The 70,925-nt window shown below is 45.7% G+C and overlaps 1 protein-coding gene across 1 annotated transcript; it reads left to right on the top strand.

Annotated features, from left to right (window-relative positions):
- The first annotated feature begins 16,989 nt into the window (after positions 1-16,989).
- RYBP (RING1 and YY1 binding protein) lies at positions 16,990-55,472 on the top strand. Its single transcript, XM_084214525.1, has 5 exons — positions 16,990-17,163; positions 17,985-18,110; positions 50,594-50,770; positions 50,885-50,983; positions 54,901-55,472. Exons 1-5 carry the CDS (start codon positions 17,132-17,134, stop codon positions 55,151-55,153), a joined length of 687 nt encoding a protein of 228 aa, XP_084070651.1. The 5' UTR covers positions 16,990-17,131; the 3' UTR covers positions 55,154-55,472.
- Positions 55,473-70,925: the final 15,453 nt, after the last annotated feature.

Raw genomic sequence — 70,925 nt, 5'->3', positions numbered from 1 at the left:
TCCAGGAGCACGAACAAAGTAGCAAAGCGTGTTATTCCAGCAGAGCAGAAACCATCAGGAGTGCCCCTGCTAGGGCTGCAGAGGCAGGTTTAATGCCTCTTTTGATACAGAGCAGAAGCATTAATAGGAAGCAAGGAGCATTTATCAAACACCTGAAGCATTCACCTCTGTGTGGCTGATGGGAGCCAGCTGCAAATGTTTGTATGTGTGCCTTGCTGGGGAGCAGAGAGGGGTTTGTTCTGCTGCGAGGAAATGGTGTCAAAATTGTGAGTGAGTGTGTTTGGGCTGGGGCTGCTGGGCCCGTGCATCTGTGATCTGTGACCCTTGGGCTGGGCAGTGTGGTGGGACATTACAGTGAGTCAGTGCTGGACTGTGAATAAATGGTCAAAGAGAGCTCAGCACGGGCTGGTTCTGGAGCTCTCCTCAGGTGACTCCAGGCTGACTCCATCACCCCAGGCAGCAAGGGGAAATCCCAAACCAGGGATGAATTTTCACCGCAGCAGCTGGAATGCTTGTACTCACATTCCTTGATTGCTCCTTTTCATTTTCCTGTGGGAAATTATAGAAAATGCCTTCCCCCTGTGCCATGTGCCACTGGGGAGCTCCCAATTTCCCTGTGCAGCTGGGAACATCTCTTAGCAGTGCCAGGCATCTCACCCCCACAGCGTGGCCCTTGGGTACCCATGCTGTGGGAGACAGGAGCTGCAGGGCCCTCGGGAGCTGCAGGGCTCTTGGAAGAAGCATCTTGCAGATGTCATGTCACCAGCCTGATCTGCACTGCCAGCTGCCATGTCCCCAGGCACCTTCCCTGTAAGAGGACGTGGGGGGATGAGTGCCACAGGAGCGGCAGCACCACGAGTGCTGGGGGTGGTCACCACGTTTGTGCTCCTGCTGCTCAGCCAAGCATCGAGTTCCACAGCTGCTCTCTAGACAGGGTTTAAAATCCTGTGCACACGTTATTGCCATTCACAAAAAGGTATTTTGACAGGGCTCTGTGATACACTAATTAGAAACAGTCACTTAAAATCCACATCTGAAATGCATTGTGGAATTGAGGTTCAAGGAGTGCAGGTTTGCTACAGACACCAGATTCCTAAAGAACAATTTCCCACACCTAAATAATGATGTTTTCCATCATGTTACATCCATTAGCTATAACCTGGCAGTTGCATCCATCATAATATGGTATTTCAGAGAAATAAATGAGTGTATTTTTCTCTGTGAGAACCAAGGCAGAAATATCTCGCTGCTGAAATATCAAGCAGGTTTATACAGTGAGACCAAGTGCAGATTCCTGCTCTAATACATTGATTCAGCCATTAGCATACAGCATAGACTAGTCTGCTTTCTCCTAATCCTGTAACTTCAAAACTAACGTTTTTGTAGTTACTTCTTATTAAGGTTGCTTTTAAACCATGCAAGCAGTTTCCAGCAATGTTATTAAACAATATCATGACTCTGCCAGCACCAGCCTGTATTTGTGGCTGTTCCCAGTAGCTGAAGCGCTTTTTAGTCTCCTTGTCTTGGGAGGGTGTTGGTTTTCCCTTCGCTTTTTAAAAGCATTTAAATTGAATTTCCCAAGTTCTTTCCCACCATACGTATGTGCCAGCAGGTCCCTGATTTTCTATTTCCAGCATGGGGACTGGAGTGGTGCATTTCAGGAAGAAGAGTGACACAGTTCCACACACATATGCTCTCCCTGCTTTCCCTGTGCTGTTGATGGGAAGAGCATTGACATTCCCGTCGTACTCCGTCAGCGTCACTTCTGCTTTGCGTTGGAGCGGGATGTGCTGCTCCGCTGGGATGAGCCAAGGAGGAGGAGCAGAGCAGTGCTTTGCTGTGCCCCAGCAGCACCCCTCACGTGTGCTGCCCGGCTGTCCCTGGGTGCCTGTCCTCCTGCATTTTTCCAGCTGGAAAGCGGGAATGAGGGCAGTCCTTCGCGGGAGGGATTAACAAGCAGCTGGCAGTGCTGGCAGCACAGGGAGTGTCAGGTAAAAGCTGCGCCTTACCAGGCTGAGGGTCTTCCCCAACACTTCTGAGGTCAGTGGGATTTGATGGGAGTTTACTGCCCCTTGGAAGGAGGAGAGGGATCATCTCTCCTTGGGCTTGATTTAAAACTGGCCCAGGCTGTAGTTTAACAGAATCCATGAGACTGCTGATGTGAAACCGCTCCTCATCTGGGAGGAGGAAGAGGAGGAAGCAGCAGCTGCCAGATGAGCACAGCCTGTCCCCTACAAGCCCCTGGCCCTTTGAGGGATGTTGCATCATCTGCTGGGGTGCAAATGAGTTGTGGGTGAGGTGAACAACACTGAATGGGAATGAGCAGTCAAATGTAGCATTCCTTCCATGCTCCAGCCTCAGAATTTGCCAGCTGGGAATCCTTTCTCTGAACAGTAGTGGGAAAAAAATGCCTTGGGGATTGGGGATTGTAGTGGGGTATCACTCTAATTTGCTGTGGGACTGACTCTCAGGAAATGTTGTATGGGAACATGTGTGTTGAGGGATGGAGAACCCTGGGATGATTGATAAACAAACCACATACAAACAGCACAGACTTTGGAAAATGCACCAGTTAAAGATTTCCAGTAATTTAATCACAGGATATTTAAAAATCTTGATTCTCAGCAAGCCTAATAAAAGGGCAGTTCCTGAACCCCAGCTACAAAGCGAGACCACATGCTGGAACAACACGAGCACTAATCTCAGGTTTTAATAGACTACTAGCTAAAAAATGCTCCTGGGACGACGGCAGCAGATACCTCGTGGAGCGAGTGAGCAGCAGAGAGAAACAGGCTCTGGAATCAGCACCTTCCTCTCTTCCACCGGGTGCTGATACAGGAGATGGGGAAACACCAGTGGGATCTTCTGCTTCCAACAGTGCAGCCCCCATTGATTGCTAAAGCAATAAAATCGGCCTTTAGTCAAGCACTGCAAAGTTGCATAAAGCATGTTTGATGGATTACACCTATCAAAACTTTTAGCGAGAGGAACAGTTACAATTAACAGGCTGCGAACAGGATCTTCTCTGCAATTTTTTCCTTGACATCATCAGTAATTACCTGCACTAAACGTGCTGCTGCTGCTTGGCGAGGGCTTGTCAATCAAGAGGCAGCTCAGACCCAGAAGATCATAAATTTGCTGTCATAAACTTTGCTGCCAGACTCAGGGAGAAGCACTGACAGGAGGGTAAGAAGCATCTGCAGGGCTTCGCATCCTTCCCTGTGCCCTTGTGGTAGAGGATGAGGAGGGAAATTACTCCAGGGCTGTGCCACACACACCGGCTGAAAATGCCAGTACTTCCAGCTCTCCAGAAGAGCCATCCCTTCTGTGAGCCTGGCAGTTCCCTCCACTGGAGAGATACAAGGTTATTAAGCAAATATGATTAATGAATAAAAGAACCTCTGGCATGCTGGAACGAGGCCTGTTGGGCTCCAGGAGGATTCATCAGCTTGTGCTTTGGGAACTGCGTCAGATTTCTGCAGTAATATGATTAACACGCTGTGTAATGGGCTAAATCCATCCCAAGCGTCCCTCCAGTTAAGCCTCTGTGTGGACACCTGGGATGAATTTGGCCCTTTTACAGTGGATGCACTTGACAGAGCTGGAAGAAAGAAGGGTACCGAGTTACTACTACAGCTGGGAAGGGGGATGGCAAAAAGGATGGAGAGGAGGGATGGGTCTGGAAGGGATCCAGACCAGCCCCTGCCCTCAGCACCCTCCTGAAGCACAGGAGGGCTGCGGTTGGAGCAGATGTGTGCGGAGCCCTGCTCTGCCATGCCTGCCACCCCCATGGACAGCTGCCACTCCGTGGCACCTTCCAGCCCAAGCCGTGGGACTTGGCCCCGCTCTCGCCTGCCACGTGGCGCTGCCGTCCCCAGCTCCAGCAGACGCGGAGCTGCCAGACCTCACCGGCTGGGGGAACGGGAAGGATGGGGAGCGCTGCCTTCCTTATCTGCGGGGCCAGATTGCGAGCAGCTGCGGGCAGATAAAGAGCGATGGAGATCGGCTGGAGGGAGGCGTTTGCTTCCCCTGCTTAGCAAACTCGCTCTCCCTTTTCCCAGCGCACTCTGGCAGAGCCAGGCTGCCTTCTGGGCAGGGAATCTTCTCTGCCGCAGGGGTAGAGGGAGGAGGGTGCCTGATGTAAGAGCCGGAACCCGAGTGACCCATCTCAGTTTATTTGCAGAGTACTGCTTTATCTCACCCTGTCGGGGTTGCTGCTGCTTCCTATCTGCCTCGGCACAGGATGGGTGTCCCCCAGCACACTTGCCAGGCTTGGCCACAGGTTTTGCTCCAGTACTGGAATGCTCTTTCATAGGTAGGCTCTGTCTTGCTCTCATATCCTGCACTGCATTAATTGCAATATGATATTTCTTATTCATTCCAAGGTACCTTCCATTTTGGGTAAGTTCCATGTTTTTGTGCTGTTTTAATAATTTCCAGAGAGTACCTTTGTTTTCCATCCTTGGATGGCTTCATCCAGGAACCATGGTTCACTGTGGTCTCTTGCAGTTCACTTTGTACAGTCTTGTAACTCCTGAGCAAGGAATGGAGCCTTTAGAGGAGCTGCCTAGAAAGGGATTAATCGCAGCCAGACCTCGTTAAAATCCCGTTGCCACACCAATTCCCCACACTTACAGAACCTGACCACAGTGTGAAAATTGATATTTATGCCGAGGAGTGTCAATGCACTGCCTGTGCACCGTTCCCTGATTTACTGTCCTCTGAGGGTGTGAGCTCTGGGGATGCCGGTGAGATGTGCTGGTCCATTTCCAAGCCCCCAAAAATTAAATAACTGCCCACCTGGGCCCTTCAGCACCAAATGTGTTCAGCACATTAATGCTGCTGGATTCTGTGGATGATCAGCCTCCAGCTTTATTGCCTGATTTCTTGCAGCCCCGTTCCTGCAACTTGTTGAACTACTGTTGCAGCAGAACAGCCAGATTTTGCGATAGGGACTGAAAATCTGCTTTAAATTCATTTCTCTCAGCCTGTGGTCTCCCTCTGTCCTGCTGGATAATGGGGGACAGCCTTGGCACATTGGTGGCAGATTTCCAAGGAGACCCAAACCACTGGGGAAAGTTTTTCCAGAGGAGACATGACCCTCCAGGATTCCTGGAGACCTGTCTTTTCCCTGGGCACCACATCCCACTGCTGGCTGAAGAGTGCTCCTTCCCCAAGCTCTGCAATGGGTTTCAGAGTTTGTTGAAACTGATAAAAATCTCTCTTAGCTACCAGGATTATGACACAACAAAATAGAAATTTTTGTGATTTTCTCTACAGTGGAAAAACTCTGCAAAATAAGTGTCTGTTGGCTTTGAAAGTCCCTCGCTCCAATACTCTTACCAGATGGCCGGCGGCTCACAGGGATGTGGCTGCTCTGTGTTTGCAACCCTTTAGCTCCCGTGGAGACGTGGCTGTTTTGTCAGGAAACAGCAAGTTCTGCCTGAGATCAGGGCTGTGGCCTCTGTGGCTTTTCAGGGTGCAGGAGGAGAGTGTGGGCACCCCACATCCCACACCTGGCAGGGCACAGCCTGCCCATGAGATACCCATGCAGCTTTTCCATTGGATGCTGCTGTGGCCTGGAAGAGCATATTGCCCAAAATGATGCCAAGGCACTGGAGAAGGGGCAATGGGTGCTGAGAGTTCTCACGGTCCTGGTGTGACCAATAATGGATCTGTTAACATAGTGTCTGCAACTAGGAAAGACAGGCTTATTTCTGTACCTCCCAGGAGACAGGCTGAAGCTATTATAAAGTTATTAAGCTATTATTATACACGGGTATTAAGGCTGAATGAAGAAGTCAAGTGATAGGAGGGCATACAAAAGAGAAACCTCAGAGGTGTGCAGCAGAGTCAGGGAGAGAGATGGGGGGGGCATTTGTTGTGGGAAGGGGCTGGTGTATCTGTGGGATCAACCAGAGCCAGAGGAGATAAACCGCAAGTCACCTCTGAGCTCTTGACGAGGTGTGTAAACCATTTTCTTCTGCCATATGGCTGATTTGTGAGGATTCCTGCAGGGAGCTGAGCCAAAGGGCCCTTGTGCTGAGGACATGCTAGTCACCAGATCACTAAATGCCGTTGCACTCTGCAGCATGAGCAGAGACCAGCCAAGCTCCAAAACCCAGGGGAAAGCCCACCTGGGATGGCATTTGTTATGGGCCTCTGCAAGGGTTATGTGTGCAAAGCTTGTGTTTTTGGTGTGAGCAAGTGTACAAAGCCTGTAAGGCCTGAATTTAAGCCAGCTGGAGGAGGGAAGCTCAGCGAGAAAGGAGGATGCCTCAAAACCCAGCGTGGGTAGTGTCCTGGATCCACTCAGAGCTTAGGAGCTCTAAACACAGTGGGATACAGCAGCTGGATCTTTTTCCAGCAATCTGAGCATCCACCACAGGGAGCAGAGCCAGAGCAGTGACAAACAAGTGCAAAATGTTAGTCAGAAAGGACAAATGGAATGTGAAAAACCACCAGAAACTCGCAAAGTGGGTCAAATTCCTTGATGTATCTAACAATAGATGTAGGGCGGGAAGGACAGGGTGGATTCAGTTGCATGCCCTCCTGTGCCTCCTAAAATTTGGGCTGCACTGTGGGCCTGAGTCTGTGGTGGTGAAATTCAAAGCAGGTGGCTGAAATTGTGGACGCTGGAGGCTCCAATTCTGACTCCTCCACCCGGGCCTGCCTGGCATAATATTATCTTCACGCCTGAGCGGGGAGGACTTGGCTTATTAAACTTGCAAACCTGCCTTGTGCTCGCCCTTGGGTATCCAGGACTGCCTGGTCTCTGGGGCAGGATATTCTAATGCTCCTTTTACGCCACGTCTACCGCAACGAGGCCTCCTTAATTGGCTTGTGGTTCCCACCAGCACTGCCAGCACGGAGCCAGCGATGCAGGAAAAGCTGCCAGCCACAGCTCCCGCTCGCTGTTGGTGCATCATTAGCTCACATGTTGTCTCTCTCCCCAAAGACAAACACACTGTGTAGCCAAAAAGGTCTGTGGGGAGGATGCACGGCAAGATCCAAGCATAAGAAGTAGGGGGAGCACAGGTACTTCTTGTTCCCCTGCCCTGTTTGGTTTCTCTGACAAATCGCAGATTTTCAGTAGTACGGGGGAAACTCGCAGTGAAACATCCTTTTTTTTCTATTTTTAAAAGGACATCCTCCCCCTTCCTTGCTTTAATCACTTTAAAACCACCCTAGAGGAGCAAGACGTGGGTAAATAAATGTGGGAACCAGGGGAGTTCTTGAACTGTTAAAGAAATCAATATAAATCAGAGTAACCTTGCCCTGATGTCTTCCTTATCACCTCTGAAGCTCTACCTGCCTTTGTCTAACAACAATCTCAGTTAATTAGATAATTAATCTAATTATCTAATTAGGTGGAATCACTAATAGCTATTCCACCTAATTAGGCCAGTGGCTGTATCTCAGTAGTGGTGGTTCTCTCTTTCTGGCTAACTCTCCACCTTCTGCCATGCCTTGAAACCAGGCTCTGACACAATTCACAGCTCTTTGTTTGCTTTAACCAAAACCACCTGGAAGCAGTTTTACATTTTTTACTCAGGCTTTCCTTGAATGAAAGCAAGGTGGCCAGTTGGAAAGTAGAAAAGGAAGCTCTCAGAAGATTAATTTTTTTAGCAATGAATGCAGGAAGCTCTTCATTGTTTTAATTCATTCTCCTGATGTAAGATTAATTTTAGCTCTGAACACAACAACCTGTTATGAATTGATCCTAGGGAAGTATATTGCTCTGAGGCTGGGGAAACAACACAAGTAGCTTTTTCCCCCCCTTTATTTGGACAAGTTTAGCTAACTCATGGCTGCAGTCCTAACTACAGTCTCTTCCCTGCGGAAATGTGGATTGTGCTCCTGCTGCAGCTTTCCCAATCCGTCCTCTGGTGACAGCACGAGGGAGCTGGCAGGAATTAAAACCAGCCTAAGGCCATTGGTCCCCTGGCAGCAGAGTCCCACTGCTCCTCTCTGCAGGGATGCTGTGGTTGGCAGCACCACGATGCTTGGTTTGCTTCACCTCTGTTCCTTCACGAGCTGTAGGTGCCTTCAGGGCTGCAAAGCTGCCATAAGGCACCCATGGGGTTTTTTCCCTTTAACACCTAAATTGGATTTAAGGGTGTTTTGGTGCATTCCAAACCAAATCAACGTCTGTTTGCAAAACAGCCAGACTTGGCCCTGAGGAAGGGATGGATGTGCTTACCCCTCACACTGAGAGCTCTGCTTCCCTGGAATCCCACCCTATGCACCAGGAAAAGCCATTCAACATCTGAGTGGTCAGGAACTGAGACTCTTCCAGCCCCAGGAATGTTTAATGGTTCACTCCATCCCTACCTGTCCCTGGAGAGCACTGCTGGATCCCCTCTGACACCTGCAGCCTTAGTGGGTACAACTTGGAGCACCCCTCTGGTTGGGCTCATAGTCACAGAGACCGTGGGAACCCTGGCTGGAGTCTCTGCAAGAGAATTTCTGCAGTGAACCCCTTCTCTCACCTGGAAATGCTTCCTTCCTGTAGTGCTCTCTTGTTAATCTGCTGCAATAGCATCCAGATCTATGATCTGGTTCTGGGGAGTGACCTGTTCCTGCCTGACTGGAATGATGGACAACTCACAAATCCACAGCTTTTTATTTAGTTTTATTCTGTATTTGGTTGGGGTTTTTTTCTGTATGTATATGTAACTGAAACACCATAAAATGTCTCCTTGGGGTAGTTGGATTTTTCTTTTAAAAAAACAAGTTATGTATTTCATATATATATTTTGAGCTGCTTGGAGCAAAGTTGTCTCAGTATTCTCATTTTGAAACCCCTATATTGAGGTGTTTATTACAGAGTCGTGAAAATCCACATTTAGTTGAAACTTGGCAAATGTTTTTTGGCTTGAAGCAAGTTTTCTTTTGAAGGAGTTTACTATTAAGTGTTTAAGGTTTTTTTTTTTTTTTTGCCCCTTTCTTTTGAAAAAGCAACACCTTCCAGAACTGGGTTCGGAAGCAGAAGGCCAGCTCTGCAGCAAGTGTGAAATCTGTGAGTTGAGCACAGAGCTGCAGCCATTCATGCTTTTTTCTGACATCTGTTAAGAGAATGGGAGGAAGGGAAATCAGCTGTACTCTATGAGAAAAGAGGCTTTTTTGTTGTTGCTGTTTTGGTGAGTCCTGAGTAGCTGCACTCCCCCAGATGCTGCTGATCCCAGTGCCAGCTGCACAGAACACAGCATCTCTGGCTGCCTGGAGCTAGTGCTCTCACACACCCCAGAGCAAGCCAGATCTACTGTACCTGGGAGAAAACTGAGTGTGCAGCAGGCTTGTTGTTGTTGTGTGACTTAGATGTGTACTGAACAACAACATTCCTGATAGGGGCTGGGATCATGTTGTCACAGTTCCACTGGAGTAACACAGCTACTGCTGCTCTGGTTTGTGCTGTGCCTCAATATCCACGACAGTCCATACTTGGCTTTATACTCCCAAGTTTCTCTGCTTTTTCAGGTGTGCAGGCCCATTGTTTCCAAAGTGAGGCTGTGCAGGTGGATAACCAGTTTTATGTTAGCTAGCAAACTGCACATCCCACAGAGCCAGGAGCTGGAGTCACTGGTGGGAAATGGCTGTTGCTGTCCAGGGGAGCCCTGCCAAACTCCTCTGCACCTTTTCAGGCTGCAAGCTGGGAGATGGGTGAGCATGAGGATGGCCAGAGTAGGCAGCCAGATCTCAGGCTGCACATCAGCAGGACCAGCCTTAGTGACCTTGTGTTTGCTTATGGAGGTGGACAAACATCTCCATAGAGAGCCAGGACCTCCCTGCTGCCTGAGCTGGCTCCTGACCTTGAACCTAAATGGGATGGCTTCTGAGATTCCGAAACAGTGTAGACAGAGCTGATTGGAGGTTTTTCCCCACTTCCAGTTTCTGGCAGCACCTAGAAGCGTGAGTACCAAAGTCTCCAGAGTGAGCCTGCTTTCTCCGGCTCTACCTTGTAAAGTCAGGAAGTTTGAGGAGGTCTGATAATCACCCTTACCTTGCGTATTTATCGGCTTAGTCTCCACCCAAGGGCGTTCCCAGTGCCTTACCTGAGCTGGCTTTGCTCCCACCACCGTGCTGGCTGGCTGCCACTGCCGTGCTCACTGTGGTAGGAGTATGCAGCATTGGTACTTTTGGTCCCACCCTCCTGTGCTTTTCCCATTTTTGCTCTTCTCCTGAAGATGCTCCAACAAAATGGTGCTTGTGCTGTGGAGATAGCAATGGACTGCCACCATTTTGTATCACAGATAGGACAATTTCACTGCAATAGTTAAGGTGCCTGGCTGAAATACTTGTGGTTGGACAAGTGTGAATTTCACTTTACCTGTACTGGGACTTTTCAGCCCCTTCCTCAACACATTAGTCACATAGGTGATTGAATTGCCATGTTGACTTCCTCTTCCCTCACTCATGTCATCCTAATATTTTTAAAAATATTTTGTCAGGAGTTATTTTGTGACACTGTGCTTGTATCATGGCTATACAGATGTTACAGAGATCTACTGACCATTTTCCACTTGCTGGGTTTCACCAGTCTGTCCAGCAACTGTGTGTGTTTCCTTATCACAGGCTTCAGTGTTCTACAAACAACATGGACCTAGGAGATCAAGGTGCTTTTTCCTGGTTGCCAGCATATAGCCCAAAGGAAGAGGCAGATTTGGAGATGTTGCTTGTTTCTATGGATAATAATCAATAAGACCTATTAGGGAGACAAGTACATACATCACTAAACTTTGACCTCTGCTCTCCAGATCAGTCCCAAGATGCCTATTCATATGCTGGTGACATCCAGATTGTGCTGTTGCAAAAGCCTCTTTGCTTGGGAAGGGATTACAGATTTAAATTGCATAGCCTTTGCTATCTGTAGAGTACAGCATGCAGGATGCTTAGCTAGAGCCTCTAGTTTTTGTTGGCTTTCTTTACTACTCAGCCGAGTTTTATATTTAACACGGTTGCATGCAGAGTGTTTTATGCCTCTCTACCTTTCAGGCTGTTTTTCACTCCAGTCTGTCTGGCATTTTAAGGGTTTACAGACCCTGGAGATTCCTGGCACTGGCTGCTGCTTGCATATTGCTCCTCATCTTTCAGATCCTTTTTCTCCTACGTTGCTCTTCGGCAGGCTGTTTCTGATAGAAAGTTTTTGGCTTGCTGTTTGAAGTTCCTGATAGTCGGCATTTGATCACTTGCTAATTCAGTTCTACAACTTTTTTCCAAAGAAACCGAAGACTATCTAAAAATAGATTTAAAAGAAAGAAAGAAAGAAAACTTTAAAAATACCCTTATTTTGCTGAATACAGGAAGTTTTAAGTTTTCTGGGAGGAAAAAACCCACATACCAAATTTAGAAGCAAATCAGAGATCCCAGGATGTTTGAGAAATCCATTTCTAGGCACAAAAGCTGGATGAAGAGTTTTCTTCTCCCTGTACGTCTTCCCTTCCCTTGAGAGAACAGCTACTGAAATCTATTGGCTGGGAACAAGCCAGATGAGATTCTTTGGTGTGGGTGGGTGAGAAGGGAGAGACAGGACTCTGGTGACAGCATTGGGGTCTGACCTCAGCAGGATCACAGGGATGGGGAGCTGCTCCACCGGGTGATTCCTTCTGAGTGATCAAGGTCCATCTTTACATTGAGTGCCTCTGCTCCTCCCACTGCAAAGCTGTTTCTGTTCCGTGTTCCTCTGAAGTTTTCCACCCCACATGTCCAGCATGGATGAGTTGCACTCTTCATTCTTGTCTAAGAGCTCTTTCATTGCTGCAATGTGCTGCCTCCTTCCCCAGTGCATTTTACAGTGGTCATACCTACTCCTTTGTTTCCCCAGGCTGAAAAAGTGAGTTTTTAGAAACTCCTTTCATAAAATAGGTTTTCCATTCCCCTGACCATCCTAGAAACTCTTCTCCATGCTTGTCCCTTCTTGAATATATTTTTTTCTTCAACTGGAGAATTCCAACAAGATCTTGCCTGTGCACTGTCCAGTGGTGTTAAATGCTTCCTTGTCTCTATTCATTGGTACTTCTGACGCCCCTGCTTGGCATTGGCCTTTCCAGGAGCTAAGTCACACCAGTGGCACTCAAACACCTGAGGCAGCTCTTCTCCCTCCTGCGTGCCAGACCAATGATCTTCTGCTCCAGGTGAGAAACACTGTTACTGACTGACAGCTGGCTGCTTGTAATCAGCCTATTTCACCCCATTTCCATTTTGCTCTCTCAAAGTTACTCTCTTTTTCCAGTGTGACATTCTCATCTTCAGGTTATAAGCACAATCCCTCCTTTTCCTAATGGAGTCACTAAAGGATTTATCAAGTAGTGTTCATCCACAGGCAGTTTTATGAGGACCTCTACCAATTGTCTCTCCAGCTCCTTCTTGCTTCGTTCCTTGCCCACTTTGCTATGCTTGTGCTCCCAGCACAACTAAAAATATCCCATGTGACCTTACATCCAACTCATTCCTGAAGTCTGGAAAATGGAAGAGTGTGGTAACTTCTGCTTATCATTCCCCCCCCCCCCCCCCCCCCCCAATTATCAGTAAAGTCTCTGAGTGTCCCTGTATCAACCCAAAATTGTTGTTAATTCAGTAAGCTTTGCTGGAACGTGCATACATCTCTGTGTTGCACCAGGGCCATCCATCAGCCAGTTCTGTGTTTACACAATCCCCAGCACAACGCTTTTCCCAAAAAGCTTATGAACTCAGTCTGGGCCATATATTCAAAGATGTTGTCAAGTGCTACGTGAGATTTCCAAGAGTGGTTTCCTCCTGACTTCTCTCTGGCATCAGCACCCAAACCCCATGGCAGTTAACGCTGTGCTTTGAAAGCAAGAGAGGATGCAGTATGTTGGCCACCAGTGCCTCTGGGCAATGCTTGTTTTCTGGTTTGGTATTTTATTTTGTGGTGAAGACTTCCAGGCTTCTAAGCACAGGCTCTTGCCTGCCTTGCCAAGGATGCTCTTATGTATGGCAAACATTATGCTGCTTTGTGTGAAGTCTGCTGGCCTTCACACAGCTTCTTTTTCTTCCACCCCTGGACAGTTTCTCCTCATGCTGGAAACCTGTGGAGGTTAAACACATTTAATCCTCTTCAGGAGGACGCTGCAAAATGAATGATGGCTGTTAAGGTGCTCTTGTGTAGCTGGTTCACCATTTCTACCCTCAGTTGCTAATTTCCCTTTCTACCCACTTCTACTAAAAGGTGCTAATTGTGTGGTGATACGCAACTTCCCTGCCCTGGAGAGCGGCAGCATCACTTCTGATCCTTCTAGGTCTGGCTAAACTAATAGAGAGATCTGTGTCCTGAGCCTGATTCCAACTCCTATATGACAAATTCCTTATTAAATCCACAGCAAAGTCATTTACTAGTGGTTAGACTTTGGCTGTTCAGGGCAGCAGTCACTTCTGAGAAGTTATGCATGTCTGATGCAAAAATTAAAAAAATGTGTATTTACCACAGTGACCAAGGGGGCTGAGAAGCTTAAGTTAATATTTATATTTGGCATTGAACCCTATGCAAAAATAGTGACTTTGGCTGGGTGCAGCATCCCTGTTTATTTTTAAATCCTTTTTATACCGATGGTCCAGGTGCAGGGAATTACCCCTGCGCTCTTGGCACCCCAGGTTTTGGAGGTCTCACTGTGCTGAAGAAGCTGCTAATAGGGTGTTTGTCTCAAGAGTGCATCTTGGAGCATCTCTGGCCCAGTTGCTCTGGGGAGGGGTGTGGACTGCCACACTGTGGGTTTGGACTGTTGCCTGTTTTCAGGGCTGAAGCAGGAGTAGCTCTGATGCCATTGGGGTGAGGGGGATGCTGGGCTGCAGAGGGGGAATAAAGTTCCATCTGTTTCATCCCAACATCTCTGTACAAATATAAAGAATGTACTGAAGTTTGCTCTGGACCTCCCAGCATAGGCTGTGGCTGCCAGGTTGGCCCAAGACGTTTGTGGCCTGTGCTGTGAACCTGCCTTCCCCACTGCCGTGTCTCTTGTGCCCTGGAAACACCTGCAGCCAGCATCTCTTTGCAAGGATTTTGTCATTAAAAATCCATATGGTGAGGGAAGGCTGGGAAGAAGTGGATTAACAGGACCCTCTCACAGATGAGAGTACTCTTGAATAAGCACACATTTGGCAGCAATGAGAAAGTGGCATCTTCTGTAGGCAAGGGTGGGAATTCCTTCAGGCGGATTTAGGACCTGCTGAACATCACTGTGAAGTTCAAACCATTTAGCTGGAATGAGTTTGAAAACTTGTGCCATGTAGGAGCCTAGAAAATTAATTTCTTACAGTTTTGAAATCCAGACTACTGGAGTTAAGGAGAAGTGTTAAATAACTTGCCCAAGGCTGCCTTGCAAGGACATGAGAGCCCAAACTCCATTAAAAATCCTCAAATGCTTAGAGGGGTGCAGTACCTGTGCCACCTGAGTGAATTTTGAGGCTGGCAGGATAACTCATGGTGCTAATACCAGAGTGTGAAAGAAACACCCCCACCAAGGCACTTGCCCTTTAGTTTGACTATTTTCAGCCCTGACTTCTGCCAGTGGTTCCTGTGTTGGTGTCTGGAGATGTCAGCAGGGAAGTGCTGCTTGCAGGACACAGCACCCCAAAAGCTCTGGCTGGACCAGCCCACCAGTGACCATGGTACTCCTCTGGAACCCTCCATGAAGGAAGACACCCCAAACTGTGGCTTGAAGGGTGTTTAACAAACTGGGAATGATCACCTCCTGATGGATGTACGGGATTGAATGAAGTCATGCTGTGCTTGGCTTGCCAAGTTTTTAACACATGACGTTGAAAGCGTTATTTGTCAAGGAAGGAAGGTTTCCAGGGGAATTGATAACGAAGGATGTAGCAGGTTTTTGGAAAGAAAACAACTTTTTGCTATGAAAACAGCAACCCTGAAACTTTTTTGAGGAGATAAACTGCTTTCTAAAAATGGGCCACAGCTCCCTGCTGTTTCCACAAAAACTTTATGCCTGTGGTGGCTGTCACTCTGCTTAACACAACACTGGAGCTAAGGAAAACACCTGTGGCAGAAAATGGGAGTTGGACCATGCCTAAGTCAAAATTTCAGTGCTTTCTGCCTTTCTGTGCTGCTCAGATTCTCCACTGACCTTGTGCCCAAGAATGGTGCTGCTCTTGTCCCCACACTCTCCATTGTCACAAAGGTCTGGAAGTGATTGCATACCAGGTCTCTGCTTACCAGACCCCACAAGCACTGCTGAGTTCCTGTTCCCACACAGATTCCCAAAGCAAACGTTACAGCTATAATCTAAAAGAGCAAAAATGTTTGGAAAACAGCAGATGCAATGGGAAAATGACACTTCCTACATGTGATAATTGTGCAACCTTAACTCTGCCCTTGGAGTATGTCTGCATCTTGCTGTATTGTTCAGGAACTTGTGTGGTGTAGAAAAAAGTCAGTGGAAGTCTGTTTGGAAATTAAAGTGGTTGGTGGAGGTGACAGCAAGGGTTAAATTACCTGGGAGGGCATGGGGGGGCTGGGTAGAGTAAATGGATTACAGGAAGCTCTTATATGGGAGGTGACTCTGTCAGCATGATTTGACTGTTAAAATGGGCATCGCTGGAGGGAAAAATCCCCTGTGACTTGTGAGTCCAAATTCCTAAAGCTTTAATGCACAGGACATGGTTATGTTGCCTCCTGCCATGTAGGTGCCTATCCTTCTTTAAGCCACTTACACTGCTTTGCTTTCAAGCAATAATTTTTTTCCTCTTGTACTCAGCCACAGATTGACTCTGCTCAGACTGCCTCCATGCTCTCCCTGCAGCCCCACTCACCACTCTCTCAGGTACAGCCCTGCGCAGCCCATGTCCCTCCTGTCTGCCCTGCGCCTTGCCTGGGGATGAAGTTTGCTGTTCACTGGTGGGAGATGTTTGCCTGGCTTAGTCACCACTGAGAAAGTAGGAAAGCACAGTGGAAGAGCACAGTGGAAAAGCACAGTGAAAGAATGCCTGCACTGCAAGCCGTGTGTGGCTGTACCAACTTTTTAGCCTTCACTCATCGCCCCTTGCGCCATCCTTCCTCAGCTGCTCACGGCCCCCATCCCCTCTGGCTGCAGCAGAGGAAGCAGCCCCATGTGAAAGGAGCTCAGCAAAGCCACTGACAGCTCATGCTTGGCATGTCACCATCCCAGCCCGCCCTGCTAGCGCTTCCACAGGCCCCAGGGGGCCGTGGGGAATCTCAGGGCACGACTGCTGCTTTTCGGGAAACGCCGCTTTTTGAGAATGCCACTTTTTAGGAAAGCCACGTTTTGCCACCTCAGGAGTTTTGCAGAAGCACCGCTCGTGCTTGGTGGAGTCGATAGATCACTGAGGGACTGACGGGAACATTTCTGGAAGCAGCACTACAGCAGCGCTGTTGAAACACCTTGGCCTCTGGGCGGGCCGCTGCCCTGACCCCGAGCCTGAAGCCAACTCACGGAGGTGGCAGCCGAGGCATCCGTGAGGGCACCGGGAGCCCGTCCCCGAGGTCAGGGCACGCAGCAGGAGTTGTGTCCTTCTGCCCAGCCGCTCCGGCACTCCCAGCGCAGCCACCGGGCGGGAGAGCCGGCCCTGGCCGCCCTTCCCCTCACGGAGCGGGCCTGCCGTCCCCCGTGCGCCGCCGTCCCGCCCGCGGCAGCCCCGCTCCCCGGGGGACAGGCGGGCGACGAACCCTCCGAGGGGGCAGGGACGGGAAGGGAAGGGGCCACCCGCGGGCTGCGCGGAGCCCGAGCCCTCCCGGCGCGGTGGGGCCGCGGCGCGGGAGGAGCGGCCCGCGGGGGCTCCGTGCGGGCGGGGGTGGGACCCGGCGGGGCGGCGCAGGGGGCGCTCCCGGGGCGCTCCCGGCTCCCCCCCGCTCCCTCCCCGGCAGGGCCGGCGGCGGGGCCGCCCCCATTGGCCGCGGCGCGGCAGCAGCTCCGCCCGCCGGAGCGGCGCGGCGCGGGGAGGGAGAGAGGGAGGAGGAGGAGGAGGAGGGAGGGCGCCGGGCTGCGCTGCGCTGCTAGTCCGGAGCGGAGCCTGGCAGCGGCAGGATCGGCGGCGCGGGGTGCGCAGCAGCCGGAGCCTGCTGGACGGAGGCAGCCCCGTCCCCCCGCCCTCCCTCCCCTCGCCTCTTTCTTTGTGCGCAGGGCAGGGGCGGCCCCGATCCATGGTCATGGGCGACAAGAAGAGCCCGACCAGGTGAGCGGGGGCGCGGGGGCGGGCGGGGAGAGGCGGTAAGATGGAGGGAGCGCGGCGCGGCCGCCTCTGCCCCGGCCCCGGCCGAGGGGATGGCGGCGGGTAGGCCCTGGCTGGCAGCCGCCGGCGTGTGCTCGGCCCCGGCGGGGGGAGGCGGCGAGGGGCGCCTAAGATGGAGGGAGCGAACGGGGAGGGGGCGGCGAGCCCGCGCCGCCCCGCCAGGTACGCGGGGGGCCGGGGCGGAGGGGGGGCCGCGGGCGGGGAGAGAGTGAGGGAGGCTCCTAAGATGGAGGGAGCGTGGAAGGGCAGCAGGAGGAGGAGTGCCGGTGTCTCCCAGCCTGCCGCCGGTGCCAGGGCTGGTGCGGTGCGAGCGCAGCCATGGCGGCTCCGCTCGCTCGCACTCCCCGCTCCGCGCACTCGCCGCTCCCAGACAAAGGGAGGTTTAACAAGGTGGAGGAGGGAACGCGCCTCCCAGCCCGCAAACTCGCCCACCCACCCTCCCACCCTCCCGCCGCGGGCGGGGGGACGCGGGCGGCCCGGCCCGGCGGGTTCGGCCCGGCGGGGCCGGGGCGGAGCTCGGCGCCCCCCGCACCTCTCCGGGGCCGGCCCCGGCTGGGGTTTGTCGGCTGCTCCCGGCCCCGCGGGAGAGCGGCGGTGCGAGCAGGCGCTGGGTTTCGGGGCTCTGTAACATGGTTTCTCATGTGTGTGTTTTCTTTCTCTCCTCCTCCTCCTCCTCTCTCTCCTCCTCCTCCTGCCGCCTCTCTCCTCCTCCCCAAACACACACGTACACACACACGCTTCCCCTCTCCCTCCCCTTCCTCAAGGCCGAAAAGGCAAGCCAAACCTGCAGCCGACGAAGGCTTTTGGGATTGTAGCGTGTGCACCTTCAGGAACAGCGCCGAAGCCTTCAAATGCAGCATCTGCGATGTCAGGAAAGGCACCTCCACAAGGTACGTCCGCACCTTTGGACGCGGCTCGTGCTCCGCGCTGGGCTGCGCCGACTTGTTGATTTTTTTTCCTCTGTTGCCTGGATATCGGCTGGTTGCATCCCCTCTCTCCCCCGATGCGGTCCCTTCTGTCCCTGTTCAAGAGCTTGCGGATTTTAAAAATTCTCTTTCAAGCGTTTAATTGGAGCTGGAAGACATGTTTCGTGGATGTGGCAGCAACCTGAATCTTTTTGTTCTGTGCTTTTTTTTTTTTTTTTTTTTTTTTGTTGCTGGTGTGCAGAGAACCTTTTGGGGATGCACAGCCAGCCAGAAAAGCTCTGACTCGGTTTGGGTCAGATGGTTTTTTGTGGTTTGGGTGGAGGTTTGCCTGTGTTCTCTACAGGAGTAGAACTGATTTAGGATTAGGGAGTGAGAAAGGAAGCAGCTAAAACTAAAGATGCCGTGAGAACAACTCTCTCCCTGAGATGTTGATCTCTCGGTGACTGTTGTCTTCAGAAAGGAATCGGCTTTGTCCTCAGTGTGGGAATGGTGCGGGTTTTTGAAAGCTTTAGCTGTCAGGTCTCTCTGATTGCCTTGCTCTGAGAAACTGTGGAGGTCTTTGTGAGGTGGTGAGTCTGACATGCAGTAGTTAATTTAATCTCAAAAAAGCCCCCAAACTTGCTGTTTCTCAGTTAGAGGGTTTGGAAAGTTTGTCCTGGCAGTATCAGTCGTCGCTAAAGCAGGCATGTGGTACTCTGCTTTTCCTTTCTTTTTGTGATTTGTTCTACCATGTTGATTTCTGATTTTGTTCATATTGTACCTTCCAAATTTGAGTTCCCATTGCAGTGCTCTGCCAAAGAAATAGTCTTTGAGGTTTCCATTGTGAGAGGCGTCGTTTTCCTTGAGTGCAGCTGTGTATTGAGGTGCTCTCATCAGCAGGCTGTTTGCATGACTTGGCTGTCTTGGCTTGATTGACAAAGGAGGTGAAAGCGTGTTGGATTGTTATTGTTCGCACTGTGCTTTAGACAATGTAAAGTGCCTACATTTTTAATAGGGAGCGTGTTTTCGGGCCATTGAAACTCTCTGAGTTACAGTAACAGAGCGCTGAAGTGCTTCACTCTGCGTTTTGTGATGCGCATCAGCTACAAGTATCTGTGCTTTTTACAAAATGTACAGAGGTGTTGAACTTAAACCACTAAATAGCCTGGTTAGAGCATTGAGTTAGGTGGAGCTTTGGGACAGCAGTGTTCTGTGTGCACCTGGAGCTGATTCTTGACTCGTTCACTCTTATTTAGTCGTGCAGCTGAACCTTTCCAGCACGTTTGATTCCTGTGGGTTTCTGCCTCCTTGGCTTCCCGGTAGGCTCAGCTGGAACGCGTTGCTCCTGCAGTCACCTGGTCCTGAGCTGCTCCTCCGGAGCGCGGCCATGCAGTCCCCACACGGTCCCAGTGTCACATCAGTGCCTGGGTGTCAGTGGGAGCAGAGCCCTGATGAAATGTAGGAGCCCAGATGGGATCTATCCTGTATCAGACACTATTATTTTCATTGGCCACCATGCTGCTGTTCATTTGGAGAGCAGCAGCCTGCTCTCACAAGCCTTTGCATTTTTATTTTTTTAAGAGATAATTTTCAAACTGTTTGTTGCAGTAGTGGGATGGTTTGTCTTTTAAAGGGCCATTAAGAGCAATAGCAGTCGATGATTTCAGGTTAAGAGCTGTAGCCTTACTTGCAGATGTGATCCTCGGGTCTAGAACATTGTAATTCTGTTTAGCTTTTAATGGACCCTTATGAATGGCTTCTAATTTTAATTCATTTAATTCATCAGCTTTCTATTCATTTTTGCTGCTTTTAAAATGGCTTTTGTTTGTAGAATTTGAGAAAGTATTTAAAATATTCAATGGCCCATCATGTCTTCTTGCATATTTGTATAATTTATGAATAAATATAACAGAAAGCAGGAGTGATTGAGTGTTGTGAGAGAGCATTGTGTACTGGGAAGTTCTGGTAGGTCAGAGCTATTTGTGGTGTTACTTTGAATTTTATAGTCTGTGACGTACAAGTCAGTGCTTGGAAATTATTCAGAATTTTTTAAATAAATGACTAAATGATGTAAAGATACTTAATGAGTAATGATTGATAATTTATTACTTGAAATATAAAGTGTCTGATGAGCTTGACTTTTAAGTTGCAATTTGACAAGTTGATGACACTTTTCCACAGTTAAAACTGCCTTGCTTCATTGTGACTTACTTCAGTTACACTTACGGAAATTTATCAAACTCACTTTAAAAAAAAAACTCAACCAAGTAGTGAAAGACATGGTGAGGCAACTGTTTTTCATCAAATTATTGTGTGCAATCACAGCATGCCCAGGGATTTTTTTAAGATCTGGTATGACCTACTTCCCCCCTCCCTCTGCTGTGAAACCAGTTATTTGTTGTGGAATTTACTTTGGCTGATAAATATTCTCTTATTTAAGAACTGGTGAGGCCCTGAGCTAAGTCTCACCGTGTGTATATTTTTTCAGACTCAATATAATCTGTTGGCATGTGGGAGGGGTGGCTGGCAGCAGTTAGAAGTTTTATCTTCTCAGATCCAACTATCTCCTTTCCCTAGGATCTCGTAAAAGGAGCTTCAAACAACAGTGAGTTTTAGAGCTGACCTGCCAAGTCAAAATCGTTGTAGAGGCTAAACAGTTAAATTGCACTAGACTCTTTTTTTCAAGGAGCTGTTTATAAATATTTCAGGTGCACTTTTAAATAAAAATTAGGTCAAATCCATCTCTGAAGAATTGTTGTGCAAAGATTATACTAAATCTGTAGCACTTGAATACTGGATTTGTTACAGTATGTCACTAACTTCCTTTTCTCACCTGGATTCTTGCTATTTTATGGTTAAACTTTTATTACTTTCTATTTAGGCAAGTATGATGAGTTTTTTTACTGTTTCCCTTCTGTGAGGATGATGGCAAAGACACCAGGTCTGTTCAGCACAGAGCTCAGCTGGGTGAGATGATGATTTAGCAGGCGGCAGAGTGAGCAGTGGAGAGCTGTTTGCTGGGGCTTACAGTGCCCTACTCCTTTCCTGGAGATTTTTTTTGGTGTCACAGCACAGGGAACCGGTGCTGGTCAGCACTTTCACTTGTGTCCTGAGGCTCTTCTGGTGGTTTGCTGTGGTGTAGCAACACCAGCTCCTGCACTCAGGAGAAGACTGGAACTGCCAGGAAGTTTGCTCCGCAGATGCAGGTTCCTTTCCAATATCCATTACTTCTTCAAACACGGAAGGAAAGTTTACTTTGGATTTCCTAAGAATCTGAGGGCAGGATTTGGCCTCATATTTCCTGTGAGTTTCTATTTGGGGGTAGGTGATGGCTCTCTGTTTTTGTTTGTTTTTCTTAGTGGCATTCTTGCTCCTCTTCTCCTTTGGTTCTCTGATAGTTTACATATATTCTGTTCCTGTACACCTCTTGTAATTTCCTCTCTCCTCCCAGGCAGGGTTGTAAGTGTTTCTACATGGGATTGTTTTTGGACTTCATTGTGAAGGTGAATATTTGCTCCCCTCCTTATGATTTCAGGGAAACTGGTTTTTGAAACTTTCTTTTTGGATGAATAGGCAAGTGGTGTGATGTGGTGGAGCTTTTTTTCTCTAAATTTGGGATGAATGCTTTTCCAAACTCCACGTCCTCTTATCATGAATGTGCCTTGAGTACAGAGAAATGCACTTAAAGTCAGTGGAAAATGTGAAAGCAACAAATGGATGTCTGATATGCAAATTAACAAAACAATGGGAGCTTTTACTACAAAATTGAGTTGAAATATGTGTGTCCTCTGCAAGTATAAATTGAGCAAGCATTTCTGTTTTATTTGTTGCTAAAACCTGTATGCTTGAAGTGCAAGGTTTGGAGTTTGCATCAAGTGATGTGAATGTACACTTCATTGTGGAGTGCCCAAGGACTGATGACACTAGTGCTTCACCTTCTTGCCATCCTTGTTTTTGAGGGGAGGCTGAGCTAAAACTGTTTATATTTATAAATGGAATTATCTTGTATGGAACAGATGTGTCAGATACTGGCTTTTGTTTCCCTTTAGTTCTGCAGAAAATTTTCACGTTTGCAGGATCTGAACTACCACTTTGAAGGATGCAAACTACTGTCCATGCCACCATGGAAAAGTATTCTCTTCTGCATCCAAGCTGGGCTGACCAGAATAGGCTCCAGATAGTCCTGCTATTCCTGGAATGAGGAATCAGGCTTATGATCCTGACCTTCATACAAATAATATGTGCCCTGCTTATTTGCCATGTGTTTGCAGGACTGTTCTGAAAACTCTTGTAGTGATGTGTGGCTGTGGTGTAGGTTGGAAGCCAAGTGGTTTAATTTGGTTCTCTCAAGTTAGTTAGCTTTCATTTGCGTAAAGGTCGGTTTTATTTAGCATCATAGCTGGTCTTAAGATGTCCTAATTTCTATAAAAAAGGAATATGTAACTTATCTAAAAACTGTTGTGGCAGCAATGTTTGTGCTTTTGCCCTGGAATATTTGTTTTACTATTTGGCTGTTTAAATCTATTGTTAAATCATCCCTGTTTTTCCTGTTGATTGCTGAATTTAAATGGCTGTTGGATTAGCAGGAGTGAGGCATTGGCTGTACTGGAGTTGTGGCAGTGTTCCACTGGAGCATCCACATCCTGAGGATGTGTCCTCTCAGGGACTGCTCTTGGGGTAGCAGCGGGTGCAGTGTAACTCTGCCTGGGTACTGCTGAGTGCTGGAATGCACAGTACCTATTTGCAAAATGTTTGTCCATGTACCAGGAGTTCTCAAGATCCTTTTTGTCTCATCCTTATTCACCAGCAGTGCCTAAAAGTAAGCGGCTGTTACTTTGTGGATTTGGGGAGTGCTGCTGCTAGGTCTGGCAAACCCACCAGGGCAAAGGAGCCAAGGACCAAGGAGCAAACACCATCTGACAAGCAGACAATGCTGATGGTTCACAGCAAACCCTGAATTCTGGGGCTGTGGTTTGACAGCACACCAAGTTTGAATCTGTGACTTGTATTGCAGAACCACATGTATCTCAGCCACATGGCTTGGAGTATTGATCCATTATGAACTGACTTCTGGTACAGATTCATGCTGCACTTATTTTTTAAACTAGCTTGGAGTTAGTCTGTGAGTTTTCAGCTGAGCAGATGAAGCTGTTCAGCTTCAGATCAGCTATTATCTGTCAGCCTGGTGCAAGCATAACCTGGCATAAGATCTGTGTCTTGTACTTTGGCTGTTTAAAAGAAGTGAGAGTTGTGTCCTGATTTGCTCTTTGCAGTGTTTGGCTCTGATTAATGATCTCATTACCATCACCCCAGGATTTCTCTTAGATCTCAGCACCTCTGGGAAATCATTCTCAGCAGGGAGAATCCTCAGTGTTGACGTGCAGCACCAAGGCAATACCCCTTTGCTATGGTTGTCAGATTTGGGTACCTGAGAAGCTGTGGGTGGCAAATTCAATAGGGAGTATGGTGGCTCCCGTGACTCACTTTACTTCTACTGCTTTTTTTTCTGAATGTCCTACTAAGTAACAATAGCTATACGTGGTTGTTTTCCTTCTTTTATTAGGATAAAAAGATCTTTTGGTTAAAATAAATAATAAAATCTTCAGCATGAAAAAGGGGTGTTGATAATATTTATGTAGAGTATGTTTAGGTTAATTGTGGGTGGTAGGGTTTAATCTCTGATTTCTTGTGGAGACTCTCTGAAGATCTAATGGATAAACTGCGACACTGAGTGTGTTAATACATCACTGATAATATGCAGTGTGGATATTATTCATTTTTCCCTTCCTCCATAGGCTGCTTTTCTGGGAGATGGGAATCTAAATCAAAGTGTGTATGTGCGTGTAGGAGGAGAGGGCATGCAGCTCTCTTTTATTGCTGTGAACAGACGTGGAGTCCACTGGGATGCTGACCCCTGGCTCCCAACAGGTCCTTGTGGGGAACTGGTAGGCAGAGGAATGCAGAGCAACTTTCTCTGCATGCCTTTCTTAATTGCCCTGATTGTTTCATGTTCCCATCAGCTGCTGCTGCCTTTGCAGCGCTGGTGGGTGTGTTTGCACCCTGATGTGGGGTTTGTCTGGTAAGAGGAATTGGTTGAACTGGAAATAAGACAGTATGCAGTGTTGCCCAGAGTGATAGTGAAGAGGAGGGAAGTGGTGGATGCAAAGTGTGGTTCCCTGTGGCCATCCTCTGCTCCTGTGGCATCCTGGCTGAGTGTCCTGTGCTCAGCGTTGGTGTTCCCCAGCACATGCAGCACTCTGGGACTCTGTTTTGGTTGAATTTTTAGGTCCCTGAAGAAAATGCATGAGACCCAAGACCCTCATGAGGGGTGAGAGGAGACAAGAAGTGTGCTGTGGGCTGGATGGGTTGTTTTGGCTGGCTACACCTGGCTTTTGTGCTGTAACTTGGGTACCCCTGCCATAACTCCAGGCGAGTTCACGGCTGATCTTGAATCAGGTGTCACTTGTACTCCAGCTGCTTTGCATTATTGGTAGGCTTACTGTTCCTTGCTGTGGCACTGCTCCTTTTCTTCCTGCTCCACTGTTCTTGAGCAAAGAGACAGGTCCTTCCACGGTCCCTTGGTGAGGACCACAGAATTTCACAGCACTTCTGGGGAGTCCTGCTGTCTGCAGGAATATGGCAGCAGAGACACACGGCTCCTGCGTCTGGCAAAGCATGTGCTCTGCTTGTCCTTTATTTCATGTGCATCTCTGCTTGTCTGGGGAATTCTTCTTTGGAGGAAACCCACTGACCTACTTTGTGGGATTTCAGGTGGTTCTGTAGGTTAGTGGGTTCCAGTCCTGCAATGTAGGTCACTTGCAAGGTGTGCTGGAGTTTTGTAATGCGTAGCTCTGACCTGAAACAGGATTCATACAAACTCTCTCTGTGGCTGTGTCTTGCAGCTGTACTTTGTCTCTTTGCACTGGGCTGTTTCTTCAAAAGGTAAAAGGAGAAATTTGGCCATTTCCAGAGGGAAGGGGTCTTACAGGAGGGTTCGAGTGTTTATTTAAAGTTGTTTCAGACAGTTAAGGGCAAATTTCCCTTATTGCCACTTTATGTTAAGGACAAAGCAAAAAAATACAAGGAACACTGAGTAGCCCATCCATGCTACCCTAAGCAGATGTCCAGGATTACAGGATACAAGAGAAATAATGTGGAAATGCCTCCATTACGTTTATGTAAGTTCCTTTTACAGCTGACATATGCTAAATACATTGATTGTCTCTTTGTGCAGACAGATTTCCTTTACATCAAGCAGAGCTCCTTTTGCACTTTTTTGGTGCATCTGGAGGTACACCAGATCCTTAACATTGCTCTTCCCATAAACCAGCTATTAATTAGGAGCATGTTCTTTGTAGCAAAGTGCTAATTGGTACACCAGCAAAATCACTGCCTGTTAAACATGGGAAAGATAGTAATTCTGACTGGCTTAAATATATAAGTGAGAGAGAGCAGCATCACTTCTCTTTGCTGGCCCACTGGGTTTTGTTTGACTGTTCAGTAACTCATTGTATTCCAAATGATGTGAATCTCAAGTTCTCCCAAAATTAATTGCTTAAAACTGGGTGTTGCTTTGATGATATTTTATTCCTGAAGTTCTCTCTGTGTTTCTGGAAGTTCAAAGTACACCCACAGCCAATCTTCTGTTAAATAATACTGGAAATTCACAAGGAAAAGGGCTTGTAGGGATCGAAAATATGGATCATGAAACCAGGAGATGAAGCACACCCTTATGCCACAAGGATCAAGGTACTGAAAATTTGGAGAGGGAATTTTTGCAAGGGTGTGAAGGGACAGGACAAGGGGAATGGCTTCAAACTGGAGAGAGGGCAGGGTTAGATTAGGTATTGGGAAGAAAATCTTCATGGTGCGGTGGTGAGGCCCTGGCACAGGTTGCCCAGAGAAGCTGTGGCTACCCCATCCCTGCAACTGTTCCAGACCAGGTTGGACGGGGCTTGGAGCACCCTGGGATAGTGGAAGGTGTCCATGCCCATGGCAGAGTGGTTGGAACAAAGTGATCTTTAGAATCCCTTCAAACCTAGGCCCTTCTATAATTCTCTGTTCAGAAGTTCCAAAAACTTTAGTTTTAGGATCTTACCAGATTGGTTGTCTTTAAATAAAATGGAAGCAAAACAAGTCAGTTTTGGATTTTGTTTAGGGCTAAACAAGGAATAAATGTTTAGACATGTTTTCTCGAGCAGATTGTTTATGGGGATTTCAGAGTTATAATGAATTGTTTGTAACATGCAGAGGTGCTAAGTGAGACGAAATATCTTGCCTGAGATAAAGCTGTCTTCTTCAGATTTATATTTTTGAGTAGACAGAAGTGAGAGTGATCATAATCTAAAATATTTTATCTGAACTAAATTATTTTTGTGCATGTGAAACTGTGTCTGGGTAATTCATGTGCAGCTTCACGTGGTCCATTTGGGGAGGTGGACAGAGGATGCAGAACTGCTGGGATTTGGTGACTTCAGTGGTGTAAAGTTGATCAGAAAACTGCCCCCATTGAGTAGAGAGTGTGGGTTACTCTCTGCACCCCAGTCTCATATATGCAGTGTTTTATACATTATAGGGGTATTTATTAATGGAATAGAATGGCTCTTTTTTTGGGGTTTTTTGTTGGTGTGTTTTGGTTTTTTTTGGGGGGGGGGGGGGGTTGTTTGTTTGTTTTTGTTTTGTTTTGGGTTTTTTTGTTTGTTTCCTATGTAGTAAATAAATACATGGAAGGATTTTTATTTTTTTTCACTTCTGTTTGCAGGTGACAGTGGGGCTTGTATGTGATTTCAGCCTGTGTAAGAGATGCTGGAATTCACCCTTTAGCAAGTCAGCTAGCTAAATATCCTCAGGATGCCATTTTTAATCTGTATGATTATATTCACTGTCTGTGTTATAATTTGATCAAGAAATTTATGTCTATGGTACGTGTTTCATTTCTTTGTTTAATTAAAAAGAAAAAGGATCTAGTTTAGCAGAAGGACATAAATCTTACTTGTCCTGGGTGGACAAAGCATGCTGATCTGTTCAAGTTGCTGGAAATGTGTGTCTCTGCTGAAATATTTGGCTCTCATTATATATCTTGGAGCTCTTATTCTGAAAGTGCTTTCACTGTTTTTTTCGGAAGTGGCACAGAGCACTTTCTCTTCCCGAGATGAGATTTCAATAAGAGAGGCAATACATTGATGGATGATGGCCCTGTGATGGAGTCAATCAGCCAGTGCAGTCATTTGTCTCCTGGGGATACAGGGTAGAGCACATCATTAGCAGCAGAAGGGGAGGCTTTCCTCTGTAATGCTAATAGGGCCAGGGAGCTGGTTGGTGCCTGTTTGCTGCCATTGCTCCGTTATTACAGGTGCCTTGAGGAGAAATAAAACCATTTTCATTTGTTATCTATGGGTGTGGATCAGTTTAACAGAAATATTTAATAAGCTTTAGGAAATGTTTGTAATTCAGCATAGTCTTAGCAATTTGTAAACCTGCATCACGTAAAAATAGTGAATTATTCTGGGGGAATTGTGTGTGTCTTATTGGTTTTACACACAAGTAGCTTGACTGGAGAAGAGACAGGCAGCTGGCTGATTTGAAGGGCAGTGGGTCTTAATTGGAGGAGAGGTGTTGAAAGGGAAGCCCTTGGGTAGCAGAAGTTACTGCAGCAGACTGGTGGCACTGGGTTTCTGTCAGAGCAAAAGGCAGAGCACGAGGCAGTGAGGGAGGGTGGCTTGTCCAGGGACAGCTGGGGCTGTGCTGGTGTGTGGCAGCAGCACTGAGCTGGAGTCAAGGTAGCTTGGTGTGCTGAGCATCATCCAGCTTTGCCCAGGGAGGGTAAGTTAACCTGCAAGCTGCTGTTCCTCCATGGCTGCTTTGCTCCTTTCTGGGCTCTTGGGAGCCACAGCAGCAATCCCATCAGGAGCAAGCAAGGTGGGCAGGAGTGTAAGCAGAATCTGTGTCCAGAGATGGTCAGTTCCAACAGGGCGCACACAGAAGCTGGAAATGTTGGGAGGACACAGTTGTTCTGAGTGGCTGGTGGGTGGTTTCTGTACCCTCCAGCACTGTGAGCAGGGGCCTGGCAGCTTTGACATGACTTTTTCTGGGGGAAAAAAAAGCTTTAACTTGCTGTGAATCTGGACATTTAGGTAACTCACCTGCATACGTTTACCTGTCTGTAAAGTAAATGCATTATGAAGTCCACATACAGATTGTATGAGGTGAAGTTCATTTTTGGGAAGCACTTTAGGTTCTGAAATGTCTTCTCAAAAACTGCATGTGAAGTCAGACTTAACAAACAGTGTTTATCTTCTTTTCTCTGAACTGTATAGATAATGGTTAAAAAAAAAAAAGAGCAAGGGGAGCCAGAAAGCAAGTGATGTTGAGCTGCTGGAATGGTGTGGTGGGTACTTTTTGTACACTTCTTTTGTCTTGTGTACAGTGATGTCTTTGCTCCTGAAGAGGAATGGCTCAGCTGTGTGGTACTAAAGGCATGGGGTTGTCAGAGTTGTGCAGTTTTACATAGGGGTTAGCAGAGCATGCTTTGTCATGGGTGTGGGAATACAGGGCTCTGGCAGCAATTAAGAGTCATTAATTAGGAGTACTTATTGCCGGATGTGAGTCAAGTTAGTTGTAAGTTGCTTAACTTTTGAGGACAAGAATATCTGATGCATGTGTGACATGCATCCATGGGACTGTGGGGCTGTCCACAGGGATGGGCTGGAATAGCAGAGCTCAAACTGAAATTTTGAGCTTCTTTAGATGATTTATTGACAGTGACAGTTTGGCAGCACCTCTGCCAGCTGAGACCACACATTTGCATTCAGAACCTCTGAAGGGTTCCTTGAGGTTCCTGGCTTCCATCAGCTGGGAACGTACAAGTGTGTGCCAGGAGTTTACACTGCTGGGCTGAGACACCTGAATTAGCATTCAAAAAAGCAACAGTGCAACTTTCTGGTGAGGAAAAGCTGTTCTGTCTCTATGAAGGGGATGATTTTTTTTCCAATTACAAGTTAACAAATTGATAGAAAAATCAATGCCAAGTAGAACATGGGTAGAATATCATGCCCGTGTGCTGCATACCTGCTCTGTGAGTGCATGGGAGATCACACCTTCATGTTCAGCCTGTACACTTACAAAGATGTAAAACATGAGGACAATCTCACTTCTTGTGCCTGAAAGAGGCATTCGTGCTGCCAGCAGTCCAGCATGTCAAGCAAGTAATGGAAAAAGATCCGTAATAATGTACCTGTTATAGTTCTCAGGGTTTTCCCTAATGTGCAGGGACAGTGAAGGATAGCACTGAGCAGTACTTTGGTTTTATTTCCATCTCTCTATTTTTTCCTGTCTTGCCATTTTTTTTTGAGTTTTAAGCCAGACTAACTTTCCCGCTGGCACTCTGAATTCAAAACTCTGAAGTTGTACAGCTGTGTACTGCACTTACTTGTTTATAAAACCTGTCACAAGCATGAGTGGTTTATTTTTTTTTCCCCACAAAGGTGTAGTGTGAGGAGCAGGTTTATTTAGTCACGGGTGTGGTAATACAGACATTGTGCTTAGAAATGAGTTTAATAACAGTCGGTCGCTTTATTTCCGAGTGTGCTGGCATCTGCAAGCCTGCCTTGGTTCAACAGGTAGCTGATGCTTGGGGAGAATGTGACCTTTTGCTCCTTGCATTGATTTTTTAGAGTCATGTCCAGAGGCTGCAGAAGCACGGCACTTTGCTGTCAGCTGCAAGGGCTGGATCAGGCCTCTGGGATCGAGGCACTGAGAAGAAAGTGAATAAGTTGACATGAAACTTAACATGGTTGTTTTTTGTGATCTTTCTTTTTTTTTCTAAGACTGTTTGTTCAAGTAGATGTTTTTAATAGATAAAAAGATTTGAGAAATGTGTTGAATAAAGCCCTAAACAAAGACTTAGGGAAATAGCATTTTCTGTGTCCATGTAAGCAGAGAACTTCTCAGACTACTCTTTGCTCTTGGTGTTCCTGGAGCCTGTAAACTCTGAACAGGGCCCAAGACTGCTACAATTCTGCATCTGGTTCTTTTCTGTTTGTTTTTGGGATTTTTTTTTTTTTACAGAGAGCACCTCTGTGACCAAACATTTTCTTGTTTTCGAGCAGAATGTAACAAAATACCCGGAAAAACCCAGGAGATTCAAGAAATTTTGCAGAGCTACAATTTTCAATGAGCCTCATCTATGTGCTCACTTGTATCAAAAAGATTACATTCCTTCTCCCTGGAGTTAACCATGTCTTTGCTTGTATACCCAGCAGATTATTACTAGGTAAGACGGGTTGATTATCGTGACTTGCTGCTTTCCCTGCTTGTGCCAGTTCAGGGTATTATTGTTAACAGCTTTTAAAGGAAAGTTCCTCCTGGAAGAATTGCTGGCTTCAGGCAGAAAAAGTTTTCCAACCAGTTCTGAACTACTGGGACTGTTGAATTTTTTGAAATGCTGTTAACTGCTGCGAGTACACCTTGAATCATGCATAGCCTGAAGAGCATCCTGGGGGTAGGGAGACATAAATAATTGTTTAATTGCTCTGCTGTGTAGCTTATATAATGTTGAGTATATAGAAAACACTGATTCTAAACAGTGTTTTATGGTAACAGTTCTCTGAGTCTGAAGATGAGCATTTATTCCAGTGAAGTTTAATGTGGTGGTAAGCAATACATGCAAATGTGTCTTGACTTGAGTTTAAGTTTGTTAATAAAAATGTTGCCAGTCTCTCAGCTTTCAGATGTTTGGTAATTATGCTAACTGAAGTCTTGAAGAGTTTAAAAGGAAAACATCATTCTATTAGAAGGAAAAACTTTGTCATTAACATGTACAAATTGTTAATAACTATTTTCAAATTTCATTAGATTAATGAATAAACATGTCTTCTGTGGTTGTTAGCAGATACAGCAGAAATCAAATAATATACTAACATTGTTTTAATTAGGAATACATTGATAAGTCTAAAAATTCACTTTTGACATCCAGCTCTTAGGCTTGAAATGAATCAAAATTGGGCTTTTTTTATACTCCAGGAAAATATGCTCTTTTCTCAAAGCATGCTGCAAAAGCAAGCTCATGAAAATCAGTATAACAGAGTACAGCCACTGCAAAATATCATTATAATAGTTAAGTAATTATTCCACTGCATGACTTAGCAGGAGGGATAAATAATGCATGTAGAATTGTGTTGGAGCTTGCAGGGAAGGTCCTGGCTGGCAGTGGGAAGGGCAGAGGCAGAGCCTGTGTCCAAGGAGGGTGTCTGCTGGGTCCAGGAGCTGATGGCTGAAACCTTTCAATGCCTCTGAGGAAATGCAAACCAGACCCAATTTTCTCTTTTCCCTATAAATTTGAAGGTGGCCATTGGGAAGAAGTTCTCCTTTGCTGTGTTAGCAGAGCTTGGCTCCTGCTGCTGCCCAGAGCTGTCCTGTGGACAGCATGTCCCAGCCCCTGACGGAACTGTGGGTCTGGTCAGCAGGAATGTTGGCTCTTTTTGCAGCAGACAGATGAGGGGTTTGATTTGTCTTCCTTTCAGCTAGAACTGAATATTCTGAATCTGTCAGTTGCTGTCAAGAGGATTGTACTTTGGATTAGTGAGCTCCTGGAAGCAGTTTGAATCATTGCAGTTAAAAGCACGCCGAACAGCGGTGTAATTAATAGTTATATAATGTACCCAACAAGCTTAGGAAGCCAGGATGTAACTTGGAAAGAAACACAGCCCTGTGCAATCCCTGCATTGCCTGAGGACCACTGTGCATTTCAAGGGTGATGCTTTTTGTCCCAGGAACATTATGGTCAGGGCAGGTTTGTTGCTGATGTGTCAGTTCCCTCAGGAGACTTACAGAGGCATCTTTCTGCACCTTTCCCCTTCCCTTCCTCTTCTCTGATGTCCTTCTCATCAGGCCCTGGTCAATCCAAGAAAATTGCTCATGTTAGGCTTGTTGGAACTATTCTTTGCTTCTGTATCTGCAGAAACCTTTGGCTGCTGTGTAATTATGGATGCCACATGAAAAACTCCCCAGCTGCTGAGAATAATGTGCATTTCTGTTGTGGATTTTTTGAATAGACATTTCAGGGCAATTATGCAATACCTTCCTGCTATGCAGTACCTGTCAGCCCTTAACCACTTGTGTTTTTAGGGGAGCTGAAACGGCTATTGAGCCTTCCAGAGTAATTTCTGCTTTGTGACAAGCTCAAACCTGTCAGGCAAAGCTGTGTATTTCAGCAAGGCAGCAGGTGAGTCTGTGCACCTCCTGTCTTGTAGGGATTGGATTGGAGGTGTAATGCTTTCAAGTTTTTTATATTAAAGTCTGTGAATAGCTTATGCACAGAGATGGTTATCAAAATTCTGAGGTGTTGCTCTAATTCTGGGTGAATTTGATAAAAAAAATTAATGTAATTTTCTTCCTTTAGCTGACTGCTGAACACTTCAGTTGTCTTAAACCTTTGCACTCCAACATTCTCTTAGCTGATGTGTAGGTGTGGTGTTTGGAGACATGGTTTAGAGGCGGACCGGGCACTGCAGGGTTGGACTCTGTCTTAAAGGACTATTCCAACCTATGTGATTGTGTAAAAAAGGGAGAATTTTTCTGGTACTTAGTATTTCTGTTGCTAAAAAGATACCTTATCAGATGTGATTGGTGATTAATTAGAAAGTAATTCTCCTCTCTGAAAAGAGCTGCTGTATTTTAAAATGGGATGCTACTGCTAATCAAATGTAAGGTTGCATGTCCTTCTGGTTTCTATCTACATTGTTTCCCCAAGTCAGTTTGCTCAATATTCACTGCCACTGACCTTGGATAATTAAGAAAAAAGCCTGCTGTTCTGAGATGATAAATGCAGCTTCTGTTTGGAATGAGGCTGATTAGCTCAGTTGTGAAAGTGTCATTTAATGTCTGTAGTTTCTGGTGGGGATGGATGCTGCCTCTGCCAGGGTTGATGTCCCTCTTCTGCTCCCTGATACCCAGCTGAAGCTGTTGCTGGAAACCCCCTGGCCCTCCAAGATCTGAAACTTGCAGTGGACCTCTGCAATTTTCAATGAAAATGAATTTAAGGCTTCTTTTTCTTTCTGGATCACTGGCACTTCCAGCATATTCCCAGTGCAGCTCCAAGGCTGCAGTTGTGCCCTGGGTGGGGGTCTGAGATTCCTGCTTGGAGCAGCAGCTGGAGCAGGGCTTGGTGCGCAAGGCTGTTGCTGTTCCACAGCATTGCCAGCCCTGTGCCCTGGGGGCTGAGTGGAGACCAGAGAAACACCAGCGGAGAGAAAGGGCTAAGTCACAAAATCAACAAAAAAAGTTAAGGAGAAGAAAAATTTTTTTTCTCCAAATATGTGAAAATATTTGTCAAAATTTCTGTTGGCCAAGTTCCTTGCTCTCTTATTTTTCTCTGTGCTGCTGCTTGGGCTTAATTTTGTATTTTTGTTTTTGTTCTCTGAGTTACTTGGATTGTTTGTTACTTAAAATACCTGCTTGTTTACAGTGTGAAGGCTGTTTGTTTTTTAAACATCTTCATGTTGATCATTCAGTTGCATGGTATTTTAGTGGGCTTTTTTCTTAGTCTAGTCTTTCCACATGAGACACTCACTACTGTATTTGTTCTGGCAAAGTAGTCCAGGCTGAAGACGGTTCATAAAGTTAGAGCTGTCTTTTAGTGATCTTTTTTAGTTTTTTCTTCAGCTGGTGTCAGCTTCTTCTTTAGAGAATATACTCTGTTGGTAAAATGTGTATTTTGTCAAGTTGTCTTTTGTTATTACACAGTGAGGGACTGTTCCTGATGGGATCTTTGGGTGCTGATGTGGTGGCAATAATTATCAGTAAGATTTTGAATGGCATGTGGACTCTTAGCTTTTGAAGCCAAATTGGCAGCCTTGAAAATATTCAAGTCATCATAATCTTCCCCCCCTACAAAGGTAGAAATTTATTTGGGAAATTGCATAAGACTTGTTATGCAAGCAGTCTCTTTTTAGCCTCTGTGTAAAGTGTATTATAGCAAAAGGTGTTATTTTTTTTTTTTTCAAATTCAGGCAGCAAATGGCACAAAAATCTCACGACTGAGATGTTTTAATGAAGGTTGTGTTGTGTTTGGAACAGAGGTACTGCAGAACTGCAGGCAACTCCAGCAAATGCTCACACCTGCTCCCACAAAAGATTCAATTCCCACCATGCATCCAGCTCCAAGGAACACTGATTGAGTGGACAGACCGTGGATAAAATCACCATAGGTCTGTTAATTGAAATACATTTTTCCTGGAATGTTGCTAGTAAACATCTACTTAAATGAAATCTATCCATACCTTACTTTACATCTCATTTAAGGATTTGCTGCTTACCCTATGTTCTAGGTCATTTTTCACATGTCTCTGCATGTCCTGAAGTAACTCATTTTGTAGACATCTCTCCCTTTCCTCTGCATGCTGGTGCATTGCTTTGTTTTTGATTCTCCCTGAGAACCTGGTTTTAAATAGAATGAATCCATACAGTGAACTGTTGCTGGTGTTGTAGGAGGCCACCGGACCGCTGTCCATTTTACACCTTTAACTCCAGAGCATTAAAACACAGTGTGGCTGCTTCCCTACATCAAGGGCCTTACAGGTTTTACATTCAGGTTGGAGCTGTGTGCCTTGAATAAATCTGTTTAGTTGAGGAAGGGTTGTTTCATGTAATATGTCTGAGTGGAAGAGTTACTTGAACAAAAGCGACTTAAAATGAAGCTGTTAATTGTCACAGCCGGTGACTTTTTTCTATGCATTGCTGCCAGCTGAGAGCACTTTAAACTCCCATCTGAGGTATGAGAAGGCCCATGCCTCTTATCTGCACCTCCCTGAGTAAGGAAAGCAGTTGTTCAATTATTCTCTATAATTAGTGTGCTTCAGTGGGTAGGCAGGTATTAGTTATTCACTGCCTCTTTCACTCCTGCTGTTCCAGGAGTGTTTGCCTTCCAGTCTTCTCCCTTCTCTGTCCTGAGGCATCTGGATGAACCTTACCTGCCAAGACCTGGATAGTGGGTGGGCTGTTCCTAACAGTTGTGAAAAGGGGAAAGTTCAGATCAGTACAAAAATCAGTCCAGCTGATATAAGAATGTCTTACCTAGGTTGAAAGAATTTGAGAGATGCTGTGATTGTAATAATGAATGAAATAGTTTTTCCAGTTTTCTGTGTTTCCCTTGAAAGAAGGCATGCAAATCTGAGGGTCTATTTTTCAATTTCATGGGACAGATTTAGACTAGGCTTATATCTTCCTGTAGATATTACTGAACTTAAACCAGCAGATCATTGCAACCTTAGTACTACTGTTGCTGCTGCTTTCTGTAAAAGGCTTGTTATAATGCATTGCAGGATGTAAAAGGTTTCTGATCACTTGTAACCTGGGCAGGTTTGTTGTGCACCTGTGTGTGGTGTGGAGGGTATGTGCATACAGGATTAGCATAGCATTCATCTGCATGGAGAACTCTGTGGGCTGTAAAATTCTGACAGAAAACTTAGACCCTGTGTTAGGGTAATGATACTCTCCTGTGAGTGGACCAAAGGGGAATATATGATTTTCTTGCTGGTATGAAAAAAGAAAAAACAGAAGAAGATTTTGTTGCTAGAACCTGTGTTATAAAAGAAGCTGAGTGTGAAGCTGTTGTGTGGTTTTTTGTTTTTTAAGTAGTGAAGAAATAGCTTGTCAAAGGCTTTGTGTCCTGGTTTTGCAGTGGGCATTGTAGATGCTGCCCATGAACAGGTCAGCTTCTTAAGGCTTTTCCATTCAAGGTTCTCTTATAAGTTCATCAGGTATTTCATGTCAGTCATTGAGATGGTAGCCTTTGAGACAACATCTGTTTAGATTAAAAATCCACTTTTCTAAGAAAAACCTTTTCTTGGAGACTTTTTACCAAGTAGTTTGATGGGAGTCTGTCTGCTTTGGTGAAACTTGTGTTTCAGCTCCTACTGTAAAGAAAAGGGGACTGTTGGGGCAGAAGAGTGATGGAAAAGCACATTGCATTTTTGCTGTCTTGGTGTACCTGAGATTAGGAGAAAGATTTATACATTAATGCAAGCACACCATTCCCAAAGGAAGTAGATCAAAGAGGAGCAGTGCTGCAGATGTCAAAACGAGCAGAAGATGGTTTGTATCCAGGTTTTCTGCTAAAAATATATATTTTAAAGGTTCATGTTATGCTTCCTTCAGCCACGATCCCTCAGTCAGTCCACTGCCTGTTTAAGGAAAAGAAGTTTGCTTGAACCTGGTGGAATTGGTGTCACTGAGGTTAAACTTCATTATAGGATGTATTGTCTGAAACACCACTGAAGTGCATTTGTCTGTGAGCAGGGAAGCCAGATGCTTCCCAAGCATTTGGTATCTGTATCTCTGGGAAATGTCTGCAGCCTCCAGGGAAGAAGCAAAGGATTCTCTTCCAACTCAACACTGGTAGTTTTTTAACCACCGTGTGAGTGGCATTTAAGCAACATCCAGCTTTGACTGTGTAACTTGTTGGCTTTTCCCTCTTCACCTCCACCACCTTCTTTGAGCTTAATGTGACACTTGGGCTCAAGCATAGGAATTCTTTTCAAGGAAGCTCTGAGGTGGTTTGCTGCCTTTGCCTTCAGAGGAGACTTGAAGCTTTTTCCAGGTTCACGAGGATGCTGGCTATCTGTGTTTCAAAGAGCAGAGCATGGAGTGGCTGTCAGCATCAAGGGCTGCTTGTTGGTTTTGGATGGAGCTTCCTGCCTGTGCTGCCCTGGCTGCCACCGGGAGGGGGAAGAAGCTGAATAAACAGGGAAACTGTGAAATAAACAGAAACAAAACCAAACCAAGCCCCTGCCTCGGGGTGTGGGTTCAAGTCAGTCAAGCGGACTTTCTTTTGTTAAAAGGAGGCACATAAAAGCTTTTCTGCTTTTGTTTTTGTGCCATAATGATAATTTCCATGTGTTTTTCTGTGGTGTTTGATTGCTTTCAATTTCTTCTGAGGAAACTTAGTGGAAAAGCAAAAATTTGTATTATTGCAGATGAAGGGGTTGATTCAACCTTTCCTGCTGCACATACCCCAGTGTTTTTAGTAGAAGTGATCAATTTCAAGCAGTCATCTTAAGCCTGCATATTTTTCCAAGTTGCTACTCAGCTTTTAAAGATGTTATTAGACGTTTTAGATTCCAGGTCAGGCTGTAAATACTCATTCTGGGGCTTCAGTACTCAGAACTTCCCTCGCTGTTTACCGTGAATGACAAAACTGCCACTGCACTGGTGCCAACCCCTGTGGCTTTGTGGGTTCCTCAAGGGGGAATAGGTGGGTTTGGGAAGCAGGAATGGCAGGAACAGGCAGGGCTGTCTCATGTAGGCAGTGCAGACAGATGGGGGAGGTTTGTTTGGTTTGAATCCTGGCACTTGCTGCTGCTCTAAGTGACTCCAGGCATTATGAAAAGAGATGGTAATGAAAAATATTTTCTTGTTTTTCCTCTAGATGGTTCATGTGTGTGTAATTGCTCACAAAGTTATGCTAAACCCAAAGCTTGTGCTCTTTTACTCCCCACTTTTGGTGCAGAGTGCGGGTAGGAGCTCCTTAGGAAGTGGTTGCTCAACTCTGTTTTCCGCAATGCGCTCGAGTAAAAACAAGGTTCTGTTTTTAGCTTGCTTTAACTTGGAAATTCTAGTGATAAGCATTTAGCTGCACAAATCCAGTAACAAATTAGAGGAAGAAGCAGCGTAACATAGTAGAATCACACTGAGTCATTTTTGTAAATCTCCAGAAGCGAGTAATTTCTCTAATCTGGTAGATGTGTATCACCAGTAGGGTGTAGTCCCAGAGCTCAAAAAACCTTGCCCTGTAGTTAAATGGAAATAAACCCTAACCAAGGGGTATCTTAATAAGTACACCTGAGATTGAAGTGCCTGGGTATTGTGATGCTGGGAGCTGGATGAATCACTTGAACCAGAACCCAACCCAATGTAGTTTAGTAGTGTCAATTATTTTAGATTAGCAAACACGGTAACAAAGTTGTTTTGTTAACAAAACAAGTATTTTTGTTACCATGTTTGCTAGTCTAAACCAACTGGTATTTGTTTATTAGCGAAAAAAAAAATTGTAATACGTTGTCTAAAAATCCCTGTATTTAGTTACATAGATGGTAGTTTTATCTTTCCCTGCTCATATAATTCACAAAATCTCTGTAATATGACATCAGATATAAAGTAGAAAGTGTTGGTGTGTCAGGGCAGTGTGTGTTGTCTGAGGAGATTGTAGAGGATGTGCCATGTGCTATTCTTGAGCTTTCTGTTCTCTTTTGTTGTACAGAGGAAATGAAACTTCAGCTGTGTTCTGAGTATTTTTTTCTTCAATTTCCAAGTAAGATCTCTGACGGCTTCTGTATTTCATTCATCTACAAACCAGTTTCACTTTTTGTTACACTTCTTAGTTACACATGATGGTAAATTTGCATTTATTTGCTATTTGCATGTTGCATGGTATTTGCTGTTGTATATTCATCCTGTCAGAATTTACAGTGGGATTTACAGGGCTGATGCATTGTCTCACACCTAAAAATACCTCAGTATATCTTTTACACAGAAAAATGCCCAAGCCTCATTTCTTTCTGTCCTGACTAATTGGCAGGCATAGGGACAGTTTAGCAACAAAACCTTAAACTTAATTAGTGGCAACTGACTTGGTCACAAATAATTTTTGAGGCTGTGGCTTTGAATTTTCACTGTCATTATTTAGTTTAACAGAAGGTAGGTTATATATAAAGAAATTACTCAGATCTATATTCTTGATGTGCAGATTTTGAGTCATTGCAAGACAGCAGTCAAGCAAGGACGGATGTTTTGTACGAGAGCCTCGTGTTGACTCTCCAGCCTTTGGGTAAAGGAATTGTGCTGGATGCTGCTGTTCTTACCTCACGGAAATCAAAAGGTGGCAAACACCCAGACACTGACTCTGTACCTCCTTTTCCACCAGGGCTGGGAAGTGAAGTAGCTGGAAGTATTGGGAGCCGTGGGGCCTGCTTTGCCCCGAGCCTGTGCAGATGACAGAGTGCATTAGGCTGACAAACCCACACGTGTTGCGGGTCAGGCAGGCTGCCAAGAGCTCCGTGCTCGGCCAGCAGGGAGAGAAGCATTAGGAATCCCAATAATCCACACATCAGTCTCTGTGTGCTGCCTGGTCAGTGGAGACCGAGCGAGTGAGCTGTGGAGAGATTGTGGGTATTAAGTGGGATGGGTAATGAAAGGCTGTGCTGGCGCTGATGTGAGAGTCTTTAAATGGAAAATGACTTTAAATGATGGTGCCAGGGCAGTTGGAGTGATTTGCCGCTGGCGCAGGATCACAGTGTAACCGGTAGTTTTCAGTGAGACTAACCACTTCTCCAGGGTGGAACACCAGAGTTGTTTGAAGAATTAAGAAGTGGGGGGGAAAGAGCTCTTCACTGAATTTGCCTGCTTTTCCTCCTTGAGACTTGTACCGGACTGACAGCGATTCAGGATTTTGGTTGGGTATGTTCATGTACGTATAGATAAACACAAGCCACTTAAGTATATGCAAAGCTGCAAAGTAGGAGTCATCAGGATGAAAACAGTGGTAGGACAATAAAATCAGATTTAGGCTCAAGATTATCTGAGAACTTTCTTGAAAAACGATAGTTTGTCTGGACAAGTAGTTATCATTGTTATCCACAGATCAGAAGTTGGCTCGCGGAGAGCTCGGAAATGTTTCTGTTGTTGTAATTAGTTATTCCTGGCTTTTTGTTGTGTAGGAGAGCACTCTCTGCTAGTCTTATTTACAAAGGCAGCTGAACCTATGTCATGCTAAGCACATACAGGTAACTCACGCTGGTACTCCAAGTGGGAGCCAAAGTTTACTAAGTAGCTTCTTCTAAGGCTTTCTAGCCTAGTGGGAGGAAGAGCTTTCAAACTGAGTATTGTAATATTGTTTCCTGGCAAATTTTGAAACCATCTGGGCCAGTTCCTCACGCCCAGGAGTAATAATTCTGAAAGCAAAAGTTTCAGTGCTCTGGGGCTGTGTTGTTCCCACGTTGCCTGCACAGCAGCTATCGACGGCAGCCTGATTTTCCCTGTGGCTTTCCCGGGCAGCAGCAGCGTGTGCAGGATTGCTGGAGCTGGACACCCCCAAATGTCACTGGTACATCTGTGTTCACTTATCACATTGTGTTCAGAGAACACAATGGAGAAAAAGAGCTCCTCTGAGCACATGGTGGCCTTTTGAAAACGCATGTCTGCCTGCCCTGTCCTTCAGAGCAGCTTTTATTTCTTGGCGTGTTTAGAAAAGCAAGCTGGGTTGTTGAGCAGCGGGGTTTTCTCTAAACCACTGGCAGTGACCTTTTCACTGCTGATGGTGCTGGGACAGAGGTGTGAAGGGGTAGGTGGGGTACCACTCACTGGTACCAGTGGGACCCTGTGCTGCTTCCCTGACAGTGTCTGCTCCACCTTGGAGCAGCCCTGATGTCTCTCTCAAAGTGCATGGCTGCTGCAGGCTGGGGCTTTGTCATGAAGCTGCATTCCTGGCTGTTCAAGGGCTCTTGAAATGCTGCTTTCATATGAAAGGAAATCCTATAATTGATGTTCTTTTAATAAAAAGGAGGTTTGGCTTGCTGGAAAAGCTCAAGGTTTGCTCATTTAGGTAAAGCCTGCAGTGTCTGATGTAGCTGAATTAAAATTACTGCCTTGCTCAATTGGTGCGCTTTTTATTTTTTATGGCATCCCTAGAGATTTAGGGCCTATTAAGTTTATTCAGAATCTGTGGTAGAAATGGTAGTTTGTCATTTTGCTTCTATCTGGACTTGTTCTGGTTGGTAAATGATAGAGAAGTCTTCATTTTTAAGTGTACAGTATTCCAATGTCATGCAAGTGTAGCAGAATTTTGCTCTGATAAAACAGCCCACATATTTTGAGGGCACTTTGCAAAAGTTGCTTAGTAGAAATTCTTTCATTGTTTTTAAGAAAAGCCTCTCTATCCACTGGTTGGGTATTCAAGTGATTTGCATTTTTCACACAGTAAATATTATGAGCATTTAAGCACTATTCTCCAAATTTTGTACTGGTGATAGGGGATCAGCTTGAGAATTTAACTGACATATCTTTTTTTTTGGTAGGCAGCATATTTTCTCTGCATCTCTCCTTTTTGTTCCTTGTTTTCCAAGTTTGGTCTCTCTTCTGGTGTGATTTTGAAGTGTGAGACTCAAGTATCCCAAAACCTGGAGGCAGATGCTCACAGATGGGACATGTCTGGATGAATTATATGTGACAATTTCCATTATTGGTCAGGATTTCAGTGTCTGAAACAGAAAAACATAAATTGGCTCCAGTGATAAGGTACTTTTATCACACCAAGCCTGGTGTTCCTAGTTTCTAGCTTTACTGCTAAAAACTATTATTTTCCTCATATTATTGTTATTTGAATTTATTATGCAATAACCATGAGCAGTTGCTTTGAGGAATCTACATGTTAAATTTTTATCAGGTTCGCTTATCCCCTCATGCTGCCCAAGTGCACTTTGTTACTCACCAGGAAGTTTTGAGCCAGTGTACTTTTCTCAGGATTACATGTAATTTAATAAACAGTTAAATAAGAAGTATTTTAAGTAATTGTTTTTGTTGTAAATCCATGTATTTTATTATACACATCTTGGTTGCTGCCAGTGTTTTCGAATTTTTGCTAGTGAGAGCAGCTTATTTTTGTCAAGCAAGTAAAATGGCCTTAGTTTTATCATCATTCTGGTGCTTGTAGGCAAGTAAATTTTGTGCTGAGATCAGTGATTTTCCATAACAACTTTGTAAGTCCCTGTAAATCATGGAACATTTGGTATTTTGCAGTAAGGTATGGCCATAGATGAAAACACCAGAAGCAGCTGCATGATAAATTCTCCTCTTTGGGAGCGTGAAGCAGCGATTGGAATTTTCAGTGATGGATTAAACTGAATCCATCCCAGGTGGATCTGGGATGGGTCAATAGCACGAGCAGGGCAGTTGCAGTAAGTTTCCAGAAATTAAGCTTGTGCAGCACTTGCAACATAGAACTAAAATTATTGGTGACCAAGGAAATTGGCATACCTAAGTGGAATGATTTTGGAATCTCAAGGCCGTCTGTTCAAGTTTGGGCTTGGGATGATCTTTACATTTCCAGTTGCATCTCATTTCAGTTGTGGTTTTTGTGTATAGTCACACAATTTTTCTGTTGCTGTAGAACTTCTTCATTGTAAATGCAATAAATGGTTAGGAAGCAATGCTCTTTCTGAAGTGCATAGGCCTGGACCAAACCACTGCTGGTGGTAGAGGGCAAGAAGGGGAGTTGTAAAGTTGTTTTTATTCAGCTGGAATTTAGGGGGATGTTGCAATTGGGAGTTGATGCCATTTTAATCTATTACATATTGAGAGTTTTGTTTTAAGCAGAAGACATGTATTGTGCTGTATTTTCTTAATTTATGGGTTTTTTTTTAATGGACCATTAAAAAATCCTAATAGAATTTTTTTTAAAGTAAAATAATGGAGCAAGAAATCATCTGAGAAATTGTATTTCTGACTCTGTGCTTTAGTCTTACCGAGTCAGAAAATCCTGGAATGGTTTGAGTGGGAAGGTATCTTAAGGGTCATCTTGTTCCACCCCCCTGCCGTGGGCAGGGACACCTTTCACTAGGCCAGGTTGCTTAAAGCCTCATCCAACATGGTCTTGAACACTCCCAGGGAGGGAATATTTTGTATATAGTCATGAATCAGAAGTAGTAATTTTATAGTATTTGTAAGCATAATGAAGTTGTGATCACTTGGACAGTTCTGCTTCCCCATCAAATGAGACAAAAATGGTCTTAAAATATGGTAAATTTGGTGTTTTGCCAATTCTTTACTAATTTTATACTTCTTTAATTAAGGGTGTTGAACCCCTTATTTAAGGAAATGTTACTTTTTTAATGAAAGCAGAAAAAGCTATTTCACACATTTCCCCACTCCAGTCCTTTAAAGATGTTCCTATTGGAAGTTAAATTCAGCAGATGAGTGCAGAACAATCCTTAGTTAGAGTACACAGCTCTTCAGCACTGTCCTGCTGGGTGTGGTGTGTGAATATATTTATTTATACACACCCAGAGCTCCTGCACTGCCCACTGACAGAGAACTGTGGGGGCTGCAGCTCCAGGGATGAGCTGGGACTGGCTGGGGGCATCCAAGGAAGTGTTTTCCAGGGATTTGGACTAGTCAGAGACAGCAGCTGTGGGATGAGCCTCTGCTGGGCAGCCTCGGGGCTTTTGCTGGCACTCATTAGTAAAGATTAGATATGAAATGATCTGCTTAGATGGGTGCTACAGGTGAGCAGGCAGGTGAGGCTGCCAACACCGACTGTGCTTCCAGGCAGGCTTTTCCTCTGAAAGGAGGAACAGCAGCCTTTCTTCCAAAACTTCAGCCTGACTTTTGTTTTGCCTCCTGCAGACACAGTAAGTTGAATTTCACGGTATTAGCGCTTAAGTAAACGTCAGGCTCTGTTCCAATAACTGATACTCAGCGTTGTTACTCATCATCACTGCTATTTTCAATCCTCACTCTAGTAGCAAAGAAGCTTGAAGAACTTCTGTTTAACTCTTGCTTTTGGCTCTCTGTCCTCCAGAGTGTGCAGAAGCTGCTGTTGGCTGCTGTGTTGAAACTGCTTGGTATCAGGAAGCCTCCACAGAGGATTTAACACAGGGTTAACCCTTCACAGGATAAACCTGTGGTCCAATGCACCATACAGTGTTAGAAATCTCTTTTGGAATGATTTTATAGTGTTGTGTGATAGGCATGTACAAGGAGCAGAGCCCGTGGGATTTGGTAGAACAGACCCAGGTTTGTGGTCACTCAGGTTCAGCCCTTTTTAACCAGAAAACCCACTCACTCTGTGATTTATCAATTTCCCGGTGGGAAAAAACCCCCAAAACAAACCAAAAGAGAGGCCAAATGCTTGCAAAAATGCAAACAGTGATGCTTCTCTGCTGAAAACTTTCCAACAAAATCCCAAATAGCCCCATTTTCTGGCTCAGGGCTCCTTTCTTGCTGGCCGCCCACCAGGTCCTAAGTCCAGCTGTGCAAGAAGCACCATATAAGATGTTTCTTAATTTGATAGGAGGTGAATGGTCCAGGTTTACTTTCATGTTTTCATTTCATTTGCAGTTTCTAGTTCTGTACTGTATTAGAATGGGTGTTTTGAGGAGTTCTGTGACTACTTCGTTTTGGGGTGGCAAAATTCTGGTCAAACTGCTTGCAAAAACATCTTACAGCCCTGACTTCAGATTTTTGTAATGGGATTATATGGAACAATGTATATTAAAAAAGAACTGGACAAGTACTGAAAAACCTATTACACTGTGCTGTTGAGCAGTCATAATGGAATAGTTTATAGAGCAGTGCTGGGACTCTCTTAGAACTGTTTTTGCATGTGTTCACTAAAAAAAAAAAAATCAGAAACATGAGCTGTAGAATATGTGCAGTGACAACTCTGGGAATAAACCTCTTTTATATATACACTTTGATTTGTAAACATGCCCAAATATTTTTTAAAAAGTAGTGCTGAGGCTCCTGTAACAAGCAAGAATGAAGTATTTTTTTTTTATAGGCATCATTCAGAGTCTCAACTCTTCTCTGGTGGCACTGACCAGACACTTCCCAGCAGCCAGAAATGCCTGTCCTGTTCTGTATATGCCAGTGACAGCTTTCATTTCATTTAATAACATTCTCATTCTTATTTGATTCAAAAGAAAATTGGGAAAACCAAAAGAAAAGCAGATTTTCATCCAAAAAGGCAAAGAACTGGTGGGTTTGTGTGAGCCCAGTAAATATTAACTACTGCAAATAATTTTGAACTTTTTAAAGTTTACAGACATAAGTATGGGATGGTGTGGGGGCAGGGGAAGATTGTTCAATCTGTGAGAAGTGACCTGAAGTCTAAAAATTTTTGGTGGAGAAACAAAAAGTTTAAAACACTCTTCTGAAATGTGAACAGCTCAAGGTTTGTAGTCATGGCCAGGAATAGTTATCAGCCAAGTTGAGGCTTTTTTATCTGTTTGCCTGTTCTTGACTCTTTCAAGGAGGTGGAACACAGGGGTTGGATGGTCAAGGAGAACTGAACAGTTGAACAGTTTTTGGAGGTGTCTCTACACTTTTAAATGTACCTAGTTTATTTTGTGACAAGTAGTTGCTTTCTTTGTGTGAAGCTGTTCTTTCATGTTTTTTCTAAAATATTCAGACTTACACTCAGAGTCTTTCAAACTTGTTGCTGTGCCCAGCACCTGAGGCCCACAAGTGGATGTTCCTTAGATGGACTTTTGTATTTTTAAATGTCTGTCTTCTAAATAAAAACAGTGCTAGCACATCAGTATTAAAGGATAACTCTGTTCTTCCACCAAAATATTGCTCAGCCATATATTTCTTGCAGCTTGTCCTTCTAGTCTTCTTTTACTGTTGTTATTGTTGCTTTATTTCCTGGATCATGTGGGGAATTGGAGATAAATGTATACAGCTTCCATACTTTTTTGCAGTTCTACTCTAAGGACAATGTGTCTGTTCATCCTTATTCTTGTTGCTAAAAAGGACCCTGTGGTCATCCCAAATGAGCTGGAAAATATTCATGTAGGAATGAGGGCTCACCCCATCATGTTTCAGCTTAATTTCTCCAAAGCTTTGGTTCTTCTGGATGTAAAATTCTTTTGAGGAGACGTTAATTTAGTTTTTGCTCATGGGTTAGTTTCTAATCCTGTTTCATGCTCAGAAGGATGCTTGTTGTATAAGTGTTTTGGCACTAACTGTTTTATAAATACTGTAAATACTTTTAGTCTTGTTTTCTTGTTTTTCTTGAGCAAAGATATATTGATGTGTGACTGGGGTTATTAAAATAATCATGTACTTCACACTGCACAGTGCATGAAACACATTTTCTCAAAGCACCGCGGAGCCGCACAGAGGTCGGCTGGTATCACCGCGTACATCAAAGCCAGAACAGCATGAAATTATCCAAATCCTCCCTACTTCATGTTACATGAGGCTTTTGACTCTGAAATCCCACTCGATGCCACTTTCATTCTTCTGATAACATAGTTGTAGGGAAGTCAGAGCAGTTGTAATTAGATCCATGTTCCTGGGAATTGCCGGGGTCCCTCCAGGTCTGTGGTGCTGCAGGGATAAAGCCCAGTCACTTCCCTGTTCCCTGGTGTCTGCAGGAGACAGGTGCCTTCCCTTTTCTCAAGGCAGCAGGGCCAGAGAAATCCCAGACAGATGCAGAACTTAGTCACATGAAAAATGAGGTGCAGCTTATCCTCCTATATCCCTCTTGAAATCCAGGTCAGAGTAACTCCCGTGTTGGATGTGTGGTGATTTGTGCTGCTGCACTCCTAAGCCTGCTTGCAGGGGTTGTGAGTGGAGCAGCAGAATTCCTTGGTGTCCATGCTCTTGGATTTGGTTCTGAGGCATGCTTTAAAGGGAAGCTTTGAGACATAGAAGGAAATGCAATAGTGAAACACTACTTGCAAGAACCTTAAAGTTACACTTTGCTTTTTAATTTTTAATTTATTAAAAGAACACAGCAGTGTAGGTAGTGAGCGCTTCAGAAAAGTTGTGCATTTATTCCACTTCCCATGAGTGAAACATCCCAGTATCACTTCACATGGCAATCTGAGGGCACAATATTTGCATATAGTGTGTTTATATATAAATGTATATTTGCATATAGTTTATATTTGCAGGCACAGTGTTTCTGTGAAATCTGTTACTAAAAGGCAGTAAAGATTATTTGTGTGCATCATTTACGGGAGTTGATGGTGAAGAGACCCAGGTGCCACAGCCATTCTTAGAGCAGACAAATGCATTTCAGCTTTTTCATGCAGCACTGTGTCCTTGCTGCAGAGGTCATGAGCTGTTGTGCAGATGTCTGCTCCTGGGATGTAAACTACCGTTCAGTTAATGTGAAACAATTTATTTGTCTGTACATAACTTTGAAAGCACAGTTTAATTTCATTTAATTGCTCTTAGTTTTAGAGGGGGAGGAGACAATCCTTTTCATGTTGTAAAAAGAAAAATGATGTGCATTTGTTTGTCACATCAGTGCTGGATCTTTACTCGGATTGTCACCTAAATTAGGGGGAAATTACCCAAGCATAACTTCACTATCATAAAGAAGTTCAGATAGGAGAAAGCACACCTATTTCAGATACTTGCATTGAAAAGTCAAGAACTAAGTCAAACACTAAGTATTTCATCTCTTCAGATAATTTTTGGGAAGTTGAGGCTTTTTAGCTGTGAGTTGTGAGTGGTGTTGGTACTAACAACCTTCTAGTAGGTTACAGCATAGTTGTTCCTTAAGCGTGAATGCTGGTTAGAAAGCCTGAAGAGGCTGAGCTAGGGTTTGATTTTTGTCACTTAGATGTATTCTCTGTGTACCTGAACACTTGTATGTTGCATAAAGTAAACCAGTGAGAAGATTTTGGGATTAAAAAATGGTTAATACTTGTTTCTGTAGCTGTTTATTCTTTAAAATAAAGTTTAAAAGTAGTTGCAACTTCCTATTCTGTTCTGCTTAAGTGATAACTACTTTAATATAATAGTGGTGTATCTGGGTTGAAGCATTCACTTTGGAGGTGGCCAAATAAATCATTTTTGGTAGGCAGGGAAACTTGGAGTAAGTTTTGGATGTTGCAGCTGCTTTACTCAATTGTGGTTCCTATGGTTATAGTTTGCTGTGGTTAAAAATGTGCTGCTTGACTTGCTTTGCTTGGCTTTTTAGTAAAGGGCTTTTAACCAGTGTGTCCTGGCTGTAGGGGCAGTGTGGGCCTTACTTGAAGGATTTTATTACTCCTATTATTATTACTATTACTCTGCCAGTTACTTAAATTACCTGGTTTTTACCCTTTTCCTAAGCTTGCTGCTGGCATGGGTGAAACAGTCAGATTAGGAACTGGAAAGTTGTTGGGTTATTTGCATTATTAAAAAAAAATCTGTTCTAGTAGTGCAGCAGACCTTGAAAGATGCTCAGTGTTGACCAAAGTCTCAGTAGCTCTGTGTTCCTCCCTCATGGCAGGAGCAAACCCATGGGCATGGCTGGTTCTCCTTCCCACAGGTCCATGGCTGCTTCCTGCTCTCTTCCCTTCCTGGTGGGTAAGAGGGAATATGTAAATATGGATTTTGGAGAAGCTGTGCTGGTTAGGTCAGTGACTGGCCAGAAAATGATCAAACTTAATAAGTGCAGTGTGCTGTCGCAGGTACAGATGAAGAGCAGAAGATCACAGGGCAGTGTCTCCACAGGAGTGCTTTAAGGCAGGTCCTTTTGTCATTCCAGCCTTCTCTAGGAAAATACAATACAAAATATTTATGCAAGTTTGGGTTTTATTTTAGTTTGCATTTTAAAATTTGTATCTCTGTTCAAGCAGTGCAGCACTCCTGCAACAGGAAGGGCAGCTGCATAGGTTGGGCACAAGGCTTGGAAATCACATCACAAGGAGCACGTCAGAGTTGTGTAAAGTGGGAAAACCTCTCAGTCATGAATTGGGATTTCCCTTGAATGGCTCAGGTTTCTGACTTAGCTGGTTGTGTAAACAGCAAATAACTGTAAGTCTGGCCAGAAGTGGCAGCTTCAAGCAGTGAGTTAATCATGTATAATCATGCAGGGAGATGGTATCTGCCCTCTCTTTGAAGATTTCTTGACATTTTGTCTTTTTTTTTAGTAGGCAGTGAGCAGGTTGCTTGACACAAGTTACTGTTGTCAGCTTTTAGTGTGGTTGCATCAATCTGAAAATCTTTTCCATGTAACCAAACCACTTCTTTGTACGTGCTCCCTCTGAGTCAGACAGAAATTGCTGTATACTGGATTTCAAGGATGCTAAATATTTCACTGTTCTGTGGAACAGGTAACTGCTTGCAAAACGTTTCAGTATCACAGTTGTTTAAGGCTGAAGACCAGATCTTTGTTCACTCAGATGTGTATGCAGATTGTAGCATCAACTGAGTTAGTTTCTATGTTGGGTGAAAAGTCTGATTGCCAGAGGTGTTGAGATGGGTCAGGGACCTGATTTCAACTTGTTGCATAGGCTTTATAATAGTCTGTGGTTGAGAAATTCAATAATTGGGTATATCTGGCTTTAGTGAAGACATCTTGGTACCATTATACAGGAAACCAGTACCAAGAGAGGCTTAGCAGATACTTGGATTTTCCCATGACAGGGAGTAGAAATTCTCTGCATGTTCCCTTGCGTGTATAATCTCTCAATGCAAATGTTATGTATGAGCAATTAATGTTTTAGACTTTTTTTCAACACATCACACCACTAAGTAGGTGCTTGAAACCTCTCTGGGTGTTTGTAGTAAAAGCTGAGTGCAGGTACAGAGCTCTGCAGCACAAACCCCTGGGGTTCATCAGCTGTAGAGCTGATGGTACTTGGGTGCAGCTTTCACTGGCAATCTGTTGTAGTCTGATGTATGTGCGAATTTGAATTGTATTTATGAACAATTTAACAGCTCTGGACAAGCCTGGGCAACTGTTGCAATTAGCATTTGGTTTATTATGGATGACTAAGGGAGTTGATTACCTGGTTTTGTTCCTCTCCCACAAGCTGTGTGGTCATAGGGAGTACAAATCTTTCTGGAGTGTTGAAGGAATTGAATTGATCATGAATAGCTGAAGTATTCAGAGTATAATTTGCTTTGTGATATGACAGGGGGGAAAAGTTTTTGAGTTGTCAGAAGAGAACATGAGAGTTTGGATGAGGAATGCAGGAGAGACAAAGGTACCAATTCCTGTTGGATATGAGAGGATCAATAACCAAGATATTGGTTACATGCAAAGCTCCTCTCTGTGTAAGCCATAATTTGCAGTGGAAGCAGCCTTTGAAAGGCAGCTTGCTTGTGTTTTTTGTCTGAGCATGCTGGGGGCTGGGGACAATGGTGTGAGGACGGTGTGTCGGAGGCTGGCACGGCTGTTCCCAGTGCCAGTGTGAATGCCCACTTGTCTCCTGTGCTCCTGCCAGCCCAGCCCTTGGGACAAAGTCATCTCAGTTACCTTCTCTTGTTCTTTGTTATTTGTGCAAGGTTTGCTGCTGCTGAACCAGAAGCTTATTTGAGAAATTAAACTGAAGGATATGAAGGAGGCTGATGTTTATCAGGAAACTTTTTTTTTGGTCACATTCTGTTCCTTTTCTTAAAGTGTAGCCACAGTGTATGGCTGGCAGCTTCTTGAAAGCTGATTTTTCACTGCTGTTCCCCCCAAAATTGGCTGTGATTTCATGACACAGATGAAGAAAGGGAGCATTATACTTAATAATGTTACATACTAAAACCTGATGAAAGAGCAGTTCAGAGTATTTCTTTCTTTTAACGTTTCTGTCTTGTTTGGTAACAGCAGTAGTACTTCACATCAAATAAGGACATCCATTTGGTTCTTTAAGTGGAGTGTTCTTCCCTGGTTGCGGAAATAAATCTTCATACTGCTTTCAGTGTAGTTATTTTTACTGTGTAAGACTGACTATAGATCTCTCTTTTCATTGTCATTATAGGAAACCTAGAATAAACTCTCAGTTGGTGGCACAACAAGTTGCCCAGCAATATGCAACTCCACCGCCACCTAAGAAGGAGAAGAAGGAGAAAGTGGAAAAACAAGACAAAGAAAAACCTGACAAAGAGAAGGAAATTAGTCCAAGTGTTACAAAGAAGAACACTAACAAGAAGACTAAGTAAGTTTGAAGGATGCAGTATTAAATGTGATGTGATTTCAGTAGCACTGTGCATTGGTTAATTGTGCAGTTAAACCAACATTGTAATCTCCCTCTTCCCTCCAATTCTCACAGACCAAAGTCGGATATTGTGAAAGATCCTCCTAGTGAAGCAAACAGCATACAGTCTGGGAATACTACAACAAAGACCAGCGACTCAAATCACACTTCAAGGTAACTCTAGACTAAAGTTGAGCCTGTGGTATCTGAGAACTGTGTTAAAAAGCAAACACTTCTTTTTTTGATGTACGAGCACTTGAACGCTCCGCTGGTGAGGACAGATTCAGGCTTTGGAAATATTAATTCTGTTGTCCATTCTGTTTTAATTTCTCTGCTAAAATAATTGTATTGTCAGTTGGGTAGTAATGCTTTTGACTGTAGACACAGTGGGGGAAAAACATTAACCAGCAATTGTATCAAATTCTTATCATCACTTGATAGCAGTAACAAAGGTTACTTTTTTACTTCCTTATCTGTAATTCAGTCACCGTAATTGTCAAGATAATTTTCCAAGTATACAGGAACTAAGTATACATGAACAGATTTGCTGGGATCTTGCTATCAACAAAAAGCACAAATGGCTGGTTTGATATTTGGCTAAGTTTGAAATTAATGTATGAAGAGAGGTTTATTCCTAGTCTTGCCTGTACTGTTCTTCCATTTTTTTAAATCAAAAATTCAGCATCACAGAACAGTTTTTGTACTATTGAACTTGAGAGCTGTAGGAGGCAGAACTGAACTGGGTGCTTTGCCTGTGTGTAAGAATTGCATCTCTCTTTAAAATGTGCTGTAATAGGTGTTTTATAGTGAAGCCACATGAACTGAGGTAGTATTAGCTGCAAACACTGGTAAAGCACATGGGAAATATGGTTGGCACTGCTGTTGGCATTCAAGTTGGCAAGGTGTGACTACAGGAAACTCTTGTCTTCAAAGTTTTTAAATACTAGCATGAAAGTCTTTAAAAAGAGTGAATATCCTTTGCACAGCAACCCACTGGAATGTAGTGAGGGCAGTGTGACATCTGCTATGCTACAAGACTGAGCTGTTTGCAGGGACTGCTGTTAACTCTTCCTCAGCCCCCAAAGAGAGAAGTGTCCATTGCTGATTTGATTACAGAGAGGCAGCTTTATTGCAGTGACTCTTTTCTTGTCCTGTTCTTCTTTAAATGGTACTTATTTTGAGACTTAGGATGCAGGAGACTTGATGTACTTGACTAATGACATAATATTAAATTGAGAGATTACATCAAATAATTGTTTTTACTCATTAAAGGAGTCACTCTGTCTACTGCAAAGTCTTTTAGTCCATGTTTTGTGGCAAGCTTTTGCCAGGCCTAATTAAGCCTTAATAGTACCAGGTCTAGCTGGGTATTTTTAAAGGATATCTCATCTCCTTTACTTCTTCAACTGTCTTTTTAAGTGTTTTATTTTGTAGAACTTTTCTTGCAATTCTCAGGAGTGCTGTCAAGAGTATTTTCCTGATTTTTACTGAATGATAAGGTTTTCTCATGCCCAGATTGCTTAACAGTTTTTCTGGGTTTTTTTGTAAATTGTCTTTTAGGGCTCTCTGGATTTTTAAGAAATCCTGTTTAAATTTCTTGGATACCATGCCTGTTTCTGACAATATGTCTTGGTTTATACCATGCCTTCCTGTGTACTTTCAGATTGAATGTTTTGAAACACTTCACTTATTTGGCCATAAAATCCTTTCGCTATAAACCTGAAGCATCAGGGTGTTTAATTTTGCAAAATAACATGAGTGGGCCAATCCCTTTCTTCTATAAGAGGCAAAAATTGTATGCATGTGCTGAAGAGATTGGTGGTTTCCATCTGTGCTTAATCAACTCTTTGTACGGGGGAAACCCTGAAAACCTCCCAGAGAAATGGTTGGGAGGCTCAGTTCTAAAAGTGGTAATGTGAATGTTTGTGAGTGGGACTGTGGGGAAATCCTGTACCTCAGCCCTGCTTCCCACAGCCCTTCCATGTTACTTTGTCCTGGCATTTAAAGATACATGGGCAGCTCCATTTTTTTGGGGGGGTTTTTTTAAGCTAATTACACCTCTCAGATCTACCTTTTAACGAGCAATAGCGGGAGTTCACGTCCAACCCTGTAGGAAGGCGGAGGCAGCGGGCTCTGTTCCGGTATCTGGGCCAGCATTTTGGCTGTTTCTGAGTACAAGAGGAAACAAATGACCGAGGCAAATTACAGGAAGGACTGGGTTTCCTAGAGGAACTCGGGGCTCGGGGAGGAAAATACGTCCTCGTGCTACGCTTCCGGGAACAGCGGCGGCCGTGCGGGGGATCTGCCGGGACGGTACCGCAGCGCCGGCGGAAACCTCAAACCCTGCTGAGCCAGCTGGCCTTTCTTGTAAGCCACAAACGAGGTGGCATCATTTCATCTCTCTGTGGTTGCCTGTGCAGCTTGGCAGCTCCTGTGAGTGTGTCTGTGCAGCGTGGGTGCGTCTCCCTGCCCTGGGAATCCAGAGCGCAGCTCTGGGCTTGAAAAGGCTGGTCCCAGAGTGAAGGGGCTGCTACAAGTAGGAGTTTTACTGAGTGCTAGCCCAATGCAGCAGTGTTTTGGGGTTTTGTTTGTATTTTCTGTCTATTAAAAATCCTCTTCCTGTGGTACTTGTTAAAAATTGCAGCAGCCTCCTAGGTTAGATAAGAAAATACTATTTTTGGTGCGGTAACTTTATTTTTGGTGAGGAAGTTTGCAGAAATATAATTGTTCTATTTTGGAAGCTGTACATCTGTCCTCAATGCATTTTTCTGTTCTGATTCTGGAATACCACTTGGATAGCTGCTGCTTAAGGACTTTCTCCTTGTTAACTTAGCACTGCAAGCCATTGAGTATTCATGGCGGGTAGAAAATGAGCTTAATTCCCTCTTTTTCTGTTTTACTGCACTAGCCTTGTGTGCTGCAAGTGAGGAGGAGAAAAGGCAGAGTGGTTTAAAAGCTGAAGCTTGATCCCAAAGTAAATTAACCTTCCCTCCATCCCTCTCAATAAGGCAGCTCTCAGCAAGCTACTTTTCACTGATGTATAAAGACTCTCCGTTTTAATTTCCCTATTGAGAATATTCTGCTGCTTAAGTCTGACCCTTAATTAGGAGCAAAAGCTGTAAATTACAGCAGTCTCTGCAGCTGACTTGGAATTTGCTGGTAGCTGGAGGAATGTCCAAGGCTTGTTGAAGCAGAGCTTTGGACCAGCCCGTGAAATGTGCTTGAATGTCAGCTTCCTAGAGCTTCGACCCTTATTAGCTACATTACTAATTGAATGATAGCACAGCATGCAAATTACTGAGATAATCCTGAGCAATAAGTACCAGTGCGTTCTTTTCAGGTGGTTTGTGTTTTTTTCTTTCCCCTTTTCTTTTTCCCCTAACCAAAAGCTCTGGCTGCAAAAAATACCATTGTACATTTTGGATTTTATTTACAATAGCCTCGATTCCAGAGGGAACATTATGAGCTATTTTATCCATAGGCTGGTTGGGCATCTGATTTGTATAAGCTCAAAGCAGCTGAAAGAGAAGCCAAGTTGTCCCAGTGCCTGTGTTGTTTGCAGCTGCAGAGTTCCAATACGGGGAATGAAAGAGCCGTGGCCGAATGCTTTCATGTGGTTTTGTATTGCAGAGTCACAGCCTTGTCTCATAACATCAGGGCACATGATGAGATGGTGAATTTAGATAAGAGAAGTCTTTCATCTGCCCCTTGGGGAGGAGATCCTTTGCTCTGTCTGGCTCCTGTCCGCTTGGCTCTGCTGTGGTGTCCTCCTTTCTGGCAGGGTTGGATAGGGAGAAGCCTGCAAGAGACTCCCTGTGCAGAGCTCTGTGAGACAGGTTGTTCTCCAGGGCTGAGTGTGCTCTGCAGCCCTCAGAGGCACAAGGAGCCTGGCTGGCACAGAGAGCAGGGCACACCTTCATCCTGTGCTCTGCAGCACTCTGCCTGCCTGGCTTCTCCTCCCAGCCACTGCCAACTGTGCAGGCAAGGGAGCACAAGTCACACCGAGTTTGTTTTCAAATGCTTTTCCTAATAAACTTCCCCTTTCTCCCTTATTTTTATCCTTTTATTAAATGTCTTCTCATTTGTTTTAGACCCAGACTGAAAAATGTGGACAGAAGTACTGCACAGCAGCTGGCAGTCACAGTGGGAAATGTCACAGTAATTATCACAGACTTTAAAGAAAAGACTCGCTCTTCATCCACGTCGTCTTCTACAGTGACCTCCAGTGCAGGATCAGAACAACAGAATCAGAGCAGCTCGGGCTCTGAGAGCACAGACAAGGGCTCGTCCCGTTCCTCCACACCCAAGGGGGACATGTCGGCAGTCAACGACGAATCTTTCTGAAAAATTGCACATGGAGTTGTGGAAACTATGAATCAGGGTATGAAATTCAAACACTCCACCTGCCCACGCCGTTCAAATCCTGGAGAGCCTCTTCTGTGCTTGAACACACTTTCTCGGACATCGACCTTACTGATGCAACCAGGATAATTTCTACTTGCCGTGGGCATCTGGCCACCAAGGAATTTCTCACCCTAGCGATTACTCTTGACACTTTTATGTATTCCATTGTTTTATATGATTTTCCTAACAATCATTTATAATTGGATGTGCTCCTGAATCTACTTTTTTATAATATCTGCTGTGCACAATTTTCCATGAACATGACAACTTTTTGTTTTGGGGTAGGGAGTGGGTGGGGTGGGAAGGGGGCTTTATTTATTGCATTCACAAACTCCATCCTCTTTCAACATATCCTTTTTAAGTTCAGTTCTTCTTCCAGTTATACTGTGTACTATCAGTTTTGATATAAATTATATATAAATATATATATAAATAAATATATATAAAGGGTTATTTGAAACCAATACATGGAAACGCTGGTGCTTGAAACACTGTGAAGTGATAAAACAAAATAATTGAACCGTTCAAGATCTGGGACAGTCCCCTTCTGTGAAAGTACTGAAACTGAAATGGAACTGGTGTTAGGTGAAAAGTGTTCCTGAAGGTTTGAACCTGGATGGGACCTGTTCTCTCTATTGTTCCTTCCCCGTTTCTTCCCTAAGCAATGGCTAAAGCGTACTGGGCGCGGTTTTAATTGTTACAGCTTGTATTCTGAGATGAGAGAGGATTGCTCCAGGTAGCTGGTGTTTCCCCTAGGGTCACTCAGGTTGGTGATGTGCAGGTCCATGCCCAGCTGGAGCAGAAGCATTCCCAACCAGACTGCTGGTGTTACACCCCAGATCCGTGTGTTTGGTAACATGAGCATGGCTGTGTCACGCACAGCCAGTCCCACACATGTTGGTGTTGCTAATGAATTCCAGCCAGCAGCCTCAGTGCCTGAGGTAGCTAGAACTGGAGTGGTTGCTGTGGGCTGAAGGCAGCAGGAAGCCTGGGAGCAATCCCGAGCTCAGGAACGGAGCTGGTGCTCACTCCAGCCACGTGTGGGTTGGTGCTTGTCAGCCCTGTCCCATCTGTCCCGTCCATGCTGTTGGGGTGGCTCTTATCCTGGGCGTCCATCTGTGTCCCAGGAGTGGTTTCTGAACAGCATCTTGGCCAGTGATGGGCTTGTCAGCGTTTGGACACTTCCAAGTCTCCTGCTGTGGGAGCAAAAGTAGGGAAAAGTTTTTGTGCTGGCAAGTCATGCTCGTGACCAGCATCTCCTTCATTCTTACTTTAAAGCTATCCAGACTATGATTTCTTTTCCTGGCCTGTTAGTGTTGCTTTACAGTTTACCTTCCATGCATTATCCTGCTAAAACACTTGGCTGAAGAGGTGAAACAAACTTTTGTTAAAAAGCAAAACAAACTTTTGTTAAAAAACAAAACAAACCCCACACCTCTTTGGCTTTTCATCTTTATTTAGTGGCCCCAGGGTGCTTTGCAGTAATTTCAGGCACAGAGGCTGTGGCTTCATCTGACATCAAATGCATAACTTTTGGGCATGATGAAAGAGGGCCACATTTTGACAACTTTGTGCCTGCTTGTTATATTGTGAATTATTTGCTTGGCAAGAGAAATTTCTCTTTGTGAAGGCAACCCATTTAAGATTTCTTTTAAAATCTGTGTGGTTTTAAGTAGCAGATGTAGGTTCCTTTCACACTGGTGACAGAAATGTGTGAGGAAGGGATCTGGTAGGGCCCCTGCTTGAAGGTACGTGCAGTGGCAGTGCCTTGGCAGCAGTGGTTTCATTCTGAACGTTAGCACGGGCACCCCAACTTAATTCTGCTTATATTCACAGTATAGGCTGTCTTTTGTAAGCATTTTTAAAAGTATTAAAGAACCAAAGGAAAACAGATGCTTCCTATGAGCATCAAGACAATTTATTATACATAGTTTTAAATACTATGAATATCTCAATCCACATTTTAACATTAGTGGGATATTGCAAAGACATTCCTTTTCCAGTTTTTACTATTCCTTTAAGGGTCTCAGGGAGGGTAAACTGGTCAGCCATATTTATTTATTTTACTGAAATGTATTGGAATAATTTTTTAAGAGAGATTTTTTGAAGATGCCCCTGAACTTGTATATTTTGCACTGCTTTATAAATGATCCATTATCAATTAGGCTTGCGTGCATCTCGGCCGTGATCCAGCCAAGAGCGTGAGCGAGTGGCAGGTCCCGCTGGCCTCAGCAGGGCTCATTCTGGTGCTTCAAGTCAAACCACGTGCTCACCTTCTTCGCTGGATCTGGGAATTTGTGCAAAAAAAAAAAAAAAATAGCATTGTGTGTACCAGGAAATTGCTTCTTTTTCAAGTGAAACTAGACCTGTAGATCAGTTGAAAAGCTTTAACGCCGTACCCAGCTACTCGTGGTAAAGTCGGTAACATCTGTCCCTTTGGCGTGCCTCCTCGATGAAGTAGCTTGCTACAAACAGATGGGAAAATTTCTTTGGAACGAGTGACCTGTAATTCTGCAATCAGTTAGGAAGTGCTAGCTAAGCATTGAACCCCCAGCCTCATCCGTAGCTGTTGTGTTGTGGTTTGAAGGACAGCGTTTGCTTTCACCATTTCGGAAGTTGGCATTCCTGCAGCACCGCAGGTGCGGTTCCGTCCGTGCCGTGGCCGTGGGCCGGCCCGCCCTGGGTGGGGAAGGTGTTCCAGAACCAAACCAAGCAAACACTAGTGTAGGGAAGGACCAGATTCACGGTGTTCAGTGGCACAGAACGCAGGTAAGTGAAGCACAGTGTTACGATGGCAAAGTTTGGACTCTTACACAGACACACACACACACAGACACCGACACAGCTTGCCTGACTCGCTCAGTTGACGTAGTTCTGCAAAGGAAAGGTGACAGCGTTTTACACCACCAGGCTATTTATTTCAATTGGAACTTTGCTTCAAATTGGACAGACCCAAAATTTGGCAGCAGCTTCTGTGAGTTTATTTCCACTGAGATGTTTTCACCTGCCTTACCAAGATCATTCTCAGTCTACTTTTTTAAGCTCTACCATAAACTTAAATTATTGAAAATTTATTAATTGCTGACTATATAATAACCTTTGCTTGTATGTAACCGAATGGTTTTAAGAGCCAACATTTAGAGTATGACAATGGAGCTGAACAGTTTTTAATGCGCAAGCAGTTCTGTTCTTGTGTATGACTTGTAACCTTAATTTACTGTGTAAAGATGGTTACATTATTTCCTTAGCTTTGTTTGTTGGAGACAAATATAGATTGCTTGTTTAAGTATGTCAAAACATAATCTTATCTTGTGGATTTTTATGTTAATGTATTATACGAGCTCTATTTTTCATTTGCCCAGAAAGACAGCTTGTATAACGCTTCTGAAAGTTTTTCCGCTCTGTAAAGTCTTTAGAGCTGACAGTCCTGTTAGGTTTGTTTTAATCTTCATGCTAAAGTGTCAATGGTGGTTTTGTGAACTGGTCAGAAATTCACAGGTCTTAAATGTTTTTGGGAAATTTATATTGGACACTGCTCTTTGTCTAGCAAATAAAAGATGTTAATATATTCCTGTTACTGGCATGTGCACGACTGTTATTAGAAGCCACTTTATCATTTTCCTGCTTTAAATAGAAATGTCTATTTATGAATTCTGCTTGTAGTTTTTTCACAAATAAAATAGTAAAATTTAATTAAATCTGCAAGCTCTCTTTTTTGGGAGATGCCAGTATTCAGAAAAGGTGGAGAGTCCTCTTGTTGGAGCAGCTCCTCAGTGTCTTGCTCGTTCCTGAGCTACCGCTGGAACACCCACTTCTGCAAACACAGGTTGTGCCCGTGGAAAACCTCAGTCAAGTGAGTAAATCCAGTTTGTTCCCTGGGACTCATGACTCGGGGAGACTTTGTGGCAGATGTGTCTGCAGAATTTGGGTTTCTGGTCCCTGGAAATAATATTTTTTTCCCCTTTCTGTAGCTGCAGGAGTGGCAAGGCGTGGTGTGGAGGATTTAGTGAGAGCCCTTGGGAGTTCCTTTGCCTGTCTTGCGCTAACAAAGTCCCAGGAGTAAATTTAATAAGATGTAATTGAGAGTCTAATTGTATTTTTGCAGCATAAAAATACTGGTATTTTGCAAGCAGTGTTTTGGTCTCACCCTAGGAAACAAGGTGATGTGAATTACTGTGCTCTTTCTAGCTCGTGTTACCCCTCCACCACCGAGATGGGAGATGTGTGATGTAACTGCTCAAATATGAAGCTGAAACTTGAAAACAAAGCAATGGATATAATGCCAAGGGGACAGAATCTTTTTTCCTGGGAATAGGAAGGCAGTTCCTAAAGGAAAAGGCATTTGGTTACTTTTAGGTATGCCGAGGGAAGCGTGTGTTACAAAGAGAGGTTGCTTTAGAAAACCCCATGTGCAAACAGACGCTTGAATGCTTTTAACCTCACTTGGAAGTGATTCAGGTGCCTTTGTGCCAAGAATGAGAAGGAACAGGAAAGGCAGTGGTTGTTCTACAGCCCTGAAAAGCACTTGCTTGGCATGCTGAGGACTGAGGAGAGGAACAGTCCTTGCCTTGAAGAGTGTGCAGTCCCTGTCCTCAACCTGTGACCAGCCAAAGCTGCCAGAGGGGCAAAGCATAAAAGCTGCAGGGAGAGGAGGAGGCGGCTGCATCTTCATTACCTTGATGCTTGAATATGAAGGTAAAAGCTTGAATGGAGCCAGCAAAAGACTTCCATGGCAGTGTTGTCTCCCTCAGAGCCTGCCCAGTCACCTTTGCTGGGATTTTAGGTGACTGGTCTGGAAATTCCTTGCTTTGGAGCCTCATGAGCCAAGGGCCACCTCCAGTGCTGGAGCTGCAGTTGTCCCTGCCACTGGCTGTCACTGCATGAAGAAGATGCAGTGCCACACTCATGGATTTGTGGATCCTCCAGGATGCACATATTCAGACTCAGGCTGACGGCTTGCCTGGCAGCAGCTGGATGGATTCCTGCAGCCCCACTTAGTTATTTAAAGGTAAACCTGAGTCTATAATGCTTTAAACAGAGCAGAGCTGTAAAACTTCACTTGTGATTCACAAACTGATCAGATAAAAAGAAAACCAGAACAAACTGATCTGGAGAACCAGCAGGATCTGGAAGGAAGAGGGAGACTGGCTGCATTTTGTAGCACCTGGATGCCCTTGTGCCTTTTGTAGTTGTAACAAGGAGAGGGAAATGTCAGGTCTTTCTGCCTGCCTTTCTCTCGGCTGTTCCTTGAGTATTTACGTGCCCAAGTCTTGCTTGCCTTTGCTCCTGCTGTCAGCAGACACAGCAAGGCTTGTTCACTGTTTTCCCTTACGATGATGGATTGCTTGATATTTGTATGGAGCCTTTTTCCAGACAGGGTTGGGGCTGATGCTGATTCCAGCTGAACACATCTAATAGGAAGACACTGGAAACTTCAGCTGTGTTTTCTCATTGTTTATATTCAGCAGAGAAAAACCTGCATGCAGAGATCACCAGTAACATCAAAAGCTGTTTCAGAATTTCCTAATCAAAGCACTTCACACCACTGCAATTATCCCTCCTCCAAAACTTCCCTGTGGCAGAGCAGGGAAGCAGTGACAGTGAAGAGCACTCAGTGCCTAGCTCTGGTCTGCAGTTAGTATTGACAGTAAAGGTAAAAATGCTGCACAGCTCAGCGCTAGGCTGCAGTCCCCTGGTGCTCTCAGACAGGGATCACTCCTTGCTCAGCAGGAACTGATCTGGCAGCCCCAGCTGTGCAGGAAGCACGGAAGGCACGAGCCAGTTGTGCTTCCTAGATGAGGAATCAAGAAACAAAAACTCCCTTGTTCTCCTCTGTCTCCATACAAAAAAAAAAAAAAAAAGGAAAAAGAAAAGACAGAGGCATTGCTCTCTACCAGAACTATTTATTATTCAGGATGCTGAAATTTCATTACTTTCTAACATCCTTAATTTTTCCCAACTTCTTTTCCTTCATTGTTAGGAGTTGTCAAAAGTGTTCTGACATGCTTAAGAGACTGTTCCGCTTCCCCCGGTCTGCAAAACCGTTCTGAGAAGGACTGAAAATGGCACAGTGGCAAGTCGAGAGTCCCAGTGTGAGAATCCCCGCTGCTCCACATCCCTGCCTTGGCAATCCTCCCTTCCTCCTGCCAGCAGGTGAAGCAGAGGCATCCAAAGCTGATATTCCCTTAAATACTGTGAAATTTCCAGTGTATACACACTTGATAACAGCACATCAAAAGCTTTCCAGGAAGCTTTTAAATTGGCCACAGCTACTGGAGCTGGACAGAGTTTGAGGGGGGAAATCTGAAGTGTTGGAAAAAACAAGTTTAGGAGCTGAATTTGGGTACAGAATATCCCTGTGAGCAGGAGGAGGCTGGAATGCTGTAGGAACAGCTCATAGTGGCCCAGGTAACTAGATGGGGAATGGATAAAGCTGATTTTTGTTCATCCCCATGCTGTGCTGTCTGATTCAGTAGGTTTGGTGTGGAGTTGGCAGGAGGAGTTTTCCATGTTTGTGTGTGTATTTTAGGAGAGATTAAAGCTCACAGTAGAGAAGCAGAACCACTGAAATTTTAATTCTGCCTTCAGCCAGGAATTGATACCTATCTAATACATACAAGCTATAATCTTATATATAGATGGTCTGTTTTTACATAGGTTGTAGAGATATTCTATAGGATAGGCTAAAGGCGCAGTGAAGTTTAAAAGCACAACTTGTCAAAAGTTGTTTCTGATAGGGATTTACTCTTTTTCTGAGTCTCTAGAGGAATCACCAGCATAAGCCAAGAGTAAATAGGGCCAACAATCCCTCCCACCTCTTTTGGGTGGTTATTATTCTCTTACTCTGCAAATTGGCTTCCACACCAAGTAGGCTGTCTCTGTTCATATGCTGTACTTCCCTATGGGGTTTATAAAAATAAGATGAAGAAAGGGCAGGAAAAAAGTAGCTTTCCATTAAATTAATTTCTTTCTGATCCAAGAAAGACAAAATCATGGAGCAGCAGAATGAACTGGTTAGGGCTCAAGGCTGATGCTCCTCTCTGGGTGGGTTAATTTATTTATACATCCAGATTTTTTTCAAAGGTTTGAAGAGACATCTATCAGCCTTGAGCCTCCCAATGGCTTTGGAAGAGGCTTCACAGAGCCTGGATGGGGGAGCTGCCCCACAGCCAGGGGAAACCCTGTGGGTGCCTCTGCCCAGGAGCAAACAACTCAGGCTTTCAACCTTCCTCACATGCACAGTCCCTTCTCTTCATTCCCAGCAAGGAGAAGCCTCTGAAATCTCAAAATCTCTCTGCTCAGCCTTTGTGAGAGGCTGAGGCTTTGGCTGAGGGTTAGGGCTGCATCCAGGCTTTGACAGAATTGACAGCAGAGCCTGTGGAAGCCTGGCAGCATCCCTGCGTGCCCGGGACCCACGCTTGCTACCGGGAGACGGGATGGAAACGGATTTACCCGCTCCTATTGTTCTCCTTATTCAAGGCAAGTTTTGTTGGTGTGAAGTTAAGGAAGGGAAATGTGGACTGGAGTTAGGGAAGCTCCCTGGAAAAGGAATCCGGTGATTCCCGGGGGGCGGGATTGTCGCGGCAGCGCGGGATGTGATGGCTGCGTGACAGCCTGACAGGGATCGACCTGTGCTACAATGGCACGGGGAGAATGAGTGATGGGAACCTCCCCTGACTACAGAGCTCCCGAATTATGATGACACTCACAGCGGGAGAAAGCCTGGCGGGGGGTGGCAGAGGCTGACGGGGGTGCCAGGTTTTGGGAATTGCTGCAGGCTGCTGTCTGACTCAGCCCTGGCTGCTGTGTTGGCTGCCTCCACCTTCCCACTCATCCCAGGAGGGTCTGCCATCCCCCTGTCATCCCCCTGCCATCCCCTCCTGCCATCCCCCTGGCCCTGGCAGGAGGAGCCAGGCTGCAGCAGCAGCAGGAGAGCAGTCTGTGTTCTGTTTCTCAGTGCTGCTGTGCTGTTCCAGCAATCCTGGAGCAGGCTTGGGGAGATGGCCCCACTGGACACCCCTCACCCACAGCTTTGGCAAGCCTTCCACTCGTTTCCTGCCTCAGTTTATCTTATCATGCAGGACCAGCTCTGCTTTTGGGTCCTCATGAACCCCTGCATCCTCTGCAAGTCACGTTAGAGATGCCAGTTGTCATTTTCCTTCTGTGCCAAGTTATAAATCCCACAGATTTATATATCCAAAGTCCTCGTCAATCAAGAGGTTAGGTCAAAGGCAATGAGTTAAAACAAGTGGGAGGTGACTCCACTGAGAGCAGTGAGGAGCCCCTGTGGAGCTCACTCCTGGTGATTCCCCTGAGCTCTGCCCTCTCTGCCAGCCAGAGAGCTTAACCCATGGAGAAAAGGGTTTTATCTAAAGGATTTCATCAGAGTGGTCCCCTTCCTCCCCACATCCACACCCTGCCTGAGGAGCAGGAGCTGGATGGAGCAGGATGTGAAGCTCTCAGACCCCTGGCTGAAACCAGTAGGGAGACCACCATCTTTCCTTGTCTTGGGGAGGAGCCTGCACTGAGCCACTGGAGTTATTCCTGCTGATGTGTTGAGTGCTGTGTTTTACACATGGCTGGGAGTGACTATCCATGCAGGAAGGGAGTTTGTGCCTTGTCCTGCTCGAGATGTTTTTCCCAACAGCAGATCAGCAGTTTGTTTGTAGCGTGCTAATGACTCTCCTGGTGCTCAACAGGTTCTCCTTCATGTTGGGTTTGCCAGAAGGGGGTTGGCATTCCCAGAAGCTGGGATGGTGGAGTGGATCTCAAACAGCACTGAAATCGAGGGATGTTTTTCTCTTTTCTCCCCTTTATCTACCATTAACAATACTCTTGACAACTGAGAGATGTCAAGAGTAGAGATTTTTTAACTGTATCTCTGCATCTGGATTATTTCCAAATTGCTGGCAAAGCTGGAGGTAATCTGGTCCTGCAGGGACAGGGACCTGGGATCTGCCCACAGACCTGGTGACATGCAGAAGCAGAGGGTGAGCAGGGGAAGCTGCCTCTGCTCCAGTCATCCCTGGCTCGTCCTGTGTGTTTGGACCTGGAGATGCTCCTGCTGAGGCTTTCACAAGCTCTCTCTTGGGATTTTGGCCAGAGCAAGTAATTCCACTCGGGAGTCTTAAAACTGCTGCCCGGGGAGGCAGAGCTCAGCCTGCAGCTCTGAGTGCATATATCCTTGCTATTCCACGGATTAAAAAAAATAATAAAATAAACAGTGGTGCTCTTACCTCAGGCTATCCATTAGGAGTGTGATTTAGTGCAGGGAGGGCTATAAAGGCAGTTGATAAATCTTCTGTGCAGCACAAATAAAATCTCTTGCGGGAGGAAGAAGCGCCCTGGATAACGGAGCGGGGAGGGAACAGCCCTTTCTCCCTTGTCTAATTAGGCTGTCCAGGAGGAGTTAATATAAAATAATAGATCTGGAAAGCCCAGATCTTCACAGCCTCAGGAAGGACTTCATCCCCTTAAATTACGAGGCTAAGACCTCATTCAACAATGCTTTGAAGGAGATCAGCTGGCAGCGCTATTCACGGCGGCTGCGGGCGCGGGCGCGGGCGCTGCGTGATTGCAGCATCTTCTGAAGAGAAGAGCTCGCTCCTGTTCCCATTGAATGCTACTATTTTTATCCTCCTTAATTTCTAGAAGGTATTTCCAAGTGGGAAGCAGAGCAGAGAATAGCAGATCTTAACTCTGCTCCGTGTAACAATTGCTGTAAAAAGGAGGGAGAGATGTTTGAAATAGCTTGCGTCTATTTTTGGTGCCACCAATGTGGTAGCAAAGCTCCTGGAGGTGTTTGCAGCCCTTGGCACCCTGAGGGTGAAGGGGAATGGGGTGAAGGGGTCACTGCTGGCCCTGTCTCCCAGGGGGTGCACAGGCTCCTGACTCTGCCTGGAGCCAGGAGCAGTCCCGGTCATTCCTGGGGATGTCTCGGAGGGGCCACGGGGAAGGGTGATGCTGGCAGGGAAAAGGAGGTGTCTGCTTGACTGTATCCCCCTCCCAGCCCAGCAGACCCCTCCTGTCTCACCCCTCCTGGGCCCCCCTTGCCTTTGGAGGGCTTTGATCCTTTTCCATATGGGAGGCAGAGGAGCAGAGGGACTTAATTAGGTGCAGTTACCTCACCCACCGCAGAGCAGCCAGGCCTGCTGGCAGGAGGTCAAAGAGGAAATCCTGGGCCCACCAGGGCCAAAGTGGAGGAGTTTTGGGGGATGCCTTGGACCTTGTGCTCTCTCCTGCTGAGCTGTAAAAGGCTCAAAGTCCTTCAGCTTCCTGGAAAGGCTGGAGAGCTCAGGAATGACTATCACTGACCCTGGATTGCTGTTGGAGTTGTGGGGTGAGGGGAGTGCTTTGGGAAGAGGATAAAACAGGATGGATCCTGGATGGAAAACACAGCCTGGAACTGAGCACTGTGCAAGGGGGCAAATAGGGACAGTGATTTGTGAGTCCCCATTTCAGTTTGTGACCCTGGCCACGCAGTTTTGGATGTGTAACAGGGCTTTTATCTTGTGATTATCCCTTCTGCAGCCACAGCTTTTGCTTCTCTCCATGCCCAGGTTCTCTGAAGCTGCTGAGCACAATGTTGGCACACACAGCCCTTGTGCTGGACAGAAGCGTCCTGCTTCACTTGAACATGAAATATAAATCAGAGATCAAGTGAATTATTGTGCCATGCTGCTGCTCAGGCAATAGGGAGTCTTTAAATCAATCAGGCCCCAAATAAATAAATAAACGTGCAGCAGACATGCTGGAGTGCATGTCTGATTCCTATCACAGGCAGTAATTCAAGGCAGATGCTTGCAGTTCCCTGCTTCCCGCTCTGTTACCTGGGCTGCTGGAGTCACAGGAGACAGAAAGCAGATTTTTTTTTCCCTAAGCTTTCATTATTGTTGCCAAAGAAACCGTTTCATTTGCTTGCCACGTGTGCAGCAAATCTGGTTCAATCCATCTGGATGCCAAGGGATGAAGGGGAAGGGCTTTGGGGAGGGAAGTCTGCAGAGTGCAGCCACCTCAATGCACCGTGACCCTGGGGATGGGGCTGGGAGCTGCAGGAGGGACAGTGCTGCTGCTGCTGCTGCTGCTGCTGCTGCTGCTGCTGCTGCTGCTGCTGCTGCTGCTGCTGCTGCTGCTGCTGCTTGGGGAGGCTGCAAGGGTCCCACTTCAAAGGTTTGACCTGCATGAGCATCCCCACAGCAGCTTGGGCAGCTGGATGAGCTGGGGCTGGAGGGCTCATCCCTCAGAGACTCTCCAGACACCACCCCAGGGAGCAGCACCACCCCTGTGAGTGCCTGCCTGGGAGATCCTTCTACCCTCAGGCACTGAGACTTCCCTGGTTTTCCTTTCAGCTCACACTGGCACTTGGGAGAGAAACATTTGAAGTGTTTGATCTTTCTGGGCTGCTTTTTCCCTCCCACAGGTGCTGGGCTCAGGAGTAGAGATCCCTGGGGTTCTGAGTCTGCCTGGCACCATCCTGCTCCCACCATGGCTGGCACCATCCTGCTCCCCCCATAACCAGAATCATCCTGCTCCCCCCATAACCAGCATCATCCTCCTCCCTCCTGGCTGGCACCATCCTGCTCCCCCCATAATCAGAATCATCCTGCTCCCCCCATAACCAGAATCATCCTGCTCCCCCCATAACCAGAATCATCCTGCTCTCCCCATGGCTGGCACCATCCTGCTCTCCCCATAACCAGAATCATCCTGCTCCCCCCATAACCAGCATCATCCTCCTCCCTCCTGGCTGGCACCATCCTGCTGCCCCCATGACCAGCACCATCCTATTTCCTCCTGGCTGACCATTGTGCCCCCTCCCATGACCAGCACCATCCTGCTCCCTCTGTGCTGGCAGCCTGGGCAGGAGCACTGAGGGTGCTCTGGGTGACTCTCCCCATGGCTGCCCAGCCCTGGGGATGGTTCCAACACCAGCAGTGAATGTGGGCAGCCAGGCCTGGGCTGGAGGGGCCTGGGGTGGCACAGGCTGTGCTAACCAGGCAGAGCAGAGGCTGAGAGGCGGGTGTGCTGCCCCAGGAAGGTGGCACTGGGGGGTTAGTCCCTTTCCCAGGGCAGTTTTTGTCACTGGCAAATGGTCCCAGGCCCCTGTCAGCAGCCCTGAGGCTGGAGGTGTGTATTTGGATTTCACAGGAGCTTTGCTTGCAGCTGCAGTCTCTGCCCTTGTGTGCCCAGTGCTTTATAAAGGCAAATGAGCCCTGATGCTGGTGGGAGCCTGCTGGCACAGCAGGGTGTTCTCTCACACCCTTTCATCTGTCCTGAGCAACATCAGTCCAAGGTGATGATATTTCACTCAGTCAGGGCCTCTTCTCCCTTGAGTTCCCCCAGGAGAGTGTTGAAAGTGAACCTTGGACCAGTGGAGCTGACACTTAGCGATAAAAGATAAAGTGATTGCAACACTGGGGATTCAGCCTGGATTTCTGAAGATTTATCCCCGGGGGAGATCTGAACTGATGCATGGGTAAGGTTTTCCTCCCAAAACTCCACTTGTAAACCCAGAAGAATAAAGGTCAATCAGCTGAACCCACTCAGCAATAATCCCATGCCCTTCTGAGTTAGCACAATCTGTGTAAAGCAAGGCAGGCTGATACACACAGTCGAGCTGGATTTATCCCACAGCAGGTTCACCCCTCAGCTCTGAGTGCCATTTCTGGTGTGTTCCTTTTCCAGCAGCTCATCCCAGCCCTGGACAGCAGTGTAAATCCTTCTTTGCAAATCATTGACCCAATAGGTCATAAAAGTTCCTTTATGGCCTGTCAAGACAAGCGAGGTTCTTTACGTGCACCCTAAGTCAGCACAGTAAAACTTTTATGGTGTTTTCAATAACAAGAGCTACTGCACATGAACAGCAACTAATTTTTAAAGCCTTGGTATTTCAGCTGAGATGAGGTTTTTTCCTCTCTTCTGTTGGAAAAACACTGAGATTAGTGTGCTCAGCAGTCAGTGCCTGGAGCTGACCTCTCTGCCAGACGTGGTGCTCCCACTTCCAGAATTCCTGAGCACCCCTGGAAAGGAGATTCTGCAAACCAGGTTGCTCTTCTGGTAACATCTGTGCAAGTGGAGAAGCTGAGCTTCAGGTTCCCAGGTGCCTTTGGGAAGCAGAAATCCCCAATCCCAGCCACTGCTGCACCCAAGGGTTGAGTGTGGAGATACCCAAAGGGAGGGGGCAAGGGGCACAGAGGGGCACACACCATCCTGGGACAGCTTCATCAGTGAATTAACAGGGTTTATTCAGAGTGCTCTGCTTGTTACAGTCATGATTTCAGTCCTCTGAGGTTGCTGCTGTGGCCATGAGTGCCTGCTCCACCCCAGGGTCCAGTCTGGGCAGAGATGATGGGGTTTGCTGACCTGGACAAAGGAGTTGCTTTTTTGTGGTGTTGTTGTTGTGTTTTGTTTGTTGGGGGTTTTATAAGAGAATGACATTATTTTCTGAGCTCTGCCCTAGCTGTCCTAGCTCTGCTTCTGACCTGAGATGTCCTCAGACGAGGTGTGATGGATGTGGTCCCTGTGCCCTTTAATTACCTGGTGGGGATGACTGTGCCCTAAATCCACACTGCAGCAGCCAGGGGTTGTAACTCCTCCTTTCCTCACTGGAGCCTCAGCCACCTCATTGCTTCTCTTCACCCCTTTGCCCAGTTACAGCCTTTGCCTCTTTGGTCTCAGGCTTGCTCGAAGCTGTGCTGCCCCATGGCCCCAAAGTGGGGATCCCCACGTGCCCCTGGCCCCAGTGGGTTGCAGGACTGGGGTCTGTAGTGGTCCCTGCTGGCTGGAGCCTCAGCCCCCAGTGCTGTTCATGCAGGGGCTCATGCTCCAGGCACCAGGGTGGGAATCCAGGCTGGGACAGTCAGCACTGATTTCCCAACCCTGACAGAAGCAGGGAGCAGAAGGTGAGAGAGGTCCTGCTGCTGGGGTTTGGTTTGGGTTGGTTATACCACATTTTCATAGATAAAGTCTCTGGGTTTGCTTTCTCTTTTCTTTTTAAAAAATCCTCCTTTTAAGAAACATGCAGACATGTGGAAACCCTTCCTCTCAGGTCTGTCCTGGACAAAGGCCGTGGCACAGTCTGGGGGCTGTGGGTGCTACACCCCATCCCAGCCCAGGCTCCGTGCTCTGGGGTGGAGGGGATGCTCCTGGTGCTGGTCCCAGCTGTGGGTGGGTGAGCTGCTGGTCTCAGCTGGGCTCAGCAGGGCTGCAGGCAGGGGAGCCCCTCCATCTGGGTGCAGAATTTGGTCTTTTTCCCCACGTCAGGAACGACAGTGATGCTGGAGCAGCAGCACAGCAAAGGCTGGGAATGCTCAGGGGAGCTCCAGGGAGGAACTGTTGCTGTCGATCTGTTAATTAAGATTAATGTGCTAGCTGATAAGGATGACTCTGTGCCAATTGCTGTTAGAGCCAGGATCCTGCAAGGCAGGAGCAGCACATTCCTGCTTCCTCAGCAGCTGCAGCCTCTGCCTTGCAGCCTGAGCTTTGGGGCAGAAAGGGGGATCTGCAGAGCTCCCCAGACTCCTGAGGGCCCCTGGGCTCCTTGCTCTGTTGCTGGGATTCTTGAGAATTTGGTCTTGTGCTCTCTTGGCAAAGGAACAGTTTCAGCTTTCCAGAGGGTGTTAAAGCAGAGCTCTGCATCCTCTCCTCCTAGGACTGGTGTTGAAATTTCTCCACCCAAAAAGTGCATGAAATGAGGAGCATCATTGAACAATATATGTGTGAATATATTTAATTTTTTTGGCCTCTCGGGTGGGATCTCTGAGGAAGCTGAATTTGCCTGGTACGGTAGGATGTGATGAATTAGGGCTTGGTTTGCCTTTGCCACAGCTGTCAGTGCAGGATTTTGGAGCAGAGGCTTCTTGCTGAGCACCAGAGCACCCTGTCCCACCTTGGGAAGAGCCTGCTGAATCAACATCTCCACAGGCCCTGAGGGAACCCAAAATGCCAGCAGAGCCACTGAAACTGGGACAGAGGCAGGTGACCATGTGCTCAAAGCTTCAGAGCATCACAGATTGTTGAGGAGCTCATTTTAATGTTCTTTGCCCACTTCTTTTCTTTAACAGCCTCCTCATTCCCTTGGTTTCTGAGTCTGGTACCAGCTGCATTCAAGGACAGAATTTGTGTAACCAGCCTCATTAAATCAGACAGGTTTGCCAAAGCCTCAAAGTTCACCTTTTTGGATGGCATCATTTCATCAGTAAAAGGTAGCAGTGGAAGGAGTGCTCCCTGAGTCCCAGATGGATTTCCCTCTGCTCGGTCCCCTCCTGCCTTCTCCCCTTCCTGCCCTGACTGCTCCTGCAGCTGTTTTCATTTCCCTGCCGTTCCCCACAAAGGCCTCTGGCACCAGCCCTAATGAGAAAGGGTAATTAACCTGTGACACATGCCAGCAGCGTGGGGACAGGGACAGTGGCCATCCTGCCCTGCTGCCATGAGATGCAGCTCTGGTGCAGCCAGGCAAGGACCAGCCTGAGCTGTTTGGGGCACCACCTTGGGCCATGGGCAGTGTCTGCTGGCATGCAGAACAAAGATTTTGCTGAAACAACACTGCCCTGGGGGAGGAAATGCCATTTTCCCTGCCATAAAAGCAATTCACTTTACATCAAAGGGGGAAGCAATTTTAATTTTTTTTAAACTTTGGAGTGGGATATGATTTTGAAGTCTCTGCTGTCCCACAATTTGTTTTTCCTTACAGGCACTGCTCAGTGGCCTCACC

Source organism: Fringilla coelebs (genome assembly GCF_963513975.1).
Source record: "Fringilla coelebs genome assembly, chromosome: 13".
Taxonomy (NCBI): Eukaryota; Metazoa; Chordata; class Aves; order Passeriformes; family Fringillidae; genus Fringilla; species Fringilla coelebs.
Note: the sequence above shows the minus strand (reverse complement) of the source record. Positions and strands in the feature narration are given on the sequence as shown.

Coding starts and splice junctions, on each gene's coding strand:
- RYBP (XM_084214525.1), top strand. CDS start 17,132: ATGGTCATGGGCGACAAGAAGAGCCCGACCAG. Junction 17,164..17,984: donor GACAAGAAGAGCCCGACCAG/GTGAGCGGGGGC, acceptor CCCTTCCTCAAG/GCCGAAAAGGCAAGCCAAAC. Junction 18,111..50,593: donor AGGAAAGGCACCTCCACAAG/GTACGTCCGCAC, acceptor TTGTCATTATAG/GAAACCTAGAATAAACTCTC.